The sequence below is a fragment of the Chiloscyllium plagiosum genome, unplaced genomic scaffold (genome assembly GCF_037043375.1).
Source record: "Chiloscyllium plagiosum isolate Xiang-an unplaced genomic scaffold, Cpla_swu_hap1 HiC_scaffold_40, whole genome shotgun sequence".
Taxonomy (NCBI): domain Eukaryota; kingdom Metazoa; phylum Chordata; class Chondrichthyes; order Orectolobiformes; family Hemiscylliidae; genus Chiloscyllium; species Chiloscyllium plagiosum.
The window spans coordinates 49,770,471-49,842,559 of record NW_028270178.1 but is presented as its reverse complement, the minus strand read 5'-3'; the positions used below and the strand labels follow the sequence as shown (position 1 = coordinate 49,842,559).

The 72,089-nt window shown below is 44.2% G+C and overlaps 1 long non-coding RNA gene across 2 annotated transcripts; it reads right to left on the bottom strand.

The window, feature by feature from the left end:
- Positions 1–28,192: 28,192 nt before the first annotated feature.
- LOC148138511 (uncharacterized) lies at positions 28,193–48,538 on the bottom strand. 2 transcript variants are annotated; one of them, XR_015753922.1, is made up of 4 exons: positions 48,430–48,538; positions 48,188–48,227; positions 46,529–46,657; positions 28,193–28,739 (listed from the first exon to the last, which is right to left on the bottom strand). It is a non-coding gene; the product is annotated as an uncharacterized LOC148138511 (long non-coding RNA). The 2 variants fall into 2 exon arrangements; XR_015753921.1 differs by lacking the exon at positions 28,193–28,739 and having other exon boundaries at positions 46,217–46,657.
- Positions 48,539–72,089: the final 23,551 nt, after the last annotated feature.

Below are 72,089 nucleotides of genomic sequence, written 5' to 3'. Positions count from 1 at the left end.
AGAATGCAACTAGGGCACTCCACCGGTTCTCAGACAATATCACAGCTCTGAATGATTTGGAGATGCCACTGTTGGACTGGGGTGAACAAAGTTAAAAATCACACAACACCAGGTTAAAATCCAATAGGTTTAATTGGAAGCACACTAGCTTTCGGAGCGTCGCGATTTTTAACACAACTCTGAATGTTTGACAAGTCACTCGCTCAGGACTCAATCGCAGACAATAAGGCACGTCTCATCACTGACCCTCCTAAAACGAAGCATTACCCCGCTCCAAACCTCCAAGCATCTCAGAATACTTCAGTACTGCTCCCCCCGAACTGCAGTGAAAAGAGCCACTGGCTGTGTCTTAACTCTTTGTTAATAGTTCAGTTCCGCAGTTGCAAAGTGCAACAAGACCAGAAACTAGGGATTTCATACTATTGGAGTGTGAGATCAGAGGCAGTACAAAAGCGCCGTAAAACGGCCAGTATCGTGTGAGTAAGCCCGCACTTTCAGATGGCCAGAACTGAGGAAGTGCACTATTCCTGGAGATTCTGTCTGACACTTTACTGTGAAAGGAGTCAGTCAAAATGAGAGGATCAGCACTGCAGTTATTGCAGATCGATAATGAGGGCACTCCTGAAGGAGGACTGCAATTTCACTCCTGAGGCGGTGTCTCGCCGTTAGAGTTGCAGCCTGGGAGAATGCCTCATCATCAGAATGTCAGCCTGTGGCAGTGTCTCACGATCAAAGATCGGCCTGAGACAACGCAGCACCGCCAGAGGGTCAGCGTAAGACAGTGCCACACGGTCAGATGGTCAGCATGAGGCAGTGCCTCTTTGTCAGAGGGTGGGTCTGAGAGGGCCTCAACGTCAGATGAAGTGCCTCAATGTCAAAGGGGCAGTGTAGCATTAAACAGGAACATTGGTGCAGTGTAGCACTGAATGGGAGACTTGGGCAGTGCAGCACTAAATGGGAGAATGTGGGCAGTGTAGCTCTGAACGGGAGAATTGGGGAACTGTCACTCGAAATGGGAAAACACGGCGAGCACAAAACCAAAAGGGAGAAATGGGACAGAGAATGTTGAATAAGAGAATTGGACTGGGGCACCAGTAAATGTGAAAATTGTACAGGGCAATATTGAGTGGACAACCTCTTCCAGATATCAGGAAATGGGAGAAATGGTATTGTACAACACTGAACTGGAGAATTAGTGCAGGGCATCAGTAAATGACCGAATTGGTGTAAGACAGTAATATCTTCAAGACTTGCAGCAAATTGATGAACAGAGGCACCGAATCAGGAAATCGGATAAATGCTGAGGGTTATGATGGAGATTAACTAAAGGAAAAAACGGACCGTCTGGATTCAATTTTAATAAGTTTAAAATCACACAACACCAGGTTATAGTCCAACAGGTTTACTTGGAAGCACACTAGTTTTCGGAGCGACGCTCCTTCATCAGGTGATTGTGTAGGGCTCGATCGTAACACAGAATTTAAAGCAATAATTTGCAGTGTGATGTAACTGAAATTATATATTGAAGAATTGATTGTCTGTTAAGCCTTTCATCTGTTGGAATACAGTGATAATTTCAATTCTTTCATGTGTAAATCACAAAACACTTTTTTTAAGTTGCATTCTCGGGTTAGCTGTTAACAATGGTGATAGCTAGACAATATTAGAGAATTTTTGCAGGAAGTGGGAGAAATGGTGCTGAATCATACTCAATGCAGCTGAAGTGCAGTTGCTGACTGAAAGAAGATTTCTGCAGGATTCGAAAATGGGACAATGGTGCACGGAAGTGAAGCTGTGTTTGGGAAAATTGTTGTACGAACCACGAGAATGGAAAAAACTGTGCAGTGGAAGGTTTACAGCGAATTGGAGTATGGCACCACTAACTCAGCGAGTCACAGTACGGCACCCCTCGCTAGGCGAATTTCGTTTGATTATCAATGCATACGATAATTGTTTCGGGTAACATTGAATGGGAGAATTGGTGTGGGGTACTCACAGCATAGAGTATGGGAACAGAGCATGTGTAATGGGAGAACACGGGCAGGGAATGAGTAGGTCAGAGATATGTTATAAAGAGCAGGAAAGTGGAGATTCGATTCTGGCAACACTAAATGAATAGAATTTGAGCATGGCACGATTATGTGGAAGATGTATATAAGGAAGTAACCAAATGGGAGACTTCGGACAAGATAATACTCAATAGAAGAGTTTGTGCAGTTCATTATTAAAGTCAGGATTTGTTCAAGTTTGCCAATTTGGAGATTTTATGCAGAAAAAAAAACAAAATTGGAGAACTCTGGCAGTGGAGCACCACATGGGAAAATCATTGCAGAGAAATAGTTAATGGAAGAATTGGTGCAGAGTGGAACTAAAGCAGAAAATTCGTGAAAGGCACATTTAAATGCAAACATGAGCGTAGGGCACCCTTAAGTGGGATATCTGAACGAGGGCAACAGGAAATTAGATTATTTGTATCGGGATATGAGAAAATGGGAGATTTATTATTGGCGGTTTGAGGACGTGAGAGACATAGCGTCGGGGTGTGGGGAAGTGGGATGATGAGTGTAGGGATATGCATAAATGGATGAATTGGTGGGCATCAGTAAATAGTGAGATTAGAAAATTGGTGGGAGTGCCAATACATGAGAGAAATGGAACAGAGCACATCAAAATGCAAAATCGGGACAGGGAATCAGTGAAAAATAGAAACCCTGCAAGCATCAGTAAAATAGACAATCGGATCAATGCACCACGAAATGAAAAATAAATGAGAAGGGCATATGGAAGAGTTGTATCAGGGTACAACTAAATAGAATGAGTTGATGCACGATATCAATAGTTAGGGAATTCAGGCAGGTGCTATTAAATGCTAAATGGAAGAACTGGATCAGGACGATTTTTAATTGGAGAGTTGGTGCAGTTCCATGATTTATGCACGATTGATAATTGGGAGAATTGGTGCAGAGCAGTGAAACACGAAATAGAATCATAGAGACGTGCCCCAAATTACAAATCAAACTTGTCAATGCTTAAAATTTAAGAATTTAACAGCGCACCAAGCAACAGGAGAATCACTGCAAGGGATTACTAAATGGAAGAATTGTGCAAGGGTTTATCTCACTGAGAGAATTTGGAACAGGACATCAGATAATGAGGGGATTGGTGTAGTGTAGCAGAAAATGGGAGATTTGGTGAAGTTTAGCAGTAAACTAGGTAGGAAAATACCGGATGGGAGAATTAGAAGAGGGCATTCGAAATGCGAGAATGGAGTGAGCGCACTCCGTCAGTTCTCAGACAATGCAACATCAATGTCTCCGTGAAAAATCAATCCCTCAGGACTGAATCTCAGGCAATAAGACATTTCCCCAACTCTGACCCTCCCAAAAAGGGAGCCCTTCCCCGTACCAACACTCCAACAGTGTTGGAATACCACAGCACTGGTCCCCCCAACCTTCAGTACAAAGTGTCACAGGCTGAATATTGCCGCTGTGTTCCTAATGCAGTCCCCTAGTGCCTCAGTGCAGTGAGGCAAAAACGGAGGGCTGCCACACTACAGCAGGGTGAGAACGAAGGTCTTACAAAACCTTATTAGATGGCCAGAAACGAATGTTAAGCACAATCCTGCCAGATGGCCAAAACCAAAGAAGTGCCCCATTCCTGGTTATATGCTTGCCGCAAGAGAATTAATGGAGATCCTCACGATGAGAGTTCAGCACTGTGGGTATTGCAGCTCGAGGATAAGGATTCTCCTGAAGAAGGACGGCAATTTCAGTCCTGAGGCAATGACTCACCACCAGAACCTCATTCTGAGGCACTGCCTCACCGTCAGAGAGTCAGCTTAAGGCAGTGCCTCACCGTGAATGTGTCAGCCAGAGGCAGTGCCTCTTTGGCAGAGAGTCAGACTGAGACCGTGTCTCATCGTCACAGTGTAACCCTGAGGCAGTGCCACACCGTCAGACGACATTTGACAATGTCAAAAAGGCAGTGTAGCACTAAACGGGAGAACTGGGGCAGTGTAGCAGAAAATGGGAGAGTTGGGCCAGTGTCGCTCCAAATGGGAAAACAAGGGAAGTACAAATCTGAGTGGGAGAATTGGGGCAGGACAACACTGAATTGGAGATTTAGCTTGTGCACTAGTAAATCTGAGAATTGGTACTGGGAGTCACTGATTGGAGAACCTCTTACAGAAGTCAGTAAATGGGAGAATTAGTATTGCAGTAACCTGAAATGGAGAACTGGCACAGGGCATCATAACATGAAAGAATTGGGACTTTATCTTCGAGAATTAGAGGAAATTGGAGAACACGGTCTGTGAATCTGGGCATAGGACAAATGTTACAAAGGAGTAATGATGGAGATTCAATAAATGGAACAACTGACCGTCCAGGTTTAATTTTAATCGATCTGTTCTGATGTATTATGACACACCGTGTTTGAGCAGTGCACCCCTCACTAGGAGAATTGGGTTGGGGCATTAGTGAATATGAGAATTGGTTTACGGAGAGAGAATTAGTGTGGGGTGCAAATAACATAGAGAACTACAACAGACCATATGTAAACGAGAGAACTCGGGCAGAGAATCAGTATGTAGGAGAATGTTGGAAAGAGCCGGAAAGTGGAGATTCGATACAGGGCACCACTATATGAAAATAATTTTGGCAGGGTACCATTATGTGGAAGATATATACCAGGAAACAACCAAATTGGAGAGCTGGGGAAAGACAACACCAAATGTGCAAGTTTGTTTCGTTCATGACGAGAAGGAGCATTTGTACAGGTTTGCAGATTTGCTGCAGAAAACACCAAAATTGGAGAAATCCAGCAGTGGACCACTATATGGGGGAATGATTGTAGAGACATAAGTCATAGAAGAATTGGTGTAGCGTGCATCTAAATTAGAGAATTCGTGTTGAGATAATTAAATTAGGGAACCCCAAAATGGGAAATTTGGTCTAGGGCATCAAAAAATGAGAGAATTCGTGTAAGGGTATATGGAATCGGAAGAATTATTATTGTCCTATGAGGAAGTGGGAGAATTAGTATTCGGGTATGAGGGAATAGGAAAACTGCATGGAGTTACCAGGAAATGGGCGAATGGGTTTGCATCATTTATTGGGAGATTAGAAAATTATTGGAAGTAGCAACATGTTATAGAATTGGAGCAGTTCATATCTTCATGGAAGAATCGGTGCAGGGAATCAGTGATAACAGGAAATGTTGGAAGCATCAGAAAGTTAGAGATTTGGATTAGTGCACCACGATATGAAAACAAAAATGAGCAGGGCACCCCGATGTGGAAAAGAACAATTAAATGGAATGAACTGATACAGGAGGTCAATAATTGGAGAATTCAGGCTGTTGCTACTGAATTGTAAATGGGAGAACTGGGGCGTGTTAATACACAATGGGATAGTTGATGCAGCTTCAGGATTTGTGTAGGATTGATAAATGGGAGAGTTGTTTCAGAGCAGTGAAACCCTCAATAGAATCATAGAAATGTGTTGCACAGAAACAGACCATTCGTTCCACCTTATCCATGCCTACATTTAAGAATCCAACAGAGCAGCAATGAATTACAGAGTCATTACAAAGAATGATGAAATGGAGGAATCGGGTAAGTGTTTATCTCAGAAATAACAGTGCATCAGATAATGTGGTAATTGGTGAAGTATCGCAGTAACTGGGAGAAATTGTACAGTGTATCATTAAATGGATGAGAGAATTAGAGGAGCGCACCCCTAAGTGGGAGAATGAGGCTAGGGCACTCTCTCACTTCTCAGATAATCCCACAGCACTGACCTTGTGACAACCCGCTGGCTCAGGAGTGAACCTCAGACAATAAGACACTTCCTCACTTCTGACCCTGCAAAACGGAAGCACTCTTCCGTACCAACCCTCCGAAATTTGCTGAATACTCCCCGTGAGTACTGCTCCCCGTGAGTACATTCCAAATAGCCACTGGGTGAATATTCATCCTTTGTTCCTAATGCATTCCCCCAGTGCCTCATTGCAATGAGACCAGAACCGAGGGCTGCCACACGACTGGAGGTTGAGGACAGCGGTAGTACAGAAGCTCTGTCTGAAGACCAGAACCGACTGACTAACACCCTCCTAGCAGATACCCAGAACCTAGGAAGTGCCCCATGCCTGGAGATCTTGTCTGGCATTACATAATTAAAGTAGGCCCTCACATTGAGAGAATCAGCACTGTGGGTATTGCAGCTCGATGGTTAGCGCACTCCTGACTGAACACTGCAATGTTAGTCCTGAAGCAATGACCCACTGTCAGATGATCAGCCTGAGGCAGTGACTTACCATCAAACGAGGTATGTCAATGTCAAATGAGCAGTGGTTCATCAAACTCGAATAGTGCGCCATGCAGAACTAAATGGGAGAATTTGGGCAGTATCGCTCGAAAGGGGTGAATTGGACAGTGTTTCACAAATTGGGAGAGTTGGCGCAGTGTAGCATTAAATGGGAGACTGAGGGCAGAGTAGAACTAAATGGGACAATCGGGGCAGTGTGGAAAAAACTGGGATATTTGAGGCAGTGTGGCACTAAATGGGAGTTTTGGGGCAGAGTAGCAGTAAACGGGATATTTGTGGCGGTGTACATCTTAAAGGGAGATTTGGAGATGCGTCACACTAAATTGGAGATACGGGATAGTGTTGCACTAAATGCGAGATTTGGGGGAGTATAGATCTGAAAGGGAGAGCTGGGACGGTGAAGCTCTAAATGGGAGAATTGGGACAGTGCAGTACTAATTGGGGAACTGTAGCAGTGTAGAACATTGGTAGAATTGGGGCAGTGCAGTGCTAAATGGGGGAGTTGGAGGCGTGTAGTACTAAGTGGGAGAATTGGTGCAATGTAGTACAAAGAAATCTTCGTACAGGTGCAGATTCATAGCACATTAGAAATGGAGTTACAGGTACCTAGGACAGTGAGAAGGTGATCATTATGCTTGCCTCCATTGTTCAGTCCATTGTGCTTCGAAGTTCGGCGGTCATTGCGGTTGTACAATACATTGACGCGTCCAGTTTTCGAATACTGCGTGCATTTCTGTTGACCCTGCAACCTATCGGATGTTGTGAATATTGAAATTTCACATGTAAGCTTTACAAGGATGGCGCACCGACTGGAGGATGTGAGCTAGAGGTAGGGGCTGAATAGATTCAGGCAATTTCCTCGAAAAATGGGATGCTGAGAGGTGACCTTGTGAAAGTTTTTGAAGTCATGTGGGATGTGTAGGATAAATAGAAAAGGTCTTTTCTCGGACTTGGGGGAGCCCAAGACTTCAGGGCATATGTGCACGATGATATGGGAAAGATTTAAAAGGGAAATAAGGAACTTTTTCACACAGATGGAGATGCGTGCATGGAATAAGCTGTCAGAGAAAGTGTTCACGAGAGCTAGATGTACCTAGCTTGCCTATTGCCCCTCCCCTCGCTTATATTTTACAGCTCTACTGTGATATAAAGGAATGATGATGGATGCAATGTCATTCGGCAGCCTGTCTGTCTTTTCCTCAGTTTCATTTCCAACATGGCTGAGATTTCTGAGCACAAATTAGTATCAGTGAGTATATGAGGTCACGAGTCCAGAGGTTCATCTGATTGTACAAATCCATTCATTCAGGTTGTTCACTGAATGAGCCGGACATTCTCACAGTGCTTAGACACTTGAATATGTGAACTGTTCCAAAACATGTTTGAGGATTTTTGATTCTTATTCCGGTATAGAAACGACATACAGCATTCAATGAGGCCTGTCAGAGGCGACTTATTTCGTAGAGAGCGTAGAGAAGCAATTCGATGTTCACTGTGATACCAGTAAATGAGGGATCTCCTTGACACTGAATAGGTCCGCCTTCACACAGAATGCAAATGCGGTACTACTTTTACAGAAAGGATAGGTGCACGGTCACTGCACTCTCAAACAGGATGGTCATCAGTACTGTACACATTGGCGGATGTTGAGGACCAGGGTGGAGAGAAGCTTCGAGCACTTAATCGAAATTCTATTACTTTCAGCACTACAGCAGATATGGACGAGCAAGTTCAAAGTAGATCATGTTGTCCAGGGTTATTGACATTAATGAAAAACAAAGAAAATCACTTGAAATTGCTGAGGAAATATTTACAAGGATGTTGATATGTCTGGAATAGGATGGCCAACGGTGCGGCAGACATGTATACACAGAGCAATTAATTGGAACTGTATTCCGTTTCAACACGGCAGCAGTTTCGAGGGGCAAAATTCCAAAAACAACGTTTGCTGATGGGAACTACAAGAAAGCCCGAGGCACGACAGACCTTAAATCTGTCGTAAGTAACAAGGGGATACCAATGTTTCTGCCTGAATCTGACACGGGCCGCTTTTGCATAGAAGGCAAACTGATAAATCTCCTCTGCAGAAAAAAAGTGGCATTGCCGACTTCACTCTGAAAAAGAATGAATGCAGGTTTTGGAAACATGCTTGCATATGCAGGATGAAGAAAATGGGAAATCTGACAAAATCGTTCACAGCAATTTATTGAATTTGCATTCCCTCTTGCGCCAACAGTCGACATGTTCGGGAACATCGTGAGCAAGGTTTGCTGACAAGAACTGAAAGCAATAAGCTCAGCCACGTTAACACTCGTTTTTTTCTCAACGGCTATTTGAAGCAGCGATCCATTCCGTGAGAGCTGAACATGATAATCACGACTTCATACAAACACAGTGGGGCCACAGCCTCGATCGAGTTGTCCCCCAGCAGGGGTGGTTTTGCTGAAGAGGGATCGGAATGTCAATGCGGTACTGAAATGGAGCTCGGTCAAACACAGAAATGGTGTAACAGATGTACGTATTGTGGATGGAGCCGGATTCAGATCGTCGCTGTGAAAGAGATGGATCACGTGTTACAGTGAGAATACTGGAGAATGGGTTTGAGAACCACATGATCGATTGGCAGAGCAAGATACAGGGGCTGAAAGACCTAACCATGCGACGATATCTTACTGTCTGTGGCCTCTGCTATTTGGAGAGATAGAAACAGAGTTAATTGTTTGACTCAATGACCTCCAGTCAGAACTTGGCAGTTTGACAGATGGCACAAGTCTGAAACAAATCTAGACATTAAATTCTAGTGGCAATCATTGAGAAAGTGCAAGAAACCATTCAGTGTTTCTTGCACTTTCTCAATGATTGCCACTAGACTCACATCTGTTCCCCCATTCTCTTGTATGTTTGGGTATAACTCATGTCTTCCACTGTGAAGACCGGCACAATGTAATTTTTCAGTTCCTCAAATATTTCCTTGTTCCGCACTACTGTCTGTCAAGTGTCATTTTCCAGTGGCCTATTGTCCACTTCTACCTCTCTTTTGCGTTTATATGAATAAAGAAACAACTGTAGTCTTCCTTTATATTAGTAGTTAGCTTACATTTAATCTTCTCCCTCCTCATTGGTTTTGTTATTGCCCTTTGTGCGTCTTTGTGAGATTCCCAATCCTCTGATTACCCACTGCCCTTCGCTAATTATATGTTTTCTCTTTTGCGTTTGTGCTATCGATGACTTCCTGAGTCAGTCATGGTTGCCTCAACCACTTTGCACCATACCTCAATTTCCACAGGATGTGTCTCTGATGTGTCTGCTAAATTACGCTCAGACTGTCCTGCCATTGCATTTCCACTTTCCTGCTTTCTTGCTAGTCTCCTTTCTCACCAATTTCATCCAACTTCTACCTCATGCCTCTGCAATTGCCTTTGTTCAACTTTAGTACCGTTACCTCTGATTGTATATTCTCCCTCTAAAATTGCAGAGTAAATTCAATCATGTTATCACCACCGCTTCCTAAGGGTTCCTTCATCTTCATCTCCCTTGTCACGTCTGCCTCATTGCACAACTCTAAATCAAGTGTTGCCTGTTCCCTACTTGGCTCCACCACAAGCTGCTCCAAAAATCCATCGCGTCGACATTCCACAATTGAATTGAATTGAATTGAATTTATTGTCACGTGCACTGAGGCACAGTGAAAAGCTTTATCTTGCGATCAATACAAACAGATCTCAGTGTTAAGTAGCATAGATGTATAAATAATATGTAAACATATACTAGGTTGGCCTTTGTGGTTGTCCGGTTCGAGTTCACCACTCGCTGTAGACATCTCCGATCTTGAATGGTACAGGTGCCATACCAGGTACTGATACATCCAGACATAATAATCTCAATTGCGCACCTATAAAAGTTGGCTAATGTATTCGCAGTGGTGATTCAAGTGATCATCGAGTTTTTTAAAAAATTTAGAACTCCTGGAGCGAGATACCATCATCAGATATATATCCCTCTGCAGTCCCTGTCCACCATCCACAGGGACCATTCCCTGCAGGAAACTCTGTTGCACTCTGCCTTCACTCCCAACATCTGAACCAACTGGCCCCATGGAGTCTTCCCTCTGCATCACTGATTTTGTGACACATAAATGCATAGAGCATAAAAACCCGAGCAGGAATAGGCTGTCCGTCCCTTCAAGCCAATTCCACTGTTCAATGACATCATTGCCGATCTTTGTAAAGACTCAAATACACTTACGCGCCCTCTCACTGCATCCCTTATTCATTTATTGTTCAAAAGAAGTATCGCTCTTAAAAAATTTTGTTGCACGAGCGTCAACTTCTTCGCTGGGCAAGGTATTCCATATATGAACATCCGTCTGTGTGAAGAAGGTCCTTCTGAACTCAGCCCTAAATCTGCTCCCTCTAATCCTGTGGCTATGCCCTCCTGTCCGAATTTCACCCACAAGTGGAAGCATCCTTTATAATGCTCTCTAATCTATTCTGTTCAATGTTTTATGTTTCAGTAAGATTGCCCTTCATTTTTCTAAATTCCAAAGAAAATAATCCTAATGTATGCAGTCTCTCTTTATAGGCTAACCCCCTCAACTCCAGAATGAACCCAGTGAAACTCCTGTGCACCCCTTCCTCCACCAGTGCCAGTATGTTCGTTCTCAAGTAAGAGGACCAAAAGTGCACACAGTACACCAAGGATAGCGTCACCAGCATCTTGTACAGCTGCAACATAACATCTCTGTTTGAACCTGCATGAACCTACGTTATATCTGACCAATTTCTATCGCGATGCCCTGCTATTTCTTCCTTGATAATACACGCAAGCATCTTCCCCACTGCAGAACTTAAGCTAACTGATCAAAAATTCCCAATGTTTTATCCATCACCATTTTTAAACAGTGGTGTCACACTAACTGTTTTCCAACCTGCTGGGACTGCCAGGCAGCTTAGTGAATTTGAAAATTGCCACTAGTGCACTTGCTTTTCCTCCTGCCATCTCCTTTAATACCCTGAGATGCATTCCATCACGGCCAGGCCAGTCTACTTTAGCCAGGTGCTTTCTCGTTCTATTGTTGTGCACCTGCACATGCACAGGACCCTGGTATTGGATTTAATCTTCACACTCCCCATCTGAATTCTACGTTCTGCCATACTGTGGTCACTCGTTCCAAGAGGATCCCTAACTATGCGATGATTAATTATTTCTGTTCCAATACTCAGGACCAGATCGAGGATTGCTTAATCTCTCGTCGGTTCCAATGCATACTGTTCAAGGAAACTATCACGGGTACACTCAAAGAACTCCTCCTCAAAGGTACTGTGACTGAGCTGCTTCGACCAAGCTACATGTAGACTAAAATCCCTAATGATAAGAGCCGACCCATGTTTACAGGCATTGCTGATTTCTTTGTTTATTGCCTTCACCAATGTGATGTTATTATTTACTGCCCTAGAGACTGCACCTATCAGTGACTTTTTCTTCAGAGAATTTCTACTTTCCAAGCAAATTAATTCAAACTCATCTCCATCGAACTTATAGCGTCTCTCCACACTGCCCTGATGTCGGCCTTGTATAACAGAGAGACACCATCTTCTTTACACTGCTGTCTGACCTTCCAAGTAATCTCGTACTCCTGGATATGAATTTGCAGTCGTGGCCATCCTTTTGACGTATCTCTCTAATGTCTATTAAATCATTTCCATTCGTGTTGATTTGTGCCATTAGCTCTTCAACCATGTTACAAATGCGACGAGCATTCAGGTGAAGTGCCTTTTTGTTAGGTTTCTTGTCCTTATGATTTCTGTAATAATATCTCGTTTTGCTTGTTGTCTCTCCTCACCTATCCATTGACGTCTTCTCTCCTCTGTTTCCAATGGCCCAACACGCCTTCCAGGTGAAGCAACACATGAACTGCACTTTACGCAATCCACTCTACTGCAATCACTGCTAGCAATGTGGTTTCCACTATTTTGGGAAACGAAGTTTGGACTAGGTCACCACACTGCAGAAAATCTAAGTTCTGTCTTCAAGAAGAGTTACAGTGAACCTCACCGCGTGCTGGAAGCACGCCACCTCAGTTTCTATTTGGGGAGTCTGCAGCCCTCCAGGCCTCATATCAATTTATGTTTTTAGAGCCTGCACTCTCCCTTGTCCTATCCCCCTATCCCAAACGCCATGCCTTGTTGTCACATGGCCTTCCATAACATATTAACTGGAAAACGCTGTTTTCAGCCTTTGCGCCTATTCTGTTTAGCTTTGATACCCAATGGCACATTGTTACAGTAACAGTCCTCTAGATATGGTTCGCCACTAACAGTCTTCATTAATAGGTATTCACCTTGCCAGCCAGATCATCATCCATTCCTTTGTCCAACTGTTCTTCTCTCTATTTGAACTCTATCCCTACCTATCGCTTACACCTTTCTCTCCCCCAACCCCCACTATTTCTTCTGCAGATAGACCAACATTTTCCAAGCTATCGTCAGTTCAGAGGAATGGCCACTGGAATCGAAATGTTAACTCGGATTTCTTTTTTTAGATGCTGAGTTTTTCCAGCACCATCTGGTTTTGGTCTGGTTAGAGTCGGATACTGTGAATGTTCGAGGAAGAATGACTGTGCATGGCCTGATAGAAGAGTGATACTGTGCTTGTGCAATGATCCCCTGCACAGAATACAAAACTCTGTTCCTGTTGAAAAGTTCTCTTGTGGGTAGTTCTGAATACAAGGTGAGCAATCGGCATGAACTTCTTCGGTCGATGAAGACAGCAATCATTTCTGCCACAGTTCTCTCCTGGATGTGATGAACAGCAGAGAGAAAAGCAACCCTCGTGTCAGATGTGACCGGATTGGAGTCCACGCAGGAGGTATAATCAAGTGACAGTTTTTTTTTCAGATAGAAAACACTTTCTCACTGTAACAATGTGCCATTGGGTATCAAAGCTAAACAGTTTATAGGCGCAAAGGAAGAAAACAGCGTTTTCCAGTTAAAATGCGTGAATGTGTTCCCTCCAGTGTGACAGTACAGTTGTGTATAGTTGTAAATAGAATAACTGGATGAATCACTTTACACATTCAGCTGGCTAACAGTCATTTTGTGGGAAGACAACTGTATACAATGCAGGAAGATGCACTGAGAGGTACTTGATCAGTTTCATCTAGGGACTGAGACAATACTGGAGGTTTTGAGAGTCTTTAACGTGGACAAATACCCAGCTCGGAGTGAAGTTATATCTCACGTTGCTCTGTGAGACAAAGGAGCAATTATAGGGTTTCGGACCAATGTTTCACATTCCTCTTAAAATGGACTGCGCCCTGGGGACTGCCGCTGTGGGAATGTCCAGGGATACGGGCACAGACCCAGTAGCTGGTCTGGTTTACCTTTGGGCACAAATGTGGGTCATGTCAATGAAAATGCTCACCCACGGCTCACGGTGGATTAAGTGCTCTGTTCTGTGTGCCCTGTTACCGAACAGTGGTGATGTGCAGGTCAGACCAAGAGTGATTATCCCGATGGTTGTAGCGAGCAGCTGGTTCCCTCTGTGGTGACTGGAGCTGTATCCTGATCTGCTTGGTTGTCCTTCTGTGGAGGCGGAACCCTCTTTCACTGGGTCGCATTCTGATCTCCCTTGGAGCGTCACAGCTGGCACCGTCGTGAGACAGATCAAGAGTGGTCCTTTCCATCTCGGGGAGAGAGAATCTTTCGGCAGGGACTGCCTCCTTCCACAGTGCCCAGTTTAAACTGGTGAGGTCGTTCCTATCGTGGAGTGGACATGGTAGCTTATTTTTGTTTGCTTTTCTTTTGTTGTATCCCCACAATATCGTCTAACTGCGGTAGTGCTTATTTTTTCCCCAGCACCCATGTTGTGTGTGTGCAGGTTTGATACACAGTAAAAGATTGAAGGTGCACGAATCTTTATTCCGTTTCCACCAGCAGGAAGATAAGAAGCACCCAAATACATCGCAGGTTTTAGCAAATCTTGGTTTAAAGCGATCCTTCTACTAATGGCTTGAACGTAATCAAAGATAATTTCCTGTGTTAAAAGCAGCGCTGTGTCATTGCTAGTTTTGGGGGTACGTTGGCTGTGGGCATGGGTCGTTCCATTAGCACTTCAAATGGTGTAATTTCCGGCGCTCGGTTTCCCTGTCCACTTACTGTGTGAAGCACCAATGGCTGGCCGTCTGGCCAAGCCAGTCCTGTGTCCCGAGTGATTTGGGGGAAGGTGGTTTTGAGGGTGCTGTTCATTCTCTCCAATATTCCTGATGACTAGGGGGTTGTACAGAATGTGGTATCTCCTGGGTATCCCGAGGGTGTCATAGTCAGCAGTAATGAGCTTCGCGGTGATATGGGCCCCATCCCCCGTATGTTTCTAAGCGCCCTGGGATATAAAACTCTTGAAATAACGTCCTGCAGGATACACTTTATCACTGCTCTGGCGTCGTTTTGTTTTGATGGGGAATGAGTCTACCCATTTTGAAAACATGTCGACAATAACTAGGTCAAATTTTTATTCCTGCTTCTGAGGCGTGAGGGCAAGGTCAATTAGAAGGTGGGTGAATGGACCATCAGGAACTGGAATGTAGTCACGTTTGGCCATCGGCTTCCCTGCATTTTTCGGTCGACAGATGAGGCACTGTGACAGCAGAGCTAAGGCAGCTGCAGCGATTCCCGCTGCATACCAGGAATGGCGGACAGCATCTTGCCTGTGTGTTCGATTCCGTGTACCACCAGGGCCAATAAGTGCAGGTTTGTTTTCAGTGAAATGATGCAGCGGTGGGTAAGAACCTGTAAGAATGGTGATTGTATGGCACCAATGCGGGTCCATGCGGCCCTCTCTTCTGGCGTGGCGGTTTGCTGTGCTGTTGGGACTGCATCGAGAGAGTCAGAGGAATCTGGAGGTTTCACCACCGTGGGGGTCAGCAGGACATAAGTGGCAAGGAGTAGTGCAGATTCCCGTGTGGCTGCATCAGCTGATTCATTTGCTTGGTTGACGGGATCGGTGGCAGGGTTATTGGCGTCACATTTTATAATGCGACAGCGGCGGGTAGCAGGCCTGCTTGTTGGATGTTGGCAACGAGTGCAGCATGTTGGCGTGGTCTCCCTGCAAAGCTGATGAACATCCTCTGTTTCCACATTGTGCCAAAGTTCTGAACGACTCCAAAGGCACATCTGGTGTGTGTGTAGATATTGGCTGTCCTGCCCTGTTCCAGGAGGCAGGCTCTGGTGAGAGCAAAGAACTCTGCCGCCTGTGTGGACACCCCATCTGGTAATGCAGCTGATTCGAGACTGGTGATGGGGGTGCAAATGGCTTGGCCTGCTATTGTGTATTTGTCTGATGGCCGGAAGGAAGAGCCACTGGTGAAAATAATCTGGTCCAGGTTTTCTCAGACTGGTCAGGACACCTGCTGAACCAGGCGAAAGTGAGGACTGCAGATGTTGGAGATTAGAGTCAAGATGAGAAAGGTGCTGAAAAACACAGCAGTTAAGACAGCTTCCGAGAAGCACGAAAATGAACGTTTCTGGCAAGATCCCTTTGTCAGGAATGCTGAACCAGGTCCAAGAAGTTGTGGTTGTCTGCAGAATCATGTTAGGTGAGCGGAATTAGAGTGGCGGGGTTCAAAGTTAGGGCACGGTGGAGGGAAAGGTATGCCTAGATCACAATTCAACTTCATGACCAGTTCTCTGAGTTGCAGTAAAATGTTTGATTGTTGCTGAATTAAGCAGCAGGGAGAGTGACACTGGGACCAAAACAGTACAGGGGTGATCTAGCACAATGGAGGTGGCTTTATCCGCTGTTATTGTGGCTGCTTCCACCGTGCACAAACATGCCGGCCTTCTGCTCATAACAGATGGTAACTAAGCATTATAAAACGCAACTGGGCGACGGAGATCCCCATGAAGCTGTGTTAAAATGCCCGACGCGAACACTTCTGACTTGGTTACATTAAGATAGAAGGGCTGTGAGTAATCTGGGACTCCCAGAGCAGGAGTGAGGATCAGTTGTTGCTTCAGTTTAGTGAATGCCCGTTGCATTTCGGTTGTCCACTTCACTTTGGCTGGCTGTTTAGGGGAAGCTGCCTCCCACAGAGGTGCATCAATAGCACAATGGACAGGAATCCAGGGCCTGCATTAGTTTACCAGCCCCAGAAACACTTGCAGCTGTCTGTTTGTGACAGGTCGGGGAATCTGGGCGATGACAGCCAATTGCTCCGTGGACAGTGCTCTGAGGCCATAGCAAAGATCGCACTCCAGATATTAGACATTTTGCTGAGACAACTGCATTTTCTTGATAAACACCCTATGCCCCCATCCTGTGCCAGACTGCAGAGCAAGGCCACCGTAAACTACTTGCATGCAGTAGCGGAGGTGGAAGCCAATAGCAAGCCATCCGCATATTGGAGGAAGGTGCTGAGCATGGTATGTGAAGGGTGGACAGGGTGAGGAATAACGCAGCAGCATAAACTGTGGGACTCTCCGAATACCCTTAGGAAAAACCGGTCTATGTATTTTGGCAGCCGCCATATGTAAAAACATAAAGGTTCAGGGGGCAACTTAAAGGAGAATGAGGCTGAGCAAAGGTCGATTATAAGAATATCAGCTGGAGGAGGCGGGGATACTGGTCAGGATAGCATTTGTGTCCGGGACTACTGGCAAGCAGGGAGTAACAGTGGCATTGACAGGCCTAACGTCTTGCACAAAACACCATTTTCGTGATCTTCCAAGCTTTGGGATAGGTAAGAAGGGAGTGTTGCATGGACGGGTTGTGGGCAGGAGGAATCCTTGTTGAAAAGGTGATTCCATAACTAGTTTGATTCCCAATACTGCTGCCGGTGAATCGGGTATTGTTGTATTGATTGCAGGATTGTTCCCTGTCTGAGAGTAACTGTATGTGTTTGGGAGGACAATAGCTGGCCTGCATAGTTCTATTGCTGTGCCTACAGTGATTATGGGAGATCACCTAATAAGAGTTGGCTCTCGGAGGAAGAGGCAGCGTCTGTGCCTTGTTTTGTAAAAGTAGTTTGTAGGAATGCGGGATCACAGCGCACACACAACTCGCCATTCCCAATCAGTGCAAGCTCTACGAAGGGGTCTGTGTCTTGCCCAAACGGTGTGAAATGTATTGTTGGTTGTGCGACACGCCCTATCATGGTTGTGAGATCTTTGGGGTGCTGTGTATTCTTAATTATAAAGGGTATTTGCAGGCCAGTGCAGCCTGCTCTGCGCTGAGTTGCACGTCTGCTGCAACACCCTGTGGTCTGAAAAAGTATCTGCCCATCTGGTGATGGTTAGTGGGGAGTTGAGCTCCAGATGTGAGTCCATGAGTGGAGGATATGTTGATGCTGAAACCGGGGGGGGGGGGGGGGGAGGTGAAAGCTGGGCAGTGAAATTGACAGACAAAACGGCTTGGCAACAGCACCCACCAGAGAATGGGTGGAGGATGAAGGGGTAGTTGATATGCAGGAGCAGAGAGGGTCAGGAAAGACGAGTGTAGTTTCTGGCGGGCACAACCAGGCGCTTGAGCCATATACTAATCTTACAACTGACAGCAGGAGAATTCCAGACTGCTCTTGCAAACATCCTGGAGCCTTAGTGCACCGCCACTTCTCAGAAAGTGCTGAAAAGAGAGAAAGAAAGAATACAAAAAGAATGGGCCATGAAAAGTGAATTTCACCAACCACATTCTTGATTAGATTACCTTTCCCTTCCGCCGTCTCCAGGACAGAAATGAAGGAAATGGTAGAAATGTAAGAACATATGACATCGAAATTCATTGGAATCATTTTCCCATTCACCAAAACAGAAAATAATGGCTAATAGAGTCACTATAGAACTTTGTTTCACTACAGCGATGAAATAACGGTCTCTCTTCGGTTCCAGTGAAAACTCAACTTGTCTGGAACAAAACAGCAGCAGTAGAGATGCTTGAGCCTACGATGTATCGTGTGGGCGGCGAGCACGATCATGACAACATGAACACTGATCCCTTTGAGAGAGTCTGCACTCTCCCACACCGCAGTTAATTCTTCAAGTAGCAAACCCACCAGTTCTGGGTTTTTTTTTGTTTGCTTTGAACACGGCAGTTAAACATGCTGTAGCTTTGTTGTTGGCCCACAGAAATGGCAGTGGTGGGATTGGAAGCGACGCCCCCTCAGAGACTGGAACCTGGATCCAGCGCCTTAGACCGCTCGGCCACGGTAACACCCGAAAGCGTGCCATCTATATTCATACATTTTCAATTGTGCTCCTGCAAAATAATAGAAGTAAACTCACAGGGAAAGCATTCCGTGATCCCTGTCCTGCTCGCATCGCAGCTCGGATATGCCCGACTACAAGATCAATTTCGCAACAGATAAAGGTAGCCCATCAATCCACACAAAAATCAATGGAAAGCTGAATCTATCTTCTGAGACTCTTTTCAGCTACAAATGTATATGCGAGTGTGAGAATGCATGTTTTGATTTGATAAAATAGCCATGACATTACTGGAATGTCGATTCTTGCATTAGGAAATAATTTCACCCATTGGTCGAAACAGAACAACTTTCACATTAACACGGAACATGAAACACACTGGACTTCAGGGAAAATGCACATAAGTGAGTATGCCGAGTTCCACATCATACCGTGCAGCATAGTTTCAGTCACCGGGACTATTTTGCAGAATAAGTGTCCCAAAGAATGTTTTCTACCTGAAAAGCCGCGGTAGCAGTCTAATCCGAGAAGATAGATCACAATGTCAGCATGCTCATACCTCGGTGCCAGTATGATTTGGCACTTTCCTTGTCTGTTACATTAACCGTGCAACTTGCTGCAGAGATGTCTTCACCAGGACATGAGCGACATGGCTGCCAGCTGAGTTGGAACCCTGTGTGGGAATCGATCAGGAAGCGACTCAGTAAATTTTACGAAATTCCATGGTGCTTATTATAGATGCAGTGTCTGTTCACGTCAATCTAAAAGGCAGTTTCTGAACATAGCAACAGAAGTCAAAAGGTGATTACCCCACTCCCCACTCCAGAAGATGTCAAAGAGGTGCTAAATGTACGTGAGTGCTCTTTATTCTCGATGTAAAAAGCTCTCCCGCCTGAGTCACCTTCATGTCTCTAATTGTTGAGTGAATCACAATGAAAGAGTTTCACCAGAGTTGCAACTGCCTCACTTTGTTATTTGGCTTCCCCCCTCCCCTCTGCCACTCACTCCCCGTTTACACTTTCCTGCTTTCTGTGATTTAAAGAAAATCAAATAGATGCAATGCCATTCGGTAACCTGTCTGTTATTTCCGCAGTCTCAGTTCCAACATGACTTAGATCTCGGGGCACACCTTAATATGAGTGACGCTATGACAGCACAAGTCCAGAGGTTCCTCTGAAACTGTAAATTCATTCATTGCTTTGCTGACGGAATGAGCCGCTAACGTGCGAAAGCATGATTCAGGACTTCTGGTGCTAACTCTCGCACGTTGAATAACGGCAGACAGCTTCAAAATGAGACCTTTCAGAGACTACTTTGGGGTATATTTGACAGAGAGGCTACATTATGAATCCATGGTGCACCGTCACACCAGCACATCAGCTTTCTCCTTGGCTTTGAAAAGGACCATCTGCGCAAGGAATGCAAATGCGTCACTGCTTTTTGTGGCAGGATTAGAACGCGGGAACTACACTCTTAAACGGAATGGCGTATGTTCAGAAGCAGGTTGGAGAAACACTTAACAACGTTTCGCCCAGTACTTAAAATGGAATTGCATTATTTTTCACCCTGAGAGTCGATTTGCGCGAGTAAACTCAAAGCTGATGGGAAAGCAAACAGGAAATCTCCGTTCTCGTCCATCAAGCAACGTTGTGTTGCTTGCACCCGCTTTCAAGGATTACTATTAGCGGGGGTAGCCATCACTGGCTGTGGCGCAATAGTTTAGTCTATTCGACTGTTCAACGGAAAGGTAGCATAGTTAAACACTGCAGAACTGAAAGACTTCCTTACTTTTGTCCCGACTGACCATACTTCGTGAGATAGTCCCGGATCCTCAGTTGAGGATTTTTGCTGCTGGAAGTTATCTCACAAACCGTGTTATCTCGAAATGTATTGAGCGAATTGCAAAACAGAGAGTAGTTAACACGGAACACAAACAAAACTGGCATACCTAATGCATTTTCAGACACAGAGATGCATGAATGCTAAATGTGAGGGCATGAGTTGTAAAGTAATCTCACAACTAACAACAGGGCAATTCCAAATTATTCTTTCAAACATACTGGAGCCTTAGTGAACCACCACTTCCCAGAAAGTGCTGAAAAGAGAGAAAGAACGAACACAATAAGAATAGGCCATAGAAAGTCAATTTCATCAATCACAGTCTCGATTAGATTAGCTATCCCTTCCGCCATCCCCAGGACAGAAAAGAAGGAAAAGAGAGAAATTTAAGAACATATGACATCGCAATTCATTGGAAACATTTTCCCTTGCGCCAGAACACCAAATAACGGCGAGAAGAGTCACTGCAGGACTTTGTTTCACAACAGCAATGAAACAACAGTCTCTCTTCAGTTCCAGTGAAAACTCAACTTGCCTGGAACGAAACAGCAGCAAGAGAGCTGCTTGAGCCCGCGATTTACCGTGTGGAAGGCGAACACGTCATGACAGCACGGACACTGACCTCTTGGAGAAATTCTGCACTCTCCCACACTGCAGTTTACTCTCCAAAAGAGACAGACCCGCAGTTGTCCTTTGACCACGGCACCTTAACACGCTGCAGCTGATGCGACGGAAATTGCAGCAGTGGGATTCAAACCTCCACCACCTGCCAAATTGGAACCTGAATCCTGCGGCTGAGGCTGCTTGGCCACGCTACAGAGCCCTGACCTTCTCTGAGGAATGAAGGGTGCTGTGTCTGCTCTGCAGGACACCCTGCAGGATTATCAGGCAGCGCAATCCTCCCTGTGACCTGTACGTTCTGGATAATATTATGTCGTGCAGATGTGTCCCGGCTTTGCCAATATCATCGTTGTTTAACTCCCTACATTCTGTTGGTCTAACTGTGATTCCACTCAGAATCACAAATGTGTCACAAACCATCTTAGCTGTGCTGGTTCTCCACAGAGATACATGTGTTTCTTTTTTGGTATCATTCTCTTGCCTTCTCCCTGTAACTCTCCACACGTTTACTTTCAACATAAACATAAAAATGTTTTTAAATAACTCGATTGAAACTGCGTCTTTGTCAATGTCAGGCAGTGGTTTACAGATCCTAACCACTCCCTATGTGAGAACGGTTCTCCTCATGTACATTTTTCTACGTTTACTAATGACTTTAAATATCTGCCGAATCATTCTCGACCCTTTCAGGCGTGGGGAGCATTCTCCCTTCCTTATTTCCTCTGTCTATCCCACTCATGTCTTGGAAAGGTTTAACAAGGCCAGCTTTTGACCTTCTACTCTCCAAGGAAAACTGTCCCAATTTTCCAAATAACCTTTATTGTTGATATTCCTCAGATACCAGACCATTCCCATCAACTTGTTCAGCGCTGTTTCCAATCCTTTCCCGTCCCCACTTCCGAAAGGTTCAAACCCAGAACTGTGCAAACATCCAGATGGTGGAATTATTCAGAGTGAGATTGTGTGGGTGAGCATCCTGAAACACTTGTTTCACTTTTACCGCATGTGGTACTGTGCCATGCCCACTACAATGACACTTATTACCCCAGAACTCGACGTTATTTCAAGGGGTGCAACTTCATGATTTACACCTTATTTTTATCAAACAGTTGATAGGACGACCGGGCAAAGTGAAATCAAACAACCAAGGCTCGATGGCGACATGAAGTAAGAAATTCTCACATGTCAGTATTAACTCAAGCTACGAAGCGACGATCATGCCCCTAAACACGTGACATTCTTACGTTTCCAACACCAAACCAGCTCAAAGTCGCTCAGATCTAACTACATTTCACTTTGCTCTCGGATTTCTAAGCTCCAAAGAGTTTCAAGAATATCGCCTTCTTATTCCGTCTCCTTGTTCACGGGACAATGCTGTTTATCCCTTCTGCTTGGACTCCATCGGCAGAGTTTTCAGCTATTTCCCTCCAATGGCATGCAGTGTGAGGGGAGGCAAGCGTGGATGTGCCTCAAGCTCGCTCTGATCGGCACAGCCAGTTCCATCAAGTGCTGAAAATCTGCAAGTTTGTTTGGAAAATTCCTGAAAATATCATTTATCTGAGAGTTGTCTGTTGGGAAAGACAGAATGTTCTCCGGATTCTCTACCATCAGGTAAATTCATGTGAGGGCATTTTTGTGCAGCCTGTTTGCTGTTCAGACTCCATCTTCACACAGCAATCCTGCAGGAAGGTTTTTGTAACAGTGACATCATTTTCTATGCTGCAATCGGGCAGCAGTTAACACCTGAGCCCCAACTGTCCCAAATGAAGAAAATGCGAATGAAACCCTCAGTTTCATCCCCACAGCCCTGAGCTGCGGGGCTGCAGACAGTCTAACGCAGAAGGGAAGGTTAAGATGAAACACTGTTTCACCATCAGCCACTCTGTCCCAGAGACAGGAAGATGGACAACATTAACGTGTGGCGTCACTCATACGCCGACTGAAGCTGGTCAGCCCATCGAGTCCTGGGCGACTCTCTGTAGCTTGTATATCTCTGTGGTTATTCATAATTGGCGATCTATGTCCTAATAATATGGTATTGTGTCAGTGTCATAATGCTGTCTCCAACAAGTTGATCCAATTGTCACTCACGACTTTTCATTTCACGGGAAGGACACTGCTGTGCGAACCAGCATAGGGAATAACTGCAGGGCGTCATGCGCATAGAGCACTCTACAAGTGATATAGCTCACCTTCACCAGTTTATTCACAGCTCTGGCAAATGATTTTGCGAATCAGATCAGAGCGGACCGACAGACAACAGGAAAAGAGCGTCCAGACCTTCACAAGTGTGTTTCCTCACCGGTGTAAATTTGGCGGGTGTATCATAACGAAACATTCATTTCAGATACATTGAGTGAAAGGAAGCGGAAAGTGAAACAACATGCAATACGTAGAATGGAGCTATGTTATCGAGGAACACGAACGGGGACAGTACACACACTGACACCTGGAATTGTCAACGAGCAGAGGATGTTTTCAATCCATTAATTTCCGGGTTATGAGCCCAATAGGCTCCCCCTGGGCCGCTCTGTTAGCGCTGACCACAGCAGTTTCCCACAGTCTTCAGCTTTTCGTTTGGCGTGTGGCATGGCAATCAGTGTCGTGGGAGAGAATTGTGAACGTGCTCTTCAGCTCCATATCAAAAACAGGTTTGGGGATCGGGGGAGGTGGCAAGAAGGAGTAGGAGTTATGCAAATTGTGGAAAGCTGTACAAAAGGGAGTTCGCGATGCACAGGAACCCATTTTCTTTTGGGAACCTTGTGCAAATAACGCCATCTGAAATAGATGAAACATTCTGAAGCAGAACTACAGGGAAAGAGAGTATCTCTCCCAGTCATCGGGAACGGTGTCTGTGTCCTCCTCAAAGTTACAGCAAGGCCTCTGCTGTCTGAATCAGCATGGAATGTTACTGCAGCATATCCTGTCGCTCAGCCACACTGCACCTGATATGTATAAACTTTATCACGTTACCACAAGCTCAGAGAATAAATTTCACAGCTCAAATCATCACAGAGTGACAGGGAACAGAAGATACCGTTTCAGACCATCCTCTTAACACCCCTCAGAGCAGACAGTCTTGACCAGTGCATGTTCGCAACATTTACAATCTTGGTCTGTGTGACAACAAAAGCAGGAACCAGGAACTGTTTATCTCGCTTCTTAAAACAGGCGTGAAAATTTTGCAGAGCATAGATACATCTACCTGCTGTTAGTCAAAAGATGAAAAGGAGACTATAGTTCACAGAGTATGGTCAGCCCTCTGGGTTATGGGCTCATCATTCTCCAACTGTGACGCTCTGCTCAGAGGATTTGAGCACAAACAAAGGAATGACTGAGTGACAAAATCTTTTGAAACCGATTCTGTGAGGAATTGAATGTCATGGAATGAAAAGCCCCTTGAGAGAGGGATATAACATTTTCTGTGAAGGGATTGTTTTCCAGACTGGAGGAGAGTACGCAGTGTTGTTTCCATGGGTCAATATCAGGATAGATAGATTGAAACAGCGTCGATTGTTATTGTATGGAGCCCTGTCGCGTTGACACACTGCACATTTTGTGCAATGGCGCAAAAGCACGGACCTTTTGTGTAGAGGGGACAACTTCAAAATCGTCAATGAGGCAAAATGCACAAATGAGCGAAACTACAAAGCAACAACAGAAACTGGCGTTGCGTGACGGGGTAAACCCCCTCTGCTGATGAAAACCATCAAAACAGAAAGGATTCGTCCGTGCTGTCTTCTGTTAAAATTCAATAGGCAAAGAATTGTCTAAAAAATCATTATTTAAAGATAAAAATAACATTATATTTTGATATTTGAAACAGAATAATCAACTTACAGTTACTTTCAACGCCTTTCTCTAAACTGGTATTTAACCTTCTCCTCTACAATACCTTCCCCAAACCAGATTTCATTAACATTTGCAAAAAAATTACAATTCAAAACCAGTCAGTTGGCGAATCTTTTCTTTGTATCTTCCTCTGTAGATTTATTTCTCCAGGTCGGTGTTGATGCATTTCTTCTATGCAATCTATTTTTCCAGATGGGCACCTCTTGAAGATTTTACTAACACCCTACAACTGTTGGTCTTTCAACTGCTCTCTTTGCTGTTCTTTGCCGCCCTGGGTAACTGTTAAAAATGTCCGATATTTGTCCCACAAAACGTTGGATCGTTTCATTGGTTTTAACATTGTAAAAATACCAAATTGTAACTTGATTGGGGCATAATTTAAACTGATTGGCCAAATTCGTATTTTTTTTGTATCCATGTAACACAGCTCTTAGTTGTTTCGACCAAATGTTATGTTGATACCTTGTTCTGGACTCCTTGTGCTAGCCAGACATTTCAGCGCCATTAAAAGTACATTACACTCACAACTTCATAACACTGGCATTTGCCAAGACAATCTATGTCGCTCAACATCGCTCTCTGTCAATCTCATGTGCCTGAGATTTGAACAATCTCTGGTATGTTCATCAAAACTGCACTATTCTCATAATCTCAGATTTAACACACCGCTTATGTATGTCTGACAATATTAATTGATTCCTCACTGTGTTACTTCAGCACACGTTCAGAAGAAATAAAAATAAGAACAACAATCATCTATGTGACTGCGATTTGAGCCAATGTTGCTGCAGCCAACAGATTCAGCTGGAAATCAAATCGCCCTCATCTTTATTGTACAGGTAATCAGATTGCATAGCATAGTGGTAAGTTTTCATGAGTTGAATTGGACCCAGCATCATTCCTCAGGACGAAATTTAATGGTATATAAAGACATGATGAAGTACACGTGGTTTGGGGGGTGGAATATGGTTAGGAAGGATATGGTCAGAGTTCCCTCGATATAAAATTGTTAGAGATGACGGAAATGAGATTTCCTGGGAGATAAAGCCACGAGAAAATAAAAGAAGGGGTTTAAAGGGATGGGGGAATAGATGAAGAATCACGCAACACAAATCGGGAATAACTGAGTTGTGTCCTAATGGAGGTTTTCCAGCGGGTGTGAGGTTGCTAAGGGTAACTAGGAGGGAACTTCCCTCGTTCAGGTGAGTGTATGACGTTAGAGCTTCAAAACCAGCAAGGAGCGACAAAGACGTTGACAGCAGGTAATTTTTATTCTGCCAGTTATTGAAATTGGAGATGATTTTTCAGGAAGAAAAAAAAACATTTCAGAAGATGATTCCAGCATTTTGACAGGCCACGTGCAGACACACAAGGAGCGAATTTAACAGGGACAAGGATTCTAGAGTGCCTGGATGAGAAGGCAAATGTGACACACTCGCGAATTATTTAACGTTCATCAGAAAGAAATAGCATAATACCTGCAACTGAACATGTTAAGTGTAAGAAGAGCTAGTGGTGTTGAAAGGTGTAGCAGCTGGTTCTCCATGAACTACTATAGATTGTTAATGTGCTGAGCTGTTTGTTTAAGCTTTGCATTAAATGGAAGCCGGTTATCTCAGTCCGCTGGCGAAATGGTGTATGGTATGGAGTGAGACAAACAATGTGGGATTAATTGTCGCACTGTCTCAGGGTGCCAGAAGGATCATCCTATCCTCTGCTCACGTGATCTGTAATACAATGTGACTCTAGTGAGTAGGAATAGACCTGTCAATGTCAAGCATCATTATCATTGCCATTTATTGCCTTCAACATTTGGTCACAATGACCAGGACCGGGACTGAGTCCTTTTAATACTCACTGATTTAATGGGACAGAGAAAAATGTTGTGCAAATTAGACTTGATTGAAAACTGGGTTTCCGTGGTTCGCTGCGTTGTTTACAGAAAATGTTACATTATCGCTATCACAGGGCTTCTCATTCGGTTGGCTTAAATTTAGCACAGAACTTGATTCAAAGACAATTCACTAACATCCTTCTGCAAGTTCCTACAGACAATATGAAACACACTCTACTTCCAAGGACATGTTGCACATTTTTCATGAATATTAAAGATATAAGAATGTCATGCAAGAGGAAACACCACAGAAGCGCTTCACAGGAGGCTCCCAATCACTGAGGATGTCACCTAGACAGGGAACGAAACGTTTGCAACAAAAACTTCCAGCTCGGCGAACAGAACCACAGCAACAATAAGATATTTACTGTGATTATTCCACTGAACAGTAATTAGATGGTCATGAAGATCTTTGTGTGGCTTTCTGTGCAGTGTTTTGTTTGAACACTGATTTCAATAACATTGAGATAGTTTACAAGATTGACAATTGACAGTTAAAGATAAGTTTTAAAGGTCACATTTTTAAAAAAAATGTCAGTTTTGTTTAACGAAACACAATTCTAAGTTTACGGAATCCCGACTGTGTAGAAGTAGGCCATTGGCACAACAAATCTATGATGACATTTCAAAGAATAATCCACTTAGAACCATTCTGCTCTCAAATTACTGGACATTTACCCTTGACTAATGCACCTAACCTACACATCCCTGAACAGAACATAGCCAATTTACCTAACCTGCTCATCTTTGGTTTGTGGGAGAAAACCAGAACATTGCAAACTCCACACAGACATGTGACCGAGGATAGAATTGAATCCCAATGCATAACGCTGTAAGACAGGACTGTTAACCACTGATCATCTGTTCTCAACCCCCAGCCCCCATGCAACAAGTGAGATAAGTGAGAGACGTGCAAAGTCAAATTCCAAATCAATAATCTCTGATATTGCCAAAGCGTCTTAATCTTACATTCAATATGAATAGGTGAATGGAAAACAAAAAAAAAAAACTCCCTGACAAATCATGAATGAACAATAATTAGAAAATTATGATAGTCAAAGGACACAACAATATTCAGGTGAATTGCATTGTTTAACACCAAATTTGGGAAATAGCTAACTAATGAATAACTGGAAGTGGCATTTGTTTATTTTACTGATGAAGATATAGACTTGCTTTCCATCTTAGTAACACTACAGAATAGCGATTTATGTGTCTAAAATGTTTGAATTACGCTCTTTACAATTAAAAAAAAACAGTACGTTCACATAGACTGCTTCATCTTTAAGACTGCAACACTCTCAAATACTTTCCAGGAATTTAGAACCAGCAGAATTAGTTAATTTGGTTTCTTGGGAACTCGAAGAGAATAAACAGCAGATTCTGTGAATTAGTCATTCAATGCGATTATTCAGTTGAATCAACATCACTTATTTGCAAAAATGCTCAACTTTGAAAAATTTAAAATGCATTGTCATTGTTTAATGAAACAATACAGATATGTTAATTCTTTTTCATTTGACTTAACAAAACTCAGGAATTTTACATGATTTTGTTGCATGAAAAATACTTAAATCTTATTGTAATTAAAAATACAATCAGTGTTCGCATCGAAGTGAAGTGTATTGAAATGAATTCAACTATGTTTCCGCGGGTAAAATAAGAATTAATATTAACAATGATTGAGAGATTGTACACTACAATATATTTAGTTATTCATATAAAGAGCCGAAATTCCACATGTACGGCACGTACTGGATCGAATAATTGTTACGTATGAGCAACAACTGGATTATAAAATTCGATCAATGAATTTAGAAATAATGAGTAATCTCGTTTTGCTATGTGACTGAGGAATATGTGCAAACAAACAGGAATTATTGCAGTGAAAAGTAATTGCTGGTCTGTGAATTTAAAGACTGTGATTATGGTGATCATTCAGGTAAGCAACAATTAGACATTTACAATTAATGTTGGATGGGAAGTCCTTGGATCCATTGTGGGATACTTGACCTGAAAAAAAAGTTTCATATTGCAGTGTTGGTACTCAGAAACAATTGGTTAAATTAAAATGTGAATCTCATTTTACTTGTTCAAAAGACTTTCTTAAATAATTGCTCAATTATTGTCATGACAGTGACTTGATAATTAATGTTGTAATATTGGCTGGAATGCTAAATGTCTTCAAGGCAGAAATTGATAAATTCTTGATGTCACAAGGAATTAAGGGCTACGGGGAGAATGCGGGGAAGTGGAGTTGAAATGCCCATCAGCCATGATTGAATGGCGGACTGGACTCAATGGGCTGAATGGCCTTACTTCCGCTCCTATGTCTTATGGTCTTATGAGCAATTAACATGATTCAACATTTCAAAAACACTTTGCTGTGATGTTGATTGGATATTTAATAAAATTGGTAAATTTGGAATAAAATATAGTAACTAGCTTTATGAATTGAAAAAAAAGTGAGCCATTCAGTGATTATAGAACAATGTTTTCTTTCTTTACTAAAGAATACAGATAACACAAGAAATATGAATTTCCATCAAATGGTTTCGTGATAGAGTCATGTTATTTTAATTTAGATGATTAATATTATGATCAGAGTTCAGGCATTTAAATTTGGAAGAAAATTGATAGATAATGAAAGTGAGCATGAAAGTGAACAAATGATGCAATGACATTTGGTATATAAAGAAATTCTAATAATTGTGTCATTATTGTACAATGATGAATAATGTTGGAATAGAAAAGACAAAAAAAACAACATGTTCAAATCAGTTCTTTCCTTACAATGAAATGAAACCAATAATCATTTTGCAGAGAGCATGATTTGAAAATAAAACAGTCATTTTATGTGTTATATAAACTGAAGACTACTTCCATTTTGCAAAAACGGATACTTCCACAAATTCAAAATTTAGGTTTGCTGAATTATGCAACAAAAATGGTTGTAATTTGAAATATCTCTTGCACACAAATTTAAAATAAGTACACTTAAAGATTTTTAGAATGACAAAACGTTTGTTGTTTACATGATTGTATTACAGTCAATATCTGTGATAAAGTAGAAGCATTGTTTTAAGCAACATAAATCATCTTTAACTACTGAACTGAAATAGAAGATATCAATTGCTCTTGTTGCGTGGAATAGTAAACAAACGCTTGTCATTGGTTTCAGGAGCAAAAAGGATCATACTCTGGTTATTCTACTGAACAATAATCAGATGGTGATGAAAGTCTTTGTGTAGCTCTATGTGTACTGTTTAGCATGAACACTGGTTTCGATAAAATTGAGATATTTACATGAATTAGGAACAGATTGATAATTGGGTGTGAATGAAATTATTTAAAATCAGACAGTTTTTTTATATTTACTAGGATTGCTGAGTGAAACTTTCTTAAACCATTATGCAATCAATGGGATAAGTGAGAGTTTGCAAATCCAATTTTCAAATGAACACAACCTGATATTTTCACACCATTTCAATGTCACATTCAATATAAATAGATGACTGGAAAGCTAAAATCAAATCTCACACAATTCATAAACTGACCAGTAATTTAAAAAATGATAAATAATATCAAGTGGCATTTGTTTATTTTACTAAAGAAGTAATTGATCTTTTCTCATATTTATATCACTGGAACATAAAATTCTATGTGTTGTTTTAACTAAGATCTACAGAACAAGAGAAACTTAGTGACTATCATGACTTTGTATATTCCAGCGTTATGACTGCAACATTCTCAAATATTTTCCGAGGAATATTGATTGAATGGAATTAGTGTCCAGAAGAAAGTATATAGCAGATACTGTGTTTATTGGATTAAACGATGATACGTCCATATAATCTACTGATATTGTGATTGGATATACAGTAATTGTCAGCATCGAAGTAAGTTATAAACAAATCAATTTAATTTTTTTCCATGTTTAAAATAAATACAATATTCACAATGATTGAGAGATTGTACTTTGCAATGTCCTTGCAGTACGGAAGCATAATTCCACATTTGTATCCCTTACTGGATTGCAAAATTATTTTGAATAAGATCTATTAACAACAAAGGGATTTTAAAAATCATATTCATGAATGTGAGAATAATGAGATATCTCAACTTGATATTAGACTGAGTAATATCTAGAAATGAAGAGTAATATTGCAGGGAAAGATATTTGGAGCTCTCTGAATTTGAAAGGGTAAGATAATTGTTATCTTTCAAATGAGCAAAAATCATACATTTACAAAGAATTTTGCAAGGGATATTATTGGTCGTTTTATTTTTGGATTGGCCTGAACAAATAGGTATTAATATCGTAGCATTGACAATAAGAAATAATGAAAGAAATTTTAAAAATCACTGCATTTTTACAAAGTCTAAGTAAAACTGTTGTGTAATTATTGTATTTGATAAATGCCTTTATAATCCTGACAGATAAATAGACTTAATACTTTGAAAGCACTTTGCTCTGGTTTTGATTAGATATTCATTACAATTAAGAAACTGAAAATTAAAGCATAAAACTTAGCTGTATAATGTGAAAAAAATCATTCAGCAACAATTGAAAAAAAATGATTTCGTTCAAAAATGCAGGCAATGCAAGCGTTATATGCTTCCAATAGCTTTCTTGAAGCGTCATGTCAATTTTATTAATGTAATTTTTATCACAATAAATGTTTCGATATTTATTTCAGAATTAGGCCATGAAAGTGACTATTATTGTGAACAAAGTATAGTGTTAATGACATTTGGTACGGAAAGGAATTCTCATAATTGTGTGATTATTATTCACTGACAACTAACATGGAAGGAAAAGGAAAATTGTCAACATTTCCAAGCAATTGTTTTCTTATAATGAAATGAAAATAAAAATCATTTTGGAGGGCACATGGTTTGAAGAAAAGAAACAATCACATCATGTGACATTTGAGCTGAAGACTAGTTTCCGTTTCCCCCATTGTGATCTTCACAATAATTTAAAACGTATTGTTGGTTGAACTAAAGAACAAATTGACATAATCAAATTGTTTTCTTGTACACCAAAAAAAGGCAAATGTAAAGTAATTTTATCATGAAAATTATATCGCTCTGAATTTAATCATTTCACACTCAATAAATGTATTTATTGAATTGAAATGTCATCATAACTGTCGAAGTGTTTCACCCGACAGGGAATGAGGACTCAGGAGGCAGGCTGAGCTCAGGCATGTAGAAGATGCTTACTCATGCAGCAATCAGTTAACAAAGGGATCATCCCCCGAATCTCGGAAGGGAGATCCATGACACACTGTAACATGTACAATAAAAATCAGCATTTTTATGGACTTTCTGCATCACAATGGCCACGTGCAATGTGGTTACAACCCTCTCCTCCTCATCCAGAGACCCAATTCAAACACATAATCGCAGATGGACATTCTAATGGACATTCCCAAATTCCTTTCATCTCATGTTGTTTAACAGGTACTATAATCTCCAGGCTTTGGGATCTTTCCACGCATCTTATTAATTCAGATTCCAAAGTTATTCCTGCACTCCCTCGGGCCTCTCAGGATGCCTTATCAGTTGGAACGTTTTGAATTCTGCTATTCATTATATTTTATTTTATCAACGTCAATTACTCCTCATATTCTTCACTGTCCTAATTATATATGTACAAAGAAATACAAAAGACAGTTAGTTTTAACTTACTTGCTATAAGATTAGCAATATGACTTGTGTTATAAAGTTCGTTACAGTGTGTAAAATTATACAGCTACTCTTCCTGTCAGGACTTTATAATTAATGGGCAGTCAACATCATACCTTGAAGTTAATTCCTAAAACTAGCTAACTGCACATCTCAGTCTAAATGCTTTTCTGTAATGTTTTTGATAGTGTGGGATATAGGTAAATTAATGTTATTTCTGCAATTATAATTTCTGATACAGAGTAAATGAACTCACATCAGTGTGTAATTGTTTCAGCCAAGAGCTGAGTCAACAAGAATGGAAACTACGTGGAGGAAATACATAATTGTTTTTGTATTAGCTAATATTATATGTCAGCATGAAACGTGATTGCAAAACAATGGTAGATATTATGGGCAAATAGATAAGATGCTGTGAGGGGATGCGGTCAAGCTAAAAAGCCTGTACAAACAGTAGGTTTCCCACTTTTACAGAGACACAGGAACAAACCCTAATTAAAGAGGTCATAGAGATCAGAGTGGTCTCGGCAGAAGCCCAGATGGAAAGAGTAGATATTGATGAAGAAAGAATATGCCTAACAATGACCTGCAGTGGGATAAGGTCAAACGGCCTTGTAAGGTCAGATTTAAGCATTTTGTCACAGACAATGCCAGATAAGATAAGAGATAAGCAGGAGTGGTGGGACCAGTCTAAGGGAAATGGAGGATGTAAACAGGGGGAAAAAACAATGAAATAAGAAAAAAAATGTAAGAACCAAATCATATAAATATCAAGAGTTTGTTGAATTTGGTGTGTTTTGTCCTCTGCCTTGCTTGGCACTGGACATCGCACCCACTTGCAAGTGTAAAAATAAAGGATACTACTGATTCAGATTTTGTCTCGGACTGCAATTATTGAAGTGTGTGAGCTTTGTTTCTTACAATTGGGGGCTGTCCGGGATTTTCTTCCATCGCCGGGGGGAGTGGCTGGCCTTGGACACTGGGAAGACGCGTCCCGTTCCCCATTGAGGAGAGGTCTCGTGTCCCGGTTTGGTCCGCTCCCTTGGGCGACTGGTACGGATCCCACAAGGGTGACATCTGAATCAGACAGTGATAGGAGGTCGATAGAAAATACAGCGAAAAGGGACCAGGCAACTCTGTGCACAGACCATGGTAAGAAAACTGACCTTTAAGTACTGCCTTGGTGGCCGGGATTGAGTTTTAGTAGTTAATAAGGGACTAACGAAGGAACTCAATATGGGTTGTGCCGAGGGTAAGGAAAAAGCCTCCGGGAAAACAAAAGAAGAAAATGGCAATAGAAATGGAGGCGGGGTCCCTTACAACATACCTCCAGAAAGTCCTTTGGGCAGGATGTTGTGGAATTGGCAAAATAATACTTGTACAAGGGAGACAGATGATTAAATATTGTTTCTTTGTATGGACTAAGGAATCCATTCTTCGTCCCGCCGTCTTCTGGCCAAAGTACAGGTTGGATGAAGACTGGGTTTGTAAATAATTGAATTTATATGTCAATGTGTGTGAGAGAGAGAATGAAAAGAGCTGTACAGCTGGTAGAAAGTTTAACCCTTTGTGATTTGGTTTGAATGAACATTTGTTTGTTGGTGATTGAATGTTTGCATTTTATTCCCTGGAGCTTGAGTTCCAGGACTGTTTTGAATCTGACTTTTATTATGGAAACTTAACATGATTTCTTTTAAGGTTAAGGATTCTATAGAGATTATGAAAAAAAAAGAATGATAACTCCTGTTCTTTTTACAGGTCATGACTGCCTTAATGTCAGTTTCTAACTAATCTCTTTTATCTTTACATAAAAGCGATTTATGGAGGACAGTTGAAGTTTCAGTTCAACATTAGATTGTAGTAAAAACAAAATTCTATGGTTAATATCTGTGACGTGGGATTCAGCCATTGTTCGTGCATTCGAAGTTTTTTTTTTAAACTTGAATAGACAAATTATTTTAAGGCAGCTCTGATTATTTTACGACCTATAGTATTGTAATTGAGCAACGATTGGTCAGGACTACTTAAGAAAACTAATTTTGGATTTAAATTAAGGGACTAAAACTGGGTGGTTACAGTGGATTTCAAAATTGGGAACTGTATGCATTTTACATTTTAAATATTAAATACTGAATAAATGAACGTAAATCTATAAATATATTTACAAGTTAGGTACAGGCTTTAAAGTTAGTCCAGCATGAATTGATGAATTGGTATTTGAAGTTATAGGGAGCGAGAAATATTGCAATATTTCTTTAAAAAAGAAAAAGTGGAAGAACGTAACGACTTATCCCCTTCGGGAGGTACAAATAGGGGACAAAGAGATTGGGTTTGTAAGTGCCCACCTCACCAGTGGGGAGATCAGAGCATTTAAAAAGGGAATGAAAGTCCTGGTTGATGGTCCGGTGGGGTTGTCTGAACAAATTGATCAATTCTTGGGGCTAAGCCTGTATACCTGGGCGGAGTTAATGCCTATTTTGAATATACTATTTACTGGGGAAGAAAGGGGACTTATACGAGGAGCCGCCATTAAAATATGGGACAGGGAACACCCGATTGGAGATGGGGATGCTGGACAGGGAGAGGTGAAGATTTCCCTCAGAGACCCCCAGTGGGAAAACCAAAACCCGGAGCATAGAGAAGAAATGAGGGAATTGAAAGACCTGGTTCTAAAAGGAATAAGAGAGGCAGTTCCGAAGTCACAGAATTTGACTAAAACCTTTGAAGTTAGACAGGAGAAAGATGAGACGCCTTCAGCTTTCTTGCAGAGATTAAGAGACTCAATGCGGAAATATTCTGGAATGAACCCTGAGGACCCAGTGGCACAGGGTCGTTTGAAAGTACATTTTGTGACAAATGCATGGCCAGACATACAGAGAAAGATACAGAAGATAGAAGGGAGGAGTGAAAAACCATTAGATGAATTGTTAAGAGAGGCACAGAAAGTGTTTGTAAAGAGAGAGGATGAGAGACAAAAACAGAAGGTGAAAATGATGGTAGCTACAGTTGATGAGGTAGTTAAGAAAAGAATGGAACCAATAGTAAGCAACCGGAGTGGCAGGTGGCAGCATGTAGGACAGAGAGGAAGAGGGAGAGGGAGAGGACAAGGGGGAGCATTTGATAGAAGGTTTGAGCGACAGGGGCAGAGATGGAGGTCTCCACAGGCAGGATGCTATTATTGTGGGAAGATAGGGCATTTTAAGCGGGAGTGTCCTGATCTAAAAAGGGAAGAAAGGGCAATTTCGCTAATGAATTTTGATGAATAATAGGGTGTCGGGGGTTCCTGCCCTCGGCGGGGGGGCCCACCAGGAACCCTTGATAAACCTGAGGGTGGGACCCGATAGGGAAGAGGTTGTCTTCCTAGTAGATACGGGGGCAGCACGGTCATCGCTGAATTTTAAACTAAAGAAAGTAGAAATGTCGACACCGCCAATTACTGTTTCAGGGGTAAAAGGGGAAGGATTTACTGTTCCAGTATTTGAACCTATGATGATAGAAGGTCCTAAGGATAGGGTCACAGTGGAATTGTTGTATATCCCTGATATAAGAAGTAACTTATGAGGGAGAGACTTAATTATCCTCTTAGGACTGGAGATTGGAATTCAGGAAAAAGAATTAGTTGTACAAATGACAATGTTGACAGAGGATGTGGAGAGAGAGATAGACCCTATTTTATGGGCTAGGGAAGGGAATCATGGAAAACTACAGATCCCTCCCCTTCTAATAAATTTTAAAAGGAAAGGGGACATTGTCTGTGAGCGACAATATCCCATTTCCATAGAAGGTACACGAGGACTGCAACCAGTAATTGAGGGACTGATTAGAGATTAAGTAAGATCCCTCATGACCACAAATGGTTTAGTGTGATAGATTTTAAGGCTGCCTTTTGGGCTTGTCCCTTCGCGGAGGAAAGATTTAGGACTATCCCCCTATGAAATCTTATTTGGATTACCTTATCTGGGAACGAATGGAGAATTGCCAATTCCCGAAACTAAAGATTTGTTTTTAAAGAAGTATATACTGGGATTGTCTTCCTCTCCGTCTTTCCTCAGGGAACAAGGTTTATTGGCACAGACTCCACCCCTTGAATTCACCGTTCATCCCATCCAGCCGGGTGATAGGATGTTAGTAAAATCATGGACAGAAACTAAATTGCAGCAGGACTGGGAAGGGCCGTACCAGGCTCTTTTGACTACCGAGACGGCAATAAGAATGGCGGAGAAAGTCTGGACTCATTACACTCGGATCAAAGGGCCAGTGGACCCTCCAGTTGAGGAAGAAGTCTGTACAGCCGAATCAAGGCAACACCCGCTGAAACTCAGACTAAAGAGACTTTGAGTAACTGATTATACAGTGGCGACGCGAGCGTGGGATTATTTCTGTAAGATTGTATATTCTGTCTTTTTGTGATTCAGCATGATGTTTAGAATACTGGGAATGCTAAGAGTTATGATGCTAGCCCTCTTAGTATTGGGATTTTGTCAAATACCATTTTCATATGTATTATTAATGGTTCCTGAGTCTGATAATCCACAAGTAATAGACGCTGATGCATGCAGCTTAGTAAATTGTGGGGATGTAGATAATCAGAGACAGTACCGCAGCTCTGAGATACATCTTAAGTTCTATGGGGATGGCCTCGGGGATGGTACTTGGTATAATGGTCTCGTCACAGTACACCGGGCCCCCTTCCGACCAGCTCGCGATTGTCCCGATAAAAAGTGTAACCCAATATACCTAACAATAAAGAAAACCACATGGCACGAAGCAATTCTGGGTTGGGGGAGGGGGGGTGGGGGCATCTATGAGATACAATTAAATGAAACATTTGGGATAGAAATGAAAACAAACGGGAATGATTTCTCAGGCTGTTGTTTTCGAAATAGCGTAGGACAGGGAAAACGGGTAGAACTATTGGATAATAAGGTACAACCTTTCACCCCTCCCAATGACCCTAAAGTAGTAAAAATTACAGAGGTAAAGGCCTTAAAACAGACCATTGAAATAGAAACGGGGTATGGGGTTGCAAATGCCTGGGTTGAATGCGTAAAGTATACTGTAAAAAGTCTGAATAAGAGAAATTGCTATGTATGTGCCTCCGGTAGGCCAGTGGCCCAGATGGTTCCCTTTCCGCTCGGGTGGAAGCGAGACAGGAAGGGCATGAAACCTCCCTATCTCTGATGTTCCCTTCCTTGGAGAAAGAAGATTCAAAAGCCACCCCCCCCCCCACACGTTTTCAGCTGCAGTCGGAAATCACACGTCATGTGTGCGTAGACAAGGTACAAGTCGATCTAGAGATTTGGGGGAGCTGAAATTATGGACAGAGATTAAGAATGTTACCGAAACGGAGAAGGGAGGGAACTACTCAGCACTAAAGGTTCCCCGAGCGGATCTGTGGTGGTACTGTGGAGGCAAAATACTGAGACCCACCCTCCCTCCGGATTGGAGAGGGATATGTGCAATTGTACAATTGGCAATTCCATTTACCCTGGCAATTGAGAAGGAAAAGATAGTAGGGAAAAAGGAAAGGAGTAAGAGACCACTGTTAGACACTTCTTTCGATGACAAGATTTATCTTGATTCGGTTGGAGTCCCTAAGGGAGTACCTGATGAATTCAAAGCTCGTAACCAGATTGCAGCAGGCTTTGAGTCAGCTCTCTTTTGGTGGGTAACAATTAATGAAAATGTAGATTGGATAAATTCCACTTTCTATAATCAACAGCGATTTATAAATTATACAAGAGATGCGGTTAAAGGAAGATCAGAACAGCTTGATGTGACAAGTAGGATGGCATGGGAAAACAGAATGGTCCTTGGTACAATTTTAGCAGAAAAAGGGTGTGTGTGTATGATGTTAGGAGGAAGTTGTTGTACCTTTATTCCTAATAACACTGTGCCTGATGGTTCAATCACCCGGGCCTTAAGGGGATTGACTACCTTAGCAGAGGAACTGGCTGAGAGTTCAGGAGCAGACACATCTCTCACGGGATGGCTTGAATCATGGTTTGGAAAATGGAAGAGGGTGGTGGTTTCCATCCTTACTTCCCTGATAGTAGTTGTCAGGGTATTGGTGGCCATTGGCTGTTGTATCACACCCTGTATACGAGGGCTCACCCAAAGACTGATTGAAACAGCCTTAATGAAACAGATGCCCCTAAAAGGGAATCAGGCAGAGGAACTTTATCGACTAAATAATGAGGCGATGAGTGAGACCAAGATGGGTGAAATCTCCGGAATGATGCTTGCGAATTTTGGGGGCGATGCTTAAAAGAAAAATGCAGAAGATAACAAATGGTAATTAAAGAAAAAGGGGAAAATTGTGGGATACGGGAAAAATAGTGTTACTTCTGCAATCATGATCAATTATGCAAGGTAAATGAAATTGTTTCAACGAAGAGCTGAGTCAACAAGAATGAAAACGATGTGAAGGAAATATATAATTGTTTTTGTATTAGCTAAATGTGCATTCAAGAATGAAACGTGCCTGCAAACAATGGTAGATGTTACAGACAAATAGATAAGGTGCTGTGAGGATGTAGGCTAAGCCAGATATGCTTTTACAAACAGTAGTTATCAGCATCTGTTTCCCATTTCTGCAAAAACAAAAGCAAACCCCAATTAAAAGGTCATAACGATCAATATGGTTGGGGAAAGGGAGGAAATGGCACAGGCGGAGGAAGTACATAATAGTGAAGAAGGATATACCTAACAATGGGCCACAGCAGGATGTGGTGAAAAGGCCAAGTAAAACTTGTACTTTGTTATGCATAAGGCCGGATAAGGCAAGAGATAAACAATAGTAATGGGCACCGGTATGGAGTAGTGAATCCTATATAAGATACGTACTTGCTAAACTCTGGGTGCCTTACTTCAGGCACCACGCTTGTAAGCGTATAGTAAACATACTGATTGCTTCAGATCTTGTCTCAGACTGAAATTATTGAAGTGAGGGAGCTTTGTTTCTCACATACTGATACTGATTTTTAACATTGGAACTGTTGTACTCGGAACAGCATAATTAAGTGTAGCTGGATAGGTTGTGTTCTGTAGGGTTTCTTTGTTCTTTGTGTAATTTTGTGAATAATGTTTTTGTCTGTTTAAAATCTAGTCATCAACCTAGATATCTTACTCCAGGTAATTTTCACTGTACACTTAACGAAGTAAATTGCGAAGTTATGCTCTGGGCTGCCTGCTTAAGAATGTTGTGAGTGGTCTAGCCTAGTCCATAATATTAGTCATTGCAATGTTAATGTAGTTGCAGTTCCCTAAGTTTTAAACAACTTTATAATAGTCTTAGCTTCACAGTTCCAGTAAAAATTATGAAAAGGTATGCATTATTTATTGGATTATGTTAGTTACTGGAAGTAATTATTGAAAGTCACAATTATTTCCTTAGCTTTTAAGATGATGTATATTCCCATTTAAAGGTAGCTGATACTTTGCTGTGAAGTGAAGGCTGAATCTGCTGAGATCATTTTGAGTCTGGCCATTTGCAGAGAAACACCTTTAAATTCAATGTCAAAGGAAAACTTTATTGTTTGAGGGCTTGGACTTCGGAGTAACCTAATTAAGATGTCACTGAGCAACTTCCCAGTTGGTATATCTCACAAAACATGAGTGAAATTCAACAGACCGGTTGACGAGAGATGGACGTATAGGTGACAGTCTCTAAATATTGTAACAATAAATTCAGAACATGGTCAAACTCAGATTACTATGTATTATGTTATGTCATAAATAGATTAGATTCCCTACAGTGTGGAAACAGGGCATTTGACCCAACCAGTCCACTCCGACGCTCCGAAGAGTAACCCACCGAGGCCAATTTCCCTCTGACTAATGCACCTAACACTGTGGACAATTGAGCATGGCCAATCCACCTGACCTACACATTATTGGACTGTTGGAGGAAACCGGAGCACCCAAAGGAAACCCATTCAGAAACGCGGAGAATGTGCAACATTCTGGTATCCAACTCAGAGATAAGTGGGCAACATTAGCACACTGGTTTGTACACGGAGCAAATCCTTTCAAGTGCTGTCTTTCACAATAGCAGAGACAGACCTGCCATTAGATAGCAACTTGAAACGCAAGAAATTCCAACACTATCTGTAGTTGTGACCGGATAATCTATTATTTCCTTTAAAAAATCATAGAATCAATCCAGTGTGGAAACAGGCCCTTCGGCCCAACAAGTCCACACCGAACCTCCAAAGAGCAACCCACCCAGACCCATTCTTCTACCCCATTACTCTTCATTTTTCCGCTGTCTAATGCACGTAATTTACACATCCCTGAACAACTCTGGGCAAGTTAGCACGGCCAATTCACCTCACCTGCACATCTTTGGGCTGTGGGAGGAAACTCACGCAGACACGGGGTGAATGTGCAAACTCCACACAGACAATCTCCTGACTGATCCAGCACACCGCCCAAGCGTTTTAGCAAAAACAGAAACCGTAAAACACTTCCTTATAGTTGGTGCTATCTTCCATCCTGTTTAACTAACAAATGGTATTGTTGTTGGAGTGAGGTCGATGGAAAATAAAGACCATGAAAGCATGGGAAGGGTTAAAGCATGAAGACCACTGGGAATCTGTGGTCTGTGGAAGGCAGGGGCAGGATGGGATAACCATAGTGGAACATTCTTACACCAATTAGCAGAGTACAGTCACTATGGCCAGATGAGATAACACAAGTAATAAAGCAAGTTTCTCTGTTAAGTGTTATTATGACAGGATTGGGACCGTAAATATTTGGGACATAACATTAAAATATCTAATTAATAGTTAGTAGAGTCAGCTTGAGACAGGAGACAATTGTAATAGATGGAATAGCTAAATATCTATCAGGACAGGTTAGTCTGCAATGAAAGATCACTGCAGCAGAGTTAGCAATATATATCTAATCATGACATTAGAATGTACAACTAAAGAGGTAATGGGAACTAACATCACTGGTTTATTGTGCAGCTGGAGTGAGGTAAGTTGATTAATATAGTTGGACATGCTGATAAGCTCACAGAAACATGATAAAAATGATATAAAAATCCACAGACCCTGAGGTTTCGCGGCATTCGAGAATCTGCTTTCTCAGTGTCACGGTTTTTTGTTTACAAATAAAAGACCTATTTCTTGAAGAACTCTCTGCGTCCCCTGGTGGTTCTGTATATTTTCTCCGCAATAGTACCTGACCCAGTAATGCAGGGTCCTGGTCTCTGTCTCTGTCTCTCTCAGTCTCTCACATATGCACGCATGCACACACACAGAGTTACTGAGGGACAATGAATGACAGAATAAAAGAACCATTTTCAAATATCAAAGCTCCGTTCAACAATCCTGGGATGTGTTGATGGGGACAGTGTAGAGGGAGCTTTACTCTGTATCTAATCCTGTTCTGACCCTGCCTTGGGAAGGGTTGATGGGGATATAGTAAAGGGAGCTTTACTTTTTATCTAACCCCATCCTGTCCATGCCCTGTGAGGGGTTGATAGGGACAGTGCAGGGAGATCGTTATTTTGGAACATAGGAATAGGAGGAGGCCATTCAGCCCCTCGAGCCTGTTCCATCATTTAATGGCATCATGACTGATCTGTGGCCTAACTCCACATTCCTTTCTTTGGCCCATATCCCTCAATATCTTCACTGAACAAAAATGTATCTCTCTCCGATTTAACCTGAACGATTGATCCAGCATCCACTGCTGTTTGTGGAAGAGAGTCCCAAACCTCTCCCAGCATTTGTGTGTCAAAGTGCTTCCCACCATCTCTCCTGAACGCTCTGGGCCCTCATTCTCTGACTCTGCTCCCTCTCAGTCTAGAATCTCTTACCAGTGGGAATCGTTGATCTTGATCTACCTTTTCTTATCCTGTTTTATCCTTGAAAGCTTTGATCAAATCACCCCTTAACTTTCTCAATTCTGGAGGAAAACGGTCTCATTTGTCGAGTGTCCCTCAGAACGTAACCCCTGAGGTTCAGGATCATTCTTGTAAACCTCCTTTGTGCTCCCTCTCTGTACTCCAACCTGATACCCACACACTTGCTTGCACTAAACCCATCTAACACAGCTTTGCCCATTCACCCAGTCTATCAATAACCCTTTGTAATGTTAAGGTACCATCTGCACTGTCTACAATGCTGCCTAACTTTGTACCTGACCCCATGCTGTCCCTATCCTGTGTGTGTTTGATAGGAACAGTGCAGAGGGATTTATACTTGTATCTGACCCCATGCTGCACATGTCCTGGGAGTATTTGATGCAGACAGTATGGAGGGAGATTTACTCTGTATCTAGCCCCGTGTTGTCTATATCCTGGGAATGAAGACACCATTGGCTCAGAGACAGGAGAGAGGGGAATGAGGGTTTCAGACTGGAGGGAGCTACAGGCACGTACAAGTTGGGAACTGTTTTCAGTAAAAGGCGATTGATCCCAGGTCACTGCAGAGTGTAATAAACTGATGCCTTTCCCTCACTATCCTCCTCCAATCCCTGGTAAGATCTGCTCTCACACCATGTTCCTTCCTAACTGCTGACTGTGTTAGATACATTAATACATTGGCAATGGGCAGAGGTGCTTTTAAATATGGCTTCTTGCTGTGTAACTTGCCTTCAAAATGCTTTCGCTCTCCCTTTCAAGTAATCTGTTCTCTCTTTTATCCGGATGAACCTTTGTTGGGAAAGCTGCAACATGAAGATCCAAAATGTTCAGGCCGAGGAAAACCTTGGCCAAGCTCCAGAGGGGGACAGGTTCTGAGGTCTGAGGCCTAGTCGACAGAAGGGAGGCTGGCCAGAAAAAAGACGGATGGGTGATAAAACGGAATGGAAAGGGAGGTGGAACAACGGAGAGAGGGATCGACAGAAGGAGAGGGAGGAAGGGGAGAAGGAGGCAGTGGGGAGGGAGGGAGAGTGAGGGGGAGGGAAGACTAAGGGGGAGGGAGGGAGGACAAAGTGGGGAGGGAGGACGAAGGAGGACAAAGTGGGAGAGAGGATGGGGTGGGAGGGCAAAGGGGAGGGGTAACGGATAGGGAGGGAGGATGGGGTGGGAGGGCGATTGGGTGTGAGGGTTTGGGGAGGGAGGATGGGGTGGGAGGGGAAGGGAGGGTGAGGGAGGACGAATGAGTGGAACAAGCCAGGGTGGGGGGAAACGAGAGCGAAGGGGTGAGTACAGGTAGAGGGTCACACTTGGTTGGTCAATGGGAGGAATGAATCCAATTGGTGAGAGAGAGCAGTGGAAGGGAGTCAGGGATGGCGAGGGAGGTTATTTGAAATTGGAGAACTCAGTGTTGAGTCCTCCAGGCTGTAGGTTGCCCAGGCGGAGGATGAGATGTTTCTCCAATTTGTGGTGTGGTTCATTGTGGCAATGCAGGAGGTCAAGGATGGTCATGTTGGAAAGGGAGTGGTTGGGAGGAATTGAACTGGGCGGTGACTGGGAGATCTGGTCAGTCCCTGGGGCCCGGCTGTGATGCTCGGAGAACCGTTCCCTAAGTTTCCGTTGGGTCTCCCTGATGTAGAGAAGACCACATCGGGAGCACCTGATACTGGAAACACGGTTGGAGGAGAGGCAGGTGAACCTCTGTCTCCCCTGGAAGGAGGGTTTGGGGGCCCTAGAGGTGAGGGGGATGGGGGTGTAACAGCAGGTTTTGCATCTTTTCCGGTGGCAGGAGAACGTACCTGGGGGTTTGGAGGGTGAGAGTGGAACAAACCCATGGAGTGTCGAAGGGAACGGTCCTTGTGGAAGGCAGAGAGGGGGGAAGGGGAAGGTGGTCTTGGTGGGAAAGCAAGTTCCTGATCCCAAAACAAATGGTCCCATTCATTCCAAGCTCTGGTCCTGGATTATAACGCTAATCGGGGCGGGGTGGTGGGGTGACCATGGGACTGTTTTGACATTGGTACAGGGTCGAGGGAGATACTCACTGCAGAATCCTCCCCATTCGCCTGGTCCTGGTTGTAATCTCAGGGTTCGGTTTACTCCAGTTATATTCAGTGAGAACTCTCAGGATTTGATCGGGACAGATGGGGCCAGACGGGGCTGGGCAGGGACTGACTGGGGACCGATGGGTATAAGTGGGGACGGTCGGGGACTGGCGGGGGACAGGTGGGAACTGATTGGGAACAGGTGGGAACTGATTGGGGACAGGTGGGGACTGATTGGGGACAGGTGGGGAATGATTGTGGACAGGTGGGGACTGATTGGGGACAGGTGGGGAATGATTGGGGACAGAGGCAGAGATGTCTCCCGCCCTCCTTCACTCCCTTTCCTTCCCCCTCCTTTACACACTTCCTTCCAACCAATCTCCTCCCCTCTAAACTTCCCCTTCTCCTGCCCATCTCCTTCCAGTCCTCTCTCCACCACACCCCTACCCCCTCCTTCCTCCCCTCTCCACCTCACCCCCATTCCCCCTTCCCCTTTCTCTTCACCTCTCCTCCCCCTACTCCTCACTCTTTCCAAACTCCCTCCTCCCTCTGCCCCCTCTCCTTCCCGTCCCCTCTCCTTTCCCCTCCTCTCCTTCTTCCCCTCTTGTTCCCCCATCTCCTCCCCATTCCAACCCCCTCCTGCCCTTCTCCTCGCCCCACTTCTCCTTCACCCCATTTCTCCTTCACCGTTCCTTCCCCCACCTTTCCTTCTCACCTGTCCTTTGCCCCCCTCTCCTTGCCCCTCTTCTCCTTCACCCCCTCCTTCCTCCCCTCTCCTTTCCCTCCTCTCCTTCCCCAAATCCTTCACCCTCCTCTCCTTCACCCCCCTCCTTCCCCACCTCCTTCACCCTCCTCTCCTTCCCCACCATTTTCACCCTCCTCTCCTTCCCCATCTCTTCCACCCTCCTCTCCTTCCTCCCCGTTCTTCCTCCCCTCCTTGCACTCCTCTCCAACCCCTCACCTCCTTCACACACACTCCCCTTCTTCCACTCCCCTACTCTTCCTCCTCCCCTCCCCCCTCGCCCTCTCTCTGTCCCCCCTCCTATCCTCCCCTCTCCACTTCTCCCTCCTTCCTTCCCATCCTTCGCCCACTCTCCTCCTCTCCTTCCCCCTCCTCTCCTTCCCCTTTCTCTCCTACCCACTCCCTCCGTCCCCACAATTCCTCCTCTCCTTGCCACCCTTTTCTCCTTCCCCCCTCCTTTTCCATCCTCTCCTTTCCCCCTCTCCTTCCCACCCTCTACTTCACCCTTCCCCCCTCCCACCAGTCCTTCCCACCCACTCATCTTCTCCTTTCCCCTTTCCTCCACTCCCACACTCTCTTTCTCTCTCTCTGCCTCTCCCCTCCATTCCCCTTACATTCTCCCTTCTCCGATCCTACCAATTGCTTCCCCCCTACTCTGCCCCCTTCTCCTCTTTCCTTCACTCCTTCCATCCCTGCTCTCCTTTTCTCATTCCATCCCTGTTCTCCTTCCCTATCTCCTTCCCTCCCCTTCCACTCTCCATTCGCCCCTCCTTCCCCGTCTCCTTCCCCCTCCACTCCGTCCTTCCCCCTCTTAACCCCTCTCCATCCCACCTTCCTTCCCCCTGTCCTTTCCCCAACTCTCCTTCCCCTCCAATCCTTCCCCCCGCCATTCCGTACTCCTTGCATTCCATCCCCGCCTCCAATTCTCCTTCCCTCCCTCTCCTTTCCCCCTTCAATCCCTTCCCCCACGCCTTTGCCCCCTCTCCTTTGCCTTTCAACTAATGTTGTTTCTTTCCTTCCAAGGGATCTTGCTGTCCGCTTGAAGATTCAAAGAGTGAAACTTTGGGTTCAGGAGGCCTTTGAGCAAAAGCTTTCTCCAGAGGGGACACGGTCCTGGGGGCCTGGTCGACAGGCAACTCCCCGTGGGGGCCCACGTGAGTTGTGTGTTTATTTACCCCGAGGTTTAACCTTCTGGGGACACTGAGTTTTAGGGGCCTCTGGTTAACTGGCTCCTGTCAGATTGCGGCCCTGTCATTTTTAAAACAGATTTGAACCTGGGGTAAAAATAACCGGGGCCTGGGATTTGACACAAACACATCAATCCCCAGTGAGTGTCTGACAGACAGGACTTCCCAAGGAAGGAATTAAAACCTTAAATGAGAAACTCGATCCAAAGACTTGTTCTAATATCAGAGTAATACTACTTGTGGGATCTTACTGTGTCTCAAATTACCTGCAGAGTGCCCTACACTACAACAGTCTCTCCCCCCGAGGAGGAGATTTGATTTGGGAGTTGAAACTCGGACGATGAAGAGACAGACAGAATCCAAGCATTCTGCCGTGAGGAATCATCAGACAAGAGCTGGAACCAGAGAGAGAGAATAATCAGAAACCGTCCTGTCTCCTTGTTGTTCATTTACACACAGACACACAGACACAGACACAGACACAGAAACACACACACACACACACACACACACACACACACACATGGAAAAGAATTGTGGGGTTCAGGCTATCTCTGTGATTTTTACCATAAGGGGCCAGCTCTGGGCTGGAGGGGGTGGGGGAGACAAAGGGGCAGAAAGGGGAAGAGAGGGAGTTGCTGCACAGTCTGATCCCACAGATGATACTGCCTCTGTCACTCACTGCAGCTTTCATCTTCATTCCCGTGTTCCCTCTCTCCCTTTCCTACATCTTTCCTTCAATCCCCATCTCTCTCCATCCTTCCCATCTCAATCCTGTTCACGTTCCCCTGGAGATTCCCTTCCTATAACTCTCTGCCTCCTCACTGTTTAATCGTTTAATTTACTGCAATTATTTAATCGTTCAGCCTTTCCCAATTTCTCTCTCGCTCTCCCTGGGCTTTTTCTCTCTCCCTCCGCCTGTCGTTTTTCTCTCTCTCCCTGTCAGTTCTCTCTCTCTCTCTGTCCTTCTGACTCCCTCCCACCAGGTATTTGTTTATTCTGCTTTCGGTCTTTCATTCTCTTTGTCTTGTTCTCTCACTGGGTTTTATTCTCACCACCATCCCCCCTTCACCCCAACCTGTCCCTCACGCTCTCTCTCTCTTCTCCCCCCCCCCCTCCCTATTCCCCACTCCCTCCCTCTCCACCTGTCCCAGAGGGTGACTTGGACTCCGTGCCATGTTGGGAGTGGGAAGGCGATGGGTTGGGAAGGCGATGGGGTGGGAAGGCGATGGTGTGGGAAGGCGATGGGGTGGGAAGGCGATGGGGGAGAAGGCGCGAGTGGGAAGGCGATGGGGTGGGAAGGGCGATGGGGGTGGGAAGGGCGATGGGGGTGGGAAGGACAATGGGGGAGGAGGCGATTGGGGGGTGGGAAAGCGATGTGGGTGGGTAGGAAATGGGGTAGAAGGCAATGCGTTAGAAGGCAATGGGGTAGAAGGCAATGGGGGTGGGAAGGCGATGGGGTGTGGGAAGGCAATGGGGTGTGGGAAGGCAATGGGGGTTGGGAAGGCAATGGGGGTTGGGAAGGCAATGGGGAGGAGGGTGACGGGGGTGGGGGAGGAGGGTGACGGGGGTGGGGGAGGAGGGTGACGGGGGTGGGGGAGGAGGGTGACGGGGGTGGGGGAGGAGGGTGACGGGGGGGAGAAGAGTGACGGGGGGAGAAGGGTGACGGGGGAGAAGGGTGACGGGGGGGGGAGAAGGGTGACGGGCGGTAGAAGGGTGACGGGGGGAGAAGTGTGACGGGGAGAGAAGGCGACGGGAGGGGGAAGGTGATAGCGGGGTAAGCATGGGTGTGTACGAGCAGGGAAGGGAATAGTGTGTGTAAGAGGGAGCATGAAGAATGAAAGCAAAAATAGAGCATAGCAGGGTCTGAGTGATGTTTGTGAGGGAGGCTGCACATACGAGTGGAATAAATTAACAGCACATACCTCAGGGACCTGCAGTGACGAAGCTCTCATTTGACCATAACTAGAAGAAATAACAATAAGCTGTCACAGAGAGTTAAAATACTCATTATTAAAGGTAGCGCAGGTTGGACATTGGCAAAGAGATTGTCATGGAGGACAGGGATTCAGATCCACGGTGAAGAGATCACACCAGGGCCTAACCAATGAACCACAGCAAAGCATGTTAACTACTGAATTATAGATGAAAGCTCAAAAACATTCACCTCTGAATCAATGTCGTTGTACTTCAATGTAAACTCTCTAGCCGGAGCTTGGAGCTGAGAAGTTAGCACAGAACTTGCATCAGAGAAACGCTTCAGTTTTCATTCCTTCTACTACTCTGCAAAATGAGATGACAAAAGAAACATGTTGAGAGACATTCAGAATAAACAAATGTATCTCTTGGCTTGAGTATTAAACATCCACCTGTTAAAGGTGTTTCCAAAATCGACCACCATCAGTTCAGGACGGGAATTTACAAAATGATTTGAGAGATCTAGTATTTTAATGACAAGATTATGTTGTAGAGATGATTTGAGAGATGCATCCAATTTTAAGATGTTTTTCTAACCGCCAATTTTGTTCTTCCAAAGATTATTTGGATAGCAGAAGATTGGAATTCAGGAAAGAGAAAATTATTAATGAACAGATTCAATCTTCTGTGTGAATCTCCTCAATGGCGGAGTAGCTACCCAGCATTCTCCGCGGGGATGCATACTCTCTATACTCACTACAGGGACGGCGGCGCAGCCGCAGTGCTGTGTTTGTCTCCGTGTGAAATGGCGAGACGCGCTTTTCCAAACGGTAAGGCTGCAGGAGCTGGAGAGAGGGATTCAGACCGAGAATAAACCCTTCCAGCGAGAAGCGAGCACGTTGAAAAATAACTTGTGGCTAAGTGTTTTACAGTTCCGAGGTGAACAGCCGCCATCTTGGCCGGAAATGTGGACGCATGCGCAGAGGGATGCGTGACGTCACTGGGCGGGGCCTAAGGGAGATTCATGCAGATGCTGAAAATCTGAGACGAGAGTCAGAGATGTACAGCATGGAAACAGAGCCTTCGGTCCAGCCCATTCATACCGACCAGATATCCCAACCCAATCTAGTCCCACCTGCCAGCAACCGGCCCATATCCCTCCAAACCCTTCCTATTCATATACCCATCCAAATGTCTTTTAAATGTTGCAATTGTACCAGCCTCCACCACTTCCTCTGGCAGCTCATTCCATACATGTACCACTCTGTGCGTGAAAGAATTGCTCCTTGGGTCTCTTTTATATATTTGCCCTCTCACCCTAAACCTCTGCCCTCTAGTTCTGGACTGCCCCACCCTAGGGAAAAAAAAAACTTTGTCTATTTATCCTTTCCATGCCCCTAATGATTTTGGAAAACCTCTGTAAAGGGAGGTTTAAAGGGAGGTTTTATTATTTATTATATAATAATAAATTTGATATAATTTATTATTATATTGTCACGTTTACCTCGGTATTGTGGGGAAAAAAAAACTTGTTCTGTTTGCAGTGCAGTGAATATTCCATGGAAAGACATAAAGGCCACCGGGTGATTGAACAGAGTGAGGAATACAGAGGTACAGCTACAAGGAAGGTGCACAAGAAGCAAGATCAACATGAGGTTTACAATTTTAGCGGTCCATTCCGAATTCAAATAACAGTGGGGAAGAGGTTATTCTTGAACATGTTGTTCTGTGTGTTTATGGTTTTTATCTCCTGACTGACGGAAGAGATTGGAGGAGAGTTTAACCGGGGTGGGAGGGTCTTTAATGGTGTTGGCTGGCTTTCTGTGGCAACAAGAAATGTACATTCAGTCAATGGATGGAAGGTTGGCTTGTGTCTGATCTAGCCTGTGTTCACAACTCTCTGCAGTTTCTTATGGTCCTGGTCTGAGCAGTAGCAAAGCACTTTGTACATTTCTGTTTGATCACATGAGTTTCATTCCCTCTTTACTTCCTTCCATCTACTCTTAAAGCACTACACAAACATATGTAGGTGGGACTGAATCTAATGTTCACTTCTTTCAATTTCGGTACCTGTCAAGAAGAAATCTTCTTTAACACTGAAGTTACAGTGTTACAGTGTATGCCTGGACAGTTTATTTTTGCTGAAGGTGCACTGGGGATCCGACCGAGTTTCTCCACAACACCCAGTTTAACTCGATTTTCCGCCTTCACAAACGTCCTGTACATGTTGAGTGCTCAACCGTGCAGGTACCCATTGAAAGTAAAGAATCCAGTGTCAATTCACTGCAGTTATCTTCTTGGATGTTATGTGTTGATAACTGAGGAGAATTAGTGTAGCTTTGCCGGGGTTGGCAATGGTATCTCGTTACTGTTCCCTCTATCTCCGTGCATCCACAATGTTGGTTCAACCAACAGGTTCTGCCCTTCATTCCCCATCATATTTACAGATGGTTGGGATTGACCAGATTTACAACAATCCCACTCCCCTCATCTTTCATTGAACTTATACAGTCAGCATTTACTTCTGTCTGGAATTCACATTTTAACACCATGCATTTTCACTGCCGAGGATTATCATCCCTTTGTAGTTGAACCGCATCTGCCCTCAAACCGACCATAAAAACTTTTCCCTCCCTTCCCCAATACCCCTTTTCACTTTCATGACAATTGATTTAAATCTGCCCTGTTTTGATATTTCAGCACTCTGATGATTTGTTTTCCTCCTCATAAATTAATGCAAGGACTCGCTGTAGAGAGTTACCTCACTTTTCAGAAGATAGGGTATGGCGTACAGGTGACTCCACCGAAGGGTAATTGAATCTGAAATGTCCCTTCGCAATTAGCAATGGGTAATAGATGCTGACCTCACCAGCAATGCCCACATCACATGAATGAAAAGAAAAGAGTGGTCCAACTTTTAGTACATCCCTATCATGTGGAGTCATCCAATTCATATTATCCAGCTGTGTGGACTGTTCTTCAGGGAATCATTGCTGCATGTGGTGTAAATTCACCCTTCGAAATGTTACATGTTTTGTTGGTAACTTTCATGACTGGTATCCTGGATTCCATCTGCTATGCACCATCTGACTGTTTCTATTCAAGCTAGAAACTGGCAAGTTACAGTTTTGCGATTTACATCACAATTTTTTTGTGATGACTGGCTGATCTTTATTGCTGTTGTAGCAACAATGCAGATTGCTTGTAAACTTATACAGAAAAGAGTGATCATTCATATTAAGCCATTTACCTGTTATCCTTCTGCTTGCAGTGAATTTCGTGGCTATCATGATCCTATCCCAGGGAGAGTGTGGCCTCGCTACCTGCACAACACGCTATCTGGCGGCCATGGCAGCAGCAGATCTACTGGTCATTATCAGTGAGGTCATACTGAAGCAATTTCGTTATTATTATTACCCAGTATGTTTCCTGGACATCACTCCTGTGTGCAGTGTTATCAATGTCCTGATCCGTGCGTCCATAGACTGTTCTGTCTGGTTCACCGTCGCATTCACCTTCGATCGGTTTGTCAGCTTTCGTTGCCACAAACTGAAAACTAAATATTGCACTGGGAAAAATGCATCCACAATTCTCTCAATAACAAGTATTCTGCTTTGTTTAAAAAAAATTTCCTTGGTATTTTAGATTCGAGCCCAAAACGATAATCAGGAACATACCATTTTACTGCAGGAATAAGGGAAGCTGCTTCACTGACTCTCGCTGGATTGGCTTCCGCTCATTTGCTGTGGCTCTAACCCCACTGGGGCCATTCCTTTTCGTTGTGTTCCTCAATGTTCTGACAATCGCACGCATTTTATTTAAGTCAAGTCAAGTCCGTAAGGGACTGAGAGGTCAGAGTAAGGAAGGGAAGCAGGTTGACCCCGAGATGAAGAGTAGAATTAAGGCAGAGATTTTACTCTTCCCCATATCCGGAAACTTCATCCTTCTCTGGCTGGTATATGTTTTATATATCTCAGATGCACTTAACTAGTAATGACTATGACATCTTTGAACAAGTTGGGTACATGCTGCGCAATGTAAGTTGCTGCACAAACACCCTTTTTTATGTGGCAACTCTGCCCAAGTTCAGGGCTCAGTTCAATAGAGCGGTGAAATATCTAGTTTCCAGGCTTATTGAACTATTCACTGCATAAATCTGACAAAAGGTCAAAATCCCGTGGGATTTTGAAATCCCATGGAAATCCCGTGGAAATTACCACGGTGTACCAAAGGCAACCCTTCTAGAGATGCAAATCTGTCAGAGAGATCAGAGAAGATAGACTATTTAGCAGACTTCAAGAGAACCGAAATAAGATGAGAGTAAGGACACAGGTTTCCCAATTCAGGGAGCAGAGGTCATATTTCTGTCCTGAAAGAAGGTCACTGGACCCGAAGAATTAACTCTGATTACTCTCCCACAGATACTGACAAACCTGCAGAGTCTTTGCAACAATTCCTGTTCTGTTTTGGTTTAACATTTTGGGAAACAGTGTGAATGAGCTGGAGACACTCTCCAGACTAAAGGTCAGTGGAGAAAAGGAAAGAGCAATGATTTTCTCAAGACAACGAGGGGAAAGTAGCAGGAGCAGGGTCTCTGTTTCCTCTGTGTCAGATGAATTGATCCAGAGTGTCAACTCCAGCTCTGCTGCTTCAGTTTTCAGCTCTTTGCATCCGAGAAAACAAACAACATTTCTGTTTTCAAAATGAGAATCCATGTAGATGCTGGACTGTTTTATTATGCTTCAATAAAACCATCCCAATTATTCATGTCATTCTGATTCTCCCAACAGTAGCTGGCACTGGGGGTATTCTGTTCTCCAGCTGCCTCGTGAGAGTGCTCGGGTGATTGGGAAGTGGGGGAGATGGGGAGGTGGAGTGGGATAATCTAGACAGATTATATCCATAAACATGATGATTGCTGTCATTAAGTAAATCAGTCCAAGGAGCCTGTCTAAAGTATTGGGAGAAAAGCTGGAGACAGTTCCAGGAACTGAGTCTACATTCAGCACAGGGGTCAATGTCATTGCTTGACAGCAGATCACCTACTGGACACCTTCCCGGGAATTGTCTCAGAAAGTTCCCAATCTCAGTTTTAAATCCGAGCTTTTGGATAACTTCGAACCAGGTCTCAGCATCAAGTGTGTTTGTTTGTGTTTAATTACTGCGTCAAGCCACATGCTGTTTAAATCTTCCTACACCCTGTTCTTACACCATTACTGGAAATTTCAGAGTCAGACTTGACATGTTAACCATGGTTTTATTGTCAGTCGGCTTCATGTCGCTGAAGTGTCTGCTATCCATTAGGTAACTCCATGTGTTTTCCATCTGAACTGCGCTGTCTCCAGCAACATCTGTGTTTCATATTGGTGTTGCCTTCAAATCTGTATTTTAAAGTTATCTTGCTATAAGATATGTCAATGATTTCACCCAACCTGAAGCATCCATGAGTGTGTATGGTCTCTATCTCTGTAAGTACCTCCAAACCGGAAACGTTCCCTGTTTCAGGAATCCATCCCAATAAGCAGCATTGGTCTGTACAGCCACCTAGCAACTCATTCAGAGTGGAAGAGAGTCAATGTGAGAGACCCCAGTGATGCTGTGTGTAGAATGTGTTACAGAGTGATTGTGTGACAGAGGATCCAAAGGGATATTAATATCTTCAATGAAAGGGAAAATCTGGCCGAGAGAGTTTCACAGCAGACTACCTCCCTGTCCTTATACGGTCTGCTGGAAATATCTGACAGTGTATCATGTGCCCTCCTCCTCATTGACTCCACTATCAGTATCTGATACCAAAAATCCCTCTGGATAATGATATTAAATAACTTCTCACTATTTTCAACCGAATCATTCTATTTATTAATTCTGTTCCTCCTACAAACGTGAACCACATGTTGTCATTGTACCATCCTCCACCACTTCCTCTGACAGCTCATTAGCTTCACTCAGCAAGTCCCGGGGATGACAGGGCTGTCCCATGAGAGGTTGGTTTATCTGGGCATGTATTCAGGACAATGAGAGGGGGATCTGATGGAAATGTATCCAATTCTAATGGTTGGACAGACTAGATACAGGGGGTTGGCTATATCACCTGGGCGGGTATTCTCAGAACAAGCATCATAGTCTCTGGACATGGGCTCACCCATTTCTAATAGAGAGGAAGAGAATTATCTTCACACAGAGTGATCAACCTGAGGAATTCTCTCCCACAGAAGGCTGTGGAGCACAGGTTACTGGGCATATTCAGGAAAGAAATTGATAATGTATTTTTACAGGTTAAAGATATCACAGCGTTTAGAGCGAAATTGGGAATGTAGCAATGAGATAGAGACTCAGACATGATCACACTGAATGGGAGAGCAGGCTGGAAGGGCTGAATGTCCTCTTCTTGCTCCTGGTTTCTGTGTTTCTGTCAGTTTAATGTCCTCCTGAAAAGCTCATCCTGAAAATTTTCAGGGATTACATTGGGGAAGCACATCAGGAGGTGCTGCATCTTGACATTTTTTTGCAGAGAAGATGAACAGTCAGTCTGTGGGTCAACGTGCTCCACAGGATTCCTGATACCGTCTCAGTGAAACAGTCACAGGAGCGTGGAGTCAGGAGCATTTTATCCAGAAAACAGACTTTTACTAAGTGTCACACTAACAAACTTCGGATTCAAAGTTTGCATTCTCTAGAAATAAAGAAATAGATTTACACTTAAGCAAACCTCCTGGACCTTGTGTTGTTTGTGTGTATTTGTGAATGAGTGACTGTGTATGTGAAGGAGCAAGTGTGACTGTTAGGACGTGAGTGTGACTGAAGAACTGAAAGTCTGTGGTTGAGTTTGTTTGATTGAGAAATTGTGCTTGAGTGTGAGATTCTGAGAGATAGGGAGTTTGTAACGCTCTTCTGTCTCTGTGTGTGTATGTATGTGTGTCAGACTGAACATGTATGTGTGCATGTGTGTGTGAGCACATGTTCATGTAAGAGTTTGTGGGAGAGACTACAGAGGTAGCTTTAATTTGCAATCTGACCCAGGGTTTCCCCTGATTTGGGAATGTTTGTGGACAGATCTGTATGCTTTAAATAGCCATATTCTTCCTAGACCCTGGCAGTTGTGGGTGAGAAAGTGTACAGGAAAATGTACTCTGCCTCTAACCCAGTGATAGAACTACGCTGTGTGTGTTTGATCGAGACAGTGTTGGGAAAGGGGCTGATTTAGTCACTATGTAACCCCATGGTAAACATGGCCTGGGTGTTTGAAAAGCTGCAGTGCAGACAGAGTTTTACTCTGCACTCAACCCCATTCTCTACCTAAATACAACCTGAAAGTTGCTGGAAACGCTCAGCAGGTCTGCCAACGTCTGTGCAGAGAAATCAGCGTAAAGGTTTCAGGGCTGGTTCTGAGAAAGGATGAGCGGATCTGAAGCAGTAACTCTGATTTCTCATTCACAGATGCTGCCAGATCTGCTGAGCTTTTCCTGCAACTAACTGCTGGGGTTTCCTCCATCCTCTCCCTCCTCTATAAACTGCTCTTCTCAATGAGCGTACAGTCTTTGTTATACTGGCATCAGCTTGCTGACAACATATGAAAGTTTAGTTTCTCACTCAGTCGCAAGTAAATGAACACAGAATCCCTCCAGTGTGGAAACAAGCCATTTGGCTCAACAAGTTCTCATCAACACTCCAAAGTGCTTCCAACCCAAGCCCATTCCCTTGTTCAATTACTTTACATTTTAGAACATAGAAGAATACAGCGCAGTACAGGCCCTTTGGCCCTCGATGTTGCGCCGATCCAAGCCCACCTAAACTATACTAACCCACTATCCTCCATATACCTATCCAATGCCCGCTTAAATGCCCATAAAGAGGGAGAGTCCACCACTGCTGCTGGCAGGGCATTCCATGAACTTACAACTCGCTGAGTGAAGAACCTACCCCTAACTTCAGTCCTATATCTACCCCCCTTAATTTAAAGCTATGCCCCCTTGTAATACCCGACTCCATACGCGGGAAAAGGTTCACACTGTCAACCCTATCTAACCCCCTAATCATCTTGTACACCTCAATCAAGTCACCCCTAAACCTTCTTTTCTCTAATGAAAACAGCCCCAAGTGTCTCAGTCTATCCTCATACGATCTTCCTTCCATACCAGGCAACATCCTGGTAAACCTCCTCTGCACCCGTTCCAGTGCCTCCACATCCTTCCTATAGTATGGCGACCAAAACTGCACACAATATTCCAGATGCGGCCGCACCAGAGTTTTATACAACTGCATCATGACCTCAGGACTCCGGAACTCAATTCCTCTACCAATAAAAGCCAGTACGCCATATGCCTTCCTCACCGCACTATTTACCTGGGTGGCAACTTTCAGAGATCTGTGTACATGGACACCAAGATCCCTCTGCTCATCCACACTACCAAGTATCCGACCATTAGCCCAGTACCCCATCTTTTTGTTATTCTTCCCAAAGTGAATCACCTCACATTTAGCTACATTGAATTCCATTTGCCACCTTTCTGCCCAGCTCTGCAGCTTCTCTATATCCTGCTGTAACCTGCCACATCCTTCCTCACTGTCAACAACTCCTCCGACTTTCGTATCATCCGCAAACTTGCACACCCAACCTTCTAACCCCTCTTCCAGGTCATTTATAAAAATGACAAACAGCAATGGTCCCAAAACAGATCCTTGCGGAACACCGCTAGTGACGGCACTCCATGAAGAAACTTTGCCATCAACAACTACCCTCTGTCTTCTTCCATCCAGCCAATTCCTAATCCAAACCTCCAACTCACCCTCAATGCCATATCTCCGTATTTTCTGCAGTAGCCTACCATGGGGAATCTTATCAAACGCCTTACTAAAATCCATATATACCACATCTACCGCTTTCCCCTCATCAACCTCCTTCGTCACCTTTTCAAAGAATTCAATAAGGTTTGTGAGGCACGACCTGCCCTTCACAAAACCATGCTGACTATCCTTGATCACATTATTCCTATCCAGATGTGCATAAATCCTATCCCTTACAATTCTCTCTAAGACTTTGCCCACAACAGAAGTGAGACTCACCAGCCTATAGTTACTAGGGTTATCCCTACTCCCCTTTTTGAACAAGGGAACCACATTTGCTATCCTCCAGTCTTTGGCACTACTCCTGTAGACAAAGAGGACATAGAAATCAAGGCCAATGGCTCTGCAATCTCCTCCCTTGCTTCCCAGAGAATCCTAGGATAAATGCCATCAGGCCCAGGGGACTTATCTATTTTCACCTTTTCCAGGATTTCCAACACCTCTTCTCTACATACCTCAAAGCCATCCATTCTACTTATTTGTGACTCAGTATTCACATCCACGACAATGCCCTGTTCCTGAGTAAATACTGAAGAAAAGTATTCATTCAGTGTCTCCCCAATCTCTTCCGCCTCCACACGCAACTTCCCACTACTATCCTTGACTGGACCTATTCCTACCCTAGTCATTCTTTTATTCCTAACATACCTATAGAAAGCCTTAGGGTTTTCCCTAATCCTACCGACTAAGGACCTTTCATGTCCCCTCCTTGCTGCTCTTAGCTCTCTCTTCAGGTCCTTCCTGGCTACCCTATAACTCTCAATCGCCCCAATTGAACCTTCACGTCTCATCTTGAGATAGGCCGCCCTCTTCCATTTAACAAGGGATTCCAATTCCTTATTAAACCACGGCTCCCTCGCACGACCCTTTTCTCCCTGCCTGACAGGTACATAATTATCAAGGACACTCAATAGTTGCTCCTTGAACAAGCTCCACATATCATTTACACTCTTGCCTTGGAGTCTACTTTTCCAAGCCACACATCCTAAGTCATGCCTCACCGCATCATAATTTCCCTGACCCCAGCTATAACTCTTGCCCTGTAGTACACACTTATCCCTCTCCATCACGAGAGTAAAAATCACCGAATTATGGTCACTATCCCCAAAGTGCTCACCTACCTCTAATTCTAACACCTGGCCTGGATCGTTACCCAGAACCAAATCCAGTATGGCCTCACCTCTTGTTGGCCTGTCTACATATTGTGTCAGGAAACTCTCTTGCACACATTGAACAAACACTGACCCATCTAACGAACTTGAGCTATAGCTTTCCCAATCAATATCAGGAAAGTTAAAGTCCCCCATAACCACCACCCTATTACTGTCACTCATCTCCTGAATCACCTTCCCTATCCTTTCTTCTACGTTTCTAGGACTATTGGGAGGCCTGTAAAAGACTCCTAACAGGGTGACCTCACCTTTCCTATTCCGAACCTCAGCCCAAACAACCTCAGATGGCAAGTCCTCATCCATCGTCCTTTCCACCACTGTAATACTATCTTTGACAAGCAATGCCACACCTCCCCCTCTTTTACCCCCACCTCTGACCCTACTAAAACATTTAAATCCTGGAACCTGCAACAGCCAATCCTGTCCCTGTTCTAGCCATGTCTCCGTAATAGCCACAACATCGAAGTCCCAGGTACCAACCCACGCTGCAAGTTCACCTACCTTATTTCGTATACTTCTTGCATTGAAGTATACACACTTCAAGCCACTTTCCTGTTTACAGACACCCTCCTTGGAAATTGATGCCATGTTCCTAACCTCCCTACACTCCAGGCCCTGCACCCTGAAGCTACAATCTGGGTTCCCATGCCCCTGCAGAGTTAGTTTAAACCCCCCCCCAAGAGCACTAGCAAACCTCCCCCCAAGGATACTGGTGCCCCTCAGGTTCAGGTGTAGACCATCCTGTTTATAGAGGTCCCACCGTCCCCAGAAAGAACCCCAGTTATCCAAAAACCGGAATCCCTCCCTCCTGCACCATCCCTGTAGCCACGCATTTAAGTGTTCTCTTTCCCTATTCCTCGAATCTCTATCACGTGGCACGGGTAACAAACCAGAGACAACAACTCTGTTCGTTCTAACTCTGAGCTTCCAACCTAGCTCCCTGAAAGTCTGTCTAACATCCTCGGCACTCCTCCTACCTATGTCGTTGGTGCCAATATGGACCACGACTTCGGGCTGCTCCCCCTCCCCCTCCAGGACCCGGAAAACACGATCAGAGACATCACGTACCCTTGCACCTGGGAGGCAACATACCAATCGTGAGTCTCTCTCGTTCCCACAAAACCGCCTATCTGTGCCCCTAACTATCGAGTCCCCAATTACTACTGCTCTGCTCTTCTTCACCCTTCCCTTCTGAGTAACGGGGACAGGCTCCGTGCCAGAGACCTGAGCCCCGTTACTTACCCCTGGTAAGTCATCCCCCCCACAAGTATCCAAAACGGTATACTTGTTCTTGAGGGGAATGGCCGCAGGGGGTCCCTGCACTGGCTGCTTCCTCCCAGTCCCCCTCACTGTCACCCATCTATCTGCCATCTTTGGAGTTACTACTTCCCTATAACTCTGATCTATGACCCCCTCTGCCTCCCGAATGATCCGAAGTTCATCCAACTCCAGCTCCAGTTCCCTAACACGGTCTTGGAGGAGCTGGAGATGGGTGCACTTCCTGCAAGTGTAATCGGCAGGGACGTCGATGGCATCCCTCACCTCATACATGTTGCAGGAGGAACATTGCACTGCCTTCACTGCCATCCCTCTAAAGCTAACTTTTATTTTTAAAAAAACTGGGTCTAAAGAATACAACAAGCAAAATTCAGCACTTACCTACTTACCACAACAGGTGTTATTATTAGGTTAGAGGAGGAGGGCGGGTGGGAGGCACTACCCGTGTAGTGCCTCGGGTTCCTCTCCTTCGCGCTTTTAAAGGGGGAAAAAACCTACCCAGGTAAGCTTACACTAACTGCTTCCGGGTCTCGGCTGCCCCTCTGGTCGTCGTCACTTCCCCCTGGTGCTCCCGCTCTTTCTGTGAAGAGAGAGAAAAAAAACACCGCTGCCCGCTACCGGTAAGCACTTTTAAAACCAAACGGTCTTACCTTCGCTGCTGCTCGCACTGGAAATGACCGACGGCTTCGAAGGGTGAGTATAAATACTCACCGCTTTCCTTCCCGGCTGCCCCTCTGGTCGTCGTCACTTCCCCCTGGTGCTCCCGCTCTTTCTGTGAAGAGAGAGAAAAAAAACACCGCTGCCCGCTACCGGTAAGCACTTTTAAAACCAAACGGTCTTACCTTCGCTGCTGCTCGCACTGGAAATGACCGACGGCTTCGAAGGGTGAGTATAAATACTCACCGCTTTCCTTCCCGGCTGCCCCTCTGGTCGTCGTCACTTCCCCCTGGTGCTCCCGCTCTTTCTGTGAAGAGAGAGAGAAAAAACACCGCTGCCCGCTACCGGTAAGCACTTTTAAAACCAAACGGTCTTACCTTCGCTGCTGCTCGCACTGGAAATGACCGACGGCTTCGAAGGGTGAGTATAAATACTCACCGCTTTCCTTCCCGGCTGCCCCTCTGGTCGTCGTCACTTCCCCCTGGTGCTCCCGCTCTTTCTGTGAAGAGAGAGAAACAAAACACCGCTGCCCGCTACCGGTAAGCACTTTTAAAACCAAACGGTCTTACCTTTTCCTGACTAATGCACATCCCGGAACACTATGGGCAACTTAGCATGGCTGATATTAGCTAAAGTGCAGGAGGAAACCACAGCAAGCCCATGAAGACACAGGGAGAACAGGCAAACTCCACACAGACTGGCCCCACCAAAGGCTGGAATTGAACCCAGGTCCCAAGTCCCATGACACAATCGTGTTAACCACTGAGCCACCGTGCCTCTCCAATACTCATGCCTGGGATTGGGAGCAGGAATAGAGAAAGCTTCAGTTTACTTTCTGCTACATTCACTTTCACCAGAAATAAAGATTTATGCAGTGCAGCGGTTCCATAAGGCAGCTCCTTCCCAACTTCTCAAGGGCTGAAGGGAATGGGGGATAAATGCTGGACCCAGCCAGTGATGCTCACATCCAGTGAATGAACGAAAACAACATCACTTTGCCTTCCTGATAGTTTGCTGCCCCTGCAGACTAACTCAATGAGATTTGATATCCCAGGACACGCAGATCCCTCTCTAACTCAGAGTCCTATAGTATCTTCCCATTTAAACTAAAGTCTCTGTCGATTCTTCCTGACAAATATCACACTATTCACCTTATAATGTAATGGATAATGCTTTACCCACTCACTTACCGTCTCTGCATCGCCCTATGTGAGGGCAGCTTACTTCTCCTTCACAATTTATTTCACCAAGAAAATACTCAATTTTAAAATCAAAGACGGTCTTGAACTGATGCCAGTTGGAAATCCCAATATCCTTTCGTCACTCTCTGTCCCTTGGTCAGTGTGTGTCTGCCTGACCCTCTCTGCTCACCCAGTAATCTGTAAATTGCCACGTTCATCCTTTTGGAGTTGCTTCACGGTGTCCATACCCCCCTGTACAATCACAGCAAGGCTTCCTTACCTCCCTAGTCCCACGCCCTGATCATAAGTGGCAAACCATCTGAATATTTGGAGACAGCATCACATTAGCTTTCTGTGATTTGCGTACAAGGATCAGGAAAATCATGTTGAATACTGAATAAATACTGGAGTAAAGGAAGAATTCAACCCAAAACACATACAGAGTTATGGGGCATGGAGTGACAAAATAGTTTTTCAAACATTAAAGCTCTATTTGTCAATCCCTGGATGTCAGGTGAACACACAGGACATTCACATACCTGAGTCAGGCTGAATGCTCACCTCCCCCCAGACACTGAGAGGCTCCTGTGTCACACTCTGGATTGGAATCAAACACTGTGTTTGGGAACATGCCATGGCACATGGGATTAGGACGACTGTCCATGTGGATGTTCAGAGCCAGCAACTTACAGGGAATCAAATAAAGAACTTGGTGATGAATTTTCTGGAGTTGTTCTGTTTTCTTTTAAAATGTTGACGCTATTGCATCACAGTCGAGAGAGAGAGAGAGAGAGAGAGAGAGACACAGAGAGAGAGAGAGAGAGAGAGAGAGACAGAGAGAGAGACACAGAGAGAGAGACAGAAACAGAGAGAGATAGAGAGAGAGACAGAGAGAGAGACAGAGAGACAGAGAGAGACAGAGAGACAGAGAGAGACAGAGAGAGAGAGAGACAGAGAGTGGTGACAGTTCAGAGTGAGTTAAATTTGGATCACTCCTCAGATTACCCATCCCTTCAAATGTTTGGTAGGGACATCATCGAGGCAGCTTTACACACTGCATTTAACCCTTTGCTTTCACTTGAATTCACAGCTTCCTGTGTTCTGTTTTCAAGGCTCCATTTGTCAACTCAGCTTGTAATTGCTGGTACCCCTTTCAGACTGTCCTTCAGCCACTCAATGACATCCCAGACCCTGGAACCAATGAGCAATACAGTGCAGTACAGGCCCTTCAGCCCTCGATGTTGTGCTGACTTGTGAAACCAACCTGAAGCTACACTAGTCATCTAAACCACACTACTCAATTAATATTCATATGTTCATGAAATTACCATTTAAATGCCTTAAAGTTGGCGAGTCTATTACTTTGATATACACTTTTTAAATACAGAATCCCTGTGGAAACAGGCCATTCAGCCCAACAATTCCACACCAACCCTCCAAAGAGTAACGGATCCAGACCCATTCCCCCTACCCTCTATTTACCACTGGCTAATGCATATGAACTACACATCCCTGAACACTTTGGGCAATTCAGCATGGTCCATTCGCCTAATCTACAGATCTTTGGATTGTGTGAGGAAACCCACGCAGACACGGAGAGAGTGTACAAACTCCACACAGACAGTTGCCTGAGGTTGGAAACAAACCCGAGTCCCTGGCGCTGTGAGACAGCAGTGCTAACCACTGAGCAATGACACCACCCTGGGGCGTTCCACGCTCTTACTACTCTATGTAAAGAAACTACCTCTGACATCTCTCCTGTATTTATCACCCGACTGAAAGCTATGTCCCCTAGGGCTACCTATCACCATCCGAGGAAAAAGGCTCTCACTGTCCAACGAATCACATGTTTCTATTAAGACATCTCTCAACCTCTCCTCTCTCACAAAACAGCCTCCAGTCCCTCAGCCTTTTCTCATAACATCTTGCCTCCATACCAGGCAACATCCTGGTAAACCCTGCCTGCACCTGTCCAATGCTTCCACATACTTCCTAAAATGTAGCAACTAGAACTGTAAGCAATACTCTGCAGCCATACCAGAATTTTGTACCGCTGCAACATGACCTCATGGCTCTGAAACTCAATCCCTCTACCAATAAAAGCTAACTCACGGTATGCCTTCTTAACAACCCTGCCAACCTGGCTGGCAACTTTCAGGGATCTATGTACATGGATCTCTCTGATTATCCACACTACCAATGTAGTTAACATTGGCTCAGTACTCTGTATTCCTGTTATTCCTTCCAAAATGATTCAGCTCACACTTTTCGGCATTAAACTCAATGTGCCAGCACTCAGCACAGCTCTGCAGTTAATCTAAGTCCCTCTGTAAGATCTGACATCCTACGACACTGTCCACAACTCCACTGACCTTCGTGTCATCGACAAATTTAGTAACCCAAACTTCTACACTGTCATCCAGGTCAATTATAAAAAAGACAATTAGCAGTATCCCCAAAACAGATCCTACTAACTGAGCTCCTGGATGAACATTTCACATCAACCACCACCGATCTTCTTTCAGCTAGCCAATTTCTGATCCAAACTCTAAATCCCATATCTCCGTAGTGCGTCACAGGTTGCTTTGTTTATGAGAAAGAATTAGAGAGGCCACTAGCAGGTGGATGCTGGTATAGTGCTTAGCATAGCTGCCTTATAGGCAGCTCATGTGATTTCGATTTCCGGCCATCGCAGTGATGGGGTTACCGAAGAGAATTTTAAAGGTAAGGCCCCAGGATAAAACCAGAACATAAATGTATCACTCTGTGGTAAAAGTGATCTGTCAGATTGCTCTTTGCTTTTCCTGGCAATTATTTCTGTGAAATGCAGTGTGGAACCGGGCAGCATTGCTCGGCATCTAGGAATATTTCCCCTCTGCTGCTTCCCATTTCCTATTGAAATATTGGGTGCAGAACAAAGATGGGTTTCTTTTGTTCGAAAAGTGAGAGAAAAAGGGGTCTAGACCATTTTCTTAAGGCAGAGGAGTTTGGTCTGGTTCATAACATCTCAATGTCATCAATACATGTCCCTACAGCCCTGAGCAATGATGTTTACAGATTAATGGAGGATACGCAGACACATTAATCGTTATTGTCTTGGACAGGAGTCATTTGGGAATGACATTCCTCAGACCATCAACTTTCAGCTCGGCCAAGGATAAAGGCCAGAAATCCGGCACAATTGGGAAACAGCCCGTTTCCCGGGAGGCTGATAGGTCACTAACAGAGCGAGAGCTGGAGAGTCAGGAACAGAAAACCAGGGACAGTCCGCTCTGTTCACTGACCCTTCACTCCTCAGTGAATCCAGTGCCAGGTATGACTGCTATTAGTCAGACTGACAGAATGTGATCAGATGCACACATTGTCCTTCCACATCATCAATCCCGCCCAGCTCCCACCCTGTCTCAGCTCATCTGCCCCTCTGCCATCTTCAATATTTTAATCGGGGCAGCATTACTTGCCGTGCTTTGAGCTGAGCTGTCTTACCTTCTGTACTCTCTCTCTCTAAACGGCTCCAATTCCGCACGATCCCTCTCCGGTTTAAGATGCTCCTTGACATCTGCCCCAATGAATGAGGTAGACCGTCACCTGACTCAATATCCCCTTCCGTGGGTCAACATCAACTGTATTTAAAACAAGGAATTGCAGACACTAGAGTGCTGACAGATAACACAGATATTACTGGCGAGATTTAGTAGGAGAGGCCTCATTTGTGAGGAGAACTTCTAGAGTCCAAGGATTGTCCTTCAGAACGGAAGGAATCTGATGCTGATGCTGTCAGACCTGCTGAGCTCCCCCAGCAGTTTCTGTTTGTATTTCAGTCCAAATCCATTTGGTCCTGATCACGGCCTTGGGAATAGCTTGACAATTACTGGGAAAGGGTTGGACATGTCTCCTTCCCACCAGTTAACCCGGGCTCGAACCCCTGCCATCGCACTGTTGCACTTTGAAAGCAATCGTAAACGGGGAAAAACGCCGAGATGGAATGAATGAGATTGAACTCTCCAAGGTTTCCCAAACATGGCCATATTAGGAGGGCAGAGTGGGTCCCACCTACTATTACATTCTCAGAGCTGGGGAAAGGAGGTTTAAACGCTCGGGGGGACCATATCAATCATCATTTGAAGATGGATTGATAAACCACAGGCCAGTGAGCATGGACCTAGTCAGGGAAAAACGTGTATGATGATCTTGACAGATGCCCTCCAAAGGAAGGCGATGACCGATGGAAGGAGTCCTTGTGATGTAAATCCACTGGATTACAGGATTAGTGCTCATGTACCTGACTGGGATAGTTCAGCTGAGACAAGATGTACTGGAGAAATTCCCCAAGGTTCTTTCCAGAGCAGCTTCCAGACCCACAGCACTATCTTGTGGAACACTGAACGCAGCAGATACACGGGAACGCCACCTGTTGGCAATTCCACATCAAGTCACTCCCCACCCTGGCTTGGAAAAACATCTCAGTCCCACAAGTGCCATTGGTTGGAAATCCTGGAACTCCCTCCCTTACATCATTGTGGGTTTATCTGCACCAAATAATTGGCAGCAGTTCAAGGCAATAACTCATCGTCACCTTCACCAGAGCAATTATACCTGTGTAATCCATGGTGACTGAGCGGCACTGCCCCAAACACATTAATGAATCACAAAATAAAGCTCAGTATTTGGGACCCGTGTGCTCCAGTGCTGAGCTTCTGAATCAGTTGGGTCTATATTCTAGAAAATTGAAAGGCGACTTCGTTTCAGTGTCTCAGATTGTGAAGATGCTTGAGAAGGTAGATGCTGAGAGATTAATCCTGTGGGTCTGGGAATCTGAAACACGATAATACAGCCTCAGGAGTTGCTGGAAAAGCTCAGCAGGTCAGGCAGCATCTGTACAGAGAAATCAGCGTTAATGTTACAGCATCCACAGTTCATTCGGGTTTGATTGACACCCTCTCAGAGTAAGGGGCAGGTTATTTGGGACTGAGATGAGGAGACAGGGCTTCACTCTAAGACCTCTGGGTCTTTAATATTCTCTCTCCCTGAGGATTGTGGATGCTCCCTCACTGAGTACATTTCAGATTGGAATATACAGATAGCCGGTGTCTCAGGGAGTCACGGGGTATGGGGAGTGGATAGGAAACCGGATTTGAAATCTCAAACCAGCTATGATTGGATTGACTGCCAGAACAGACTGAACAGTTTAAACAGGCTGTATGGTCTCCTCCTGCTCATATTACCAGAGCTCTGAGATGTTTACTGAACTTATTCCCAATCCCTTTGGATTTGGTTCCATGACACCGTTTATGATTAAATCTCTGCAGCCCCCACCCTATTACAAACCATCTCATTCCTTCTTCACCGTTACCCGCATTCCAATTTTTCAGAAATCATTACTTTTCTAACTTCCTTCCGCTCTGCTGAATCCCCTCACCCACATAACACACGGGTTAACCTTTCCCTTCTCCCTATAGATGCTGCCTGACCTTATCAGATTTCTCAGCATGGCCTGTGTTTATTTTAGAGGGTATGACATCTCCCTGTTCCAGTTCCTGTGAGAGGATACATTCCCCAATCCGACTTCTTGATATTCCGTTTGTTCACAGAGAAAAGGAGGAACGCTCTGTCCAAATTCATAATATGCACAGAAGAGCATCAATATATTGTGGTGGTATAAATAATAAAACATCTTAAACCAAATGAAATCCCTGAAGAAATGGAATGGTGCAATGGGATCTGTAAGGGGCAGGAATTCAATACGCCCTCCCCCTGTTGTTATTCGGTGTGATGCTCCTGACCCACCAATACACAGATCTGATTGAATGCACAAACAAACCCTTTCCATCCATTTCATTCAGATTAAGGTCAATAACAGGAACAGATTAAACAAGATGTAAACTGTGATGAATGTTGCATGTAGGGAGACATGTTACAGTAGTGTTTTTACAGCACTGAAAGTAGGCTGATCGGCCCATCATTCAAACGCTAGTCTCACCACCTGGACTTCCTCTCTAAACCTCTACAATTTCCCAGATCCCTGTCTGATTGAAGACTGTCTGTGTGGAGTTTGTGCATTCTCCCCGGGTCTGTGTGGGTTCCCTCCGGGTACTCCAGTTTCCTCCCACAGTCCTGAGATGTGCAGGTTAGGATGGATTGGCCATGCAAAATTGTTCATAGTGACCAGGGATGTGGAGGTGAGATGGATTAGCCATGGGAAATGCGGGGTTACAGGGAGAGGGTAGCGGGGGTGGGTGGGGGTGTCTTGGTGGGGTGCATGATGGGCTGAATGGCCGGTTTCCTCACTGTAGGGATTCTATGATTCCATGCCCCTTCCCATCTGCCTCTATGGATGAGGGAGACTATCACCTTACCCAATATCCCCTTCGGTGGCTCAACGTTTGCTTTGTTTCCAACAAAGAGCTGCAGATGCTGCAGATCTGAGAGACAGCACAGAAATTACTGGGGAAACTCAGCAGGTCTGGCAACATCTGTGGGGAGGGAACCTTTCAGATCCAGTGATTGTTCTTCAGAACTGAAGGCTTCTGATTCTGGTGCTGTCAGACCTGCTGAGCTTACTCAGCAATTTCTTGTTTGGATTTCAGCCCCAATCCAGTTGGTGATGATCACGGCCTTGTTAAGTGTGTTTGGGAACGGGGAGGGAACTGCTAGCAGGATGATGGTGCGATAGTGGTGAGCATCGCTGCTTTCCAAGCAGTTAACCCGGGTTCGATCCCCGGCCATCGCAGTGTTGTGGTTTCTAAATCGATTTTTAAAGGAAAGCCACCGGGATATAACCGGGTCTGTCAGATTGCTCCTTGCTTTTCCTGGCGATGGTTCCTGTGAATTGCAGTGGGAAACGGGCAGCATTGCTCGGCATCTCGGAAGCTTTCCCCTCTGCTGCTTCCCATTTCTTACTGAAATCTTGGTTGCAGCACAAGGATGGGTTTGTTTCATTTGAAAAGTGGGAGACTGCTCCCCTCAGGAACCTGAAATAATTACAGAAGCCGCTGGAAACACTGAACAGTTCCAACAGCTTCTGTACTGTTGGGGAGGGAGGATTAATGTGTCAAATCTACACAAGGATAAACTAAACTCCAGCCACAAAACAGTCAGAGATCCTCAGTTTTACAAACATTCATATAACATTTTTCTGAACCATCAATTCACCTTAAACCCATTCAATGTGGAATAGCATCTTTCTGATTCTCACTTTGAGAGATGACCCTCAGTGAGCTCCTCCACCATTCTTTCCATTTCACTGGGGAGCCACTATCCACAGTCTCCAATCAAATGACCTGAACTCAGACACACAGAGATCTTAAAGAGTGATACAATGCAGATAGGAAGTTTATTCCATTTCTGTTTCTGAGTCCAACCTTCACTCAGTTGAGACAGAGTCAGGTATTCAAGGCTCAAACAAGAGCTGGATTCTGCTTCTGGTGATTGTCTTCATTCAGTGAGAAGGAGGGCCGTGGGCCGGAAGGAGCTCATCATTGTGCTTCGGGTTTTCTGCTCAGTCTGCAGCATTGCAGGCATTGGGAGCAGGGCAGCGGGAAAGGTACCTCGTGTGGACTGAAATAGGAATTTCCACACATTGTTCCAGGCCAGTTACAGAGCTCCAGGAATTCTGAATGAGGATCTGAACAATGCATTGATTGAAGGAGGAGGATCAGGGCAACAGGATAAAGCTGATGAGATTAGCAGGATTTCTCGGTCTAACTCTGTGCCATACTTTATTTTCTGCTTCACAAATCTACAATCCGGAGCTGAACCCACTCAGAGCAACATAAGCTCAGAAACAAATAATTCAGTCCAACACATCCATGCCGAACTGATATCCGATGTTAATCTCATCCTATTTGTCAGAATTTGGCCCATGTTCCTCTGAACCCTTTTTAATTCCTACACCCACCCAGATACCTTTTAAATGTTGTAATTGTACCAGCCTCCACTACTTCCTTTGGCAAATCATGCACACAGTGCCCTCTGCGTGAAATATGTTCCCCTTAGGTAACTTTTATGTTTCCCCTCTCAACTTTAACATATGCCATCTGCTTCTGGACTCCACCACCAGAGGGAGATCACCTTGCCTATTTACCCTGTTGAGGCCCTTCATGGTTTTGTGAACCTCTAAAAAGTTACCCCTCAGCCACTGACGTTCCAGGGATAATAGCCTCAACCTATAAAGTCTTACCCTCCAGCACAAACCCTCCAACCTTGGCAACATCCTGGTAAATCTTTTCTAAAAACTTTAAAGTTTCACAACACCCTACTTACAGGAGGGAGTCCAGAATTTCACATTATATACCAAAAGTGGCTAAACCAATCCCGTAACATGACCTCCCAACTCCTTTACACAATTAACTGAGTAATAAAGACAAAAATGCCAAACACCTTCATTCTCCTATTGAAATGTTAGTCCACCTTCAACGATCTATGAAGCTGCACTCCAGGTCTATTTGTCTAGCAACACCCCCAGTACCTTGTCATTCAGGGTATAAGTCCTGCTCTCTTTTGCTTTTCCAAAATGCAACACCTCATATTTATCTAAATTAATCTCCATCTGCCACCCCTCGGCCCATTGGCCCATCTGATCAAGATCCCGTTTTAATCTGAGGTAACCATCTTCACTGTCCTCCACACCTCCAATTTTACTGTCATCTGCAAACTTACGAACCATTCGTCCTATGGTCACATCCAAATCCTTTATATAAATGACAAAGCAACAGTGGACCCAGCACCGGTCTTTGTGGCACACCGCTGGTCACAGGCGTCCAGTCTGAAAAGCAACCCTCCCCCACCACCCTCTGTCTTCTACCTTTGAGCCAGCTCTCTACCCAAAGTGTAATTCTACTGCCCCAACATACAAGTTTGACAATATGACACCAGTCTCAAAAGTACAACGAGAATCTATTCCTGATGACAACAGGCGGGTCAGTTTCCCACCGGTGCTGTTTACACTTGGAATATACCTGGAGCAGAGCAACACAAACCAACTAGAGAGAGTGGCTTTGTGTGAGGAGAGTCAGTGTGGAGCTAAAATTCAACAAATCTGGTGGAATAAAATAAAAGATTAATGAAGGTAAGGACCTTCAATCTGGTTCACAAATTATTACTTAAGAGGCTGGATAAAAACTGAAGTTATTGGAAGAAATGGCTCAAGCTCACCATGGAGAATTAATGTGCTAAGATGGAAAAGTGCTGAGTGATCATAAATTACTGCAACTTGCAAACAGCAGAATTAAAATCCAATTTCCTTTTTTCTGCAAGGATGAATATTTTAATCATATTGTTCTCTATATATGAATGATACAGACGGTTATTTATTATCGAGACAGAAAAGACAATTAATATTTTCTTTGACATCTAACTTGGATTTGGAGAAGATACTGTGGATGATAACGGCCAACAGGATTGTTTGCACGAACAGGCGAATAATCATGTCTCCAGTAAATAGCAGAAGGTTGTGGATGGAAATGAACAGACTGAATCCCGCTGTGATGGAGTTTGGCATAAAAGACTAAAGAGAGACAAACTCGCCCGAACTACAGAGTTTGAAATGTGAACATGGATCGAGTTGCCTTGGTGTTCATGTGCACAGGTCTTTTACTGTGACAAGATCTGCTGAAGGGGGAAATAGAAAACATGTAGGATCTTAAGCATCACAAATGACCCATTGAATAAGGAGAAAGAAAATGCATATAGGGAAAACTCTGCTGTTCCTGGGGATCTTAAATCTAACCTCAGCAGGTCAGGCAGCATCTGTGAGAAGGGAACCAGAACCCATTTCTCCCACAGCAGTCTGCAAGGCACCAAGTGAGCTCCCTGATCTGATTAGGCCTGTGCTAATTAACACTGCACACAGATATTAATCCAGTGGGTCAGTTTCTTAGTTAAACGCGAGGTCCTGAGAGTAACGAGGCAGAAGCTTGTATGTTGTTCACACCTACATGATCCGTAAAATGGTACCCTGCCCGTACCATTGCAAACTCAGCTTCAGCTCTGACCATATTTCCTGAAACCCAGCATGGGGAGGAAACACTGCCTCCTGGTCTTAGGTTCTTTGCTGTAGGATAAGGTGTCACTTCCTGTGAGCTCCCTCTGACAACTCCATTGCTTTTAGTTTCTCTCACATTATCGGCTTTCTGCTCCTTCTGGTTTCATGGTCTAGTCACACTTACCAAAGCTGAGGCTCCTGCTAAATGGTAAAATCTGGTTCGGGCATCATTAAATAGAAGAATTAATACAGGGGTATGAGTAAATGGGAGACTTGGTGGGAATCAATAAATGGGAGATTCAGTGCACAGTGCCATTACATTGGAAAACTGCTGTGAGTGTCAATATATTCGGAAATTAGAGCAGAGTATGTCTAAATTGGGGAATAGGGGCAGGGAACCAATAAAAAAAATTGCAAGCATCAGTTAATCAGAGATTCATTTCAGTGCATCACTAAATGAAAAAAATGCAGGACATTAATAATTGGAGAATTCATGCAGGTGCCATTAAATTCGAAGTGTGAGAACTGGGGCAGAATAACACTCAATGGGAAAATTGGTGCAGTTCCAGGATTTGCACAGGATTGGAAAATGGGAGAAATAGTCATACAGTTGTCGAGATTTACAATACACAAACAGATCCTTCGATCTAAGTTGTCCATGTGTCTATTTAAGAATTCCGGCAGCGCTCCACTAAATTGGACAATCATTGCAAGGGACTACTTAATGGGAGAAGTGGGCAAGGGCTTATCAAAATGTGAGAAATGTAACAGGGAAATAGTCAATAGAAGAATTAGT